At 37.6% G+C, this 58,494-nt stretch overlaps 2 protein-coding genes across 5 annotated transcripts; both read left to right on the forward strand.

Moving 5' to 3' along the window:
* Positions 1 to 566: 566 nt before the first annotated feature.
* cnnm3 (cyclin and CBS domain divalent metal cation transport mediator 3) lies at positions 567 to 22,820 on the forward strand. Of its 4 annotated transcripts, XM_085167603.1 has the most exons (12): positions 570 to 1,373; positions 1,464 to 1,798; positions 2,373 to 2,549; positions 2,971 to 3,128; positions 4,203 to 4,346; positions 4,422 to 4,580; positions 7,897 to 8,066; positions 9,048 to 9,144; positions 10,894 to 11,024; positions 12,750 to 12,876; positions 13,082 to 13,153; positions 18,307 to 22,820. In XM_085167603.1, the coding sequence occupies exons 1-11, from the start codon at positions 678 to 680 to the stop codon at positions 13,129 to 13,131; spliced, it is 2,244 nt and encodes a 747-aa protein (XP_085023729.1). In that variant the 5' UTR covers positions 570 to 677; the 3' UTR covers positions 13,132 to 13,153; positions 18,307 to 22,820. The 4 variants fall into 4 exon arrangements, with proteins under 4 accessions (XP_085023727.1, XP_085023729.1, XP_085023728.1 ...); XM_085167601.1 differs by lacking the exon at positions 13,082 to 13,153 and having other exon boundaries at positions 567 to 1,373; positions 4,425 to 4,580; XM_085167602.1 differs by having other exon boundaries at positions 13,082 to 22,820.
* A 103-nt stretch (positions 22,821 to 22,923) lies between these two features.
* On the forward strand, positions 22,924 to 40,947 carry LOC146513861 (interleukin-1 beta-like). The gene is made up of 7 exons (XM_085167667.1): positions 22,924 to 24,310; positions 24,345 to 27,147; positions 27,572 to 27,614; positions 28,863 to 29,049; positions 29,869 to 30,033; positions 30,443 to 30,582; positions 31,041 to 40,947. Exons 2-7 carry the CDS (start codon positions 27,113 to 27,115, stop codon positions 31,239 to 31,241), a joined length of 771 nt encoding a protein of 256 aa, XP_085023793.1. The 5' UTR covers positions 22,924 to 24,310; positions 24,345 to 27,112; the 3' UTR covers positions 31,242 to 40,947.
* The last annotated feature ends 17,547 nt before the right edge of the window (positions 40,948 to 58,494 follow it).

Raw genomic sequence — 58,494 nt, forward strand, 5'->3', positions numbered from 1 at the left:
TGTACGAGGATACCGCCACCTGCTGACTGAGCGAATGAACCCTATTGTAAACTGAATTAGCGTCATTACAAACGTGTGTTAAATTTGATTTAGTGATAGTCGAGTGTGTTTATGCTTGTCTGTGTGGAGAGGATTGTTGGAATAGTGATGATGATGTCCACTATCACTGTCAATTGCCAGTAAACACTTCATCTGGCTGCTGAATCTCCACTGACATATTACAAAGTCTGTATTATTAACTCTGTCATTAGGCACTATTCTTCTTATTTTACGGCGCTGTTGTTCAATCGGGAACGCTCTCTGTTGAGGAGAAAAGCAAAAATTTGTTGCGGAAACGGATTATCCATTGTTTAAATGTCCCGGTAGTCGAACAGAAGGCAGAGCTGTTGAGAAATGCTAAGAGCTAACTGGGCGCTAACCGTATCATTCAAATATATTGAATGTCGCAATGTTGGCAAAGAGAGGAAGTGACGTAAGATTTGCGCATGCGGGGTACCGATCGGGTTTCCGGTACGGATCGACACAGGCCTGTGCGCGCGTGTGTGGAACCGTAATGGCCGCCGTGCAGCTCAGTTGCGCTGTTTGTTTTGCTTCATTGACTCAACCCCCCTGGGGGCGGGGCCGCTGCGGGGCTAAAGTCACGTGATCCAGGCAAAGCCAAACTGACCAATTCCAATATGGTGGCCAGCCTAGCAGGTCTACGGTTCCTGTTGATGGTAGTGTTGTTCTGCGGAATCAGGTACGGTGCCTGCAGCCAGAAAGCTCCGCAGGTTTTGGGGCTGCGACTGGAAGAACCAGTGGATCCGCTGTGCATGAAGGGTCGTATCATTTCAGCACCAAAAGGAGCCACGTTTAAGCTCCGTCTCTTCGGGTTTAATCTGAATGGAAGCTTGCCGTGGGTCGCGTTCGCAGGGGCAGCTGGCGGGGCGGCTGGGGCTGTCGGTGATACACCGGACCCTTGCGAGGAGCAGTCCAACCGCCAGGACTCCAAGTTAAAGGTGACCAATTTAGAACTCGACGATGCGCACAGCGTGCTTCTAACTGTGGAGGTTAGCACCTCTGTGGGGGAAGCTGGCAACGAGCAGACCTACTACCACCTGTGTGTGCGGAGTGGAGAGACATGGACATCTGCGGGCCTGGACAGACTGCGAATAAACACCGACACGGATCTGCCTGCAGACTACATCCCGCCGTGGGGTCTGGCCGTACTGATAGTGCTTGTGCTTATGATCTGCGGATTGCTGAGGACGGTGAACCTGAGCCTTTTGTGGCTGGACCCAGTCGAGCTTTATGTCCTACACAGCTGTGGATCCGAGGAAGAGAAACGAGCCGCCAAACGGCTGGAGCCGATCAGGAGAAGGGGGAACTTCATGGTGAGTTTCTAAAAGCACTTGGGGAAGCCACAGGGAAAGAAAGGTGCAAATGAAGTAGTGTTTTCTAAACGCATGTCTTTTCCACCGCAGGCATGTTCTTTGTTGTTCCTGTGTGCTCTGGGGCACTCTGTCCTCGGTGTGCTCTTGTACCGGGCACTGGGCTCCATCGTCTCTGCTGTGTTCAACAGCGGCTTCCTTATCTTCTTCCTAGCTGAGCTGGCTCCTCACATCTTGTGCTCTGGTTACGGCTTCCAGCTGGCACCTGGTCTGACCTGGCTGGCCCAGGTTTGCATGGTGCTTACCTGCCCCCTGTCTTGCCCTCTGGGCCTGATTCTGGATCTAGGGCTGAGGAGAGACATCAGTACCTGTGGGATAAGGGAGAGGGCCATGGAGATGGTACGGGCAAACGTGAATGATCCTTACAGGTAAATATAGTGGACTTGGGAGAGTATCACAGAGATCTGACATAGAGGTGCGATGAGTATTGACACTTGGTAAAAAAAAACCTTTTATCAAGCAATCTGTTTGTTTGTTTTTTAAGAAAGAAAAACACACATGATGCTTCTGAACATACAGAGTAAACAGAACTAGAAAAAAAAGATACTATAGGACATAACCAACAAAAAGTGTGTTCTGTCGTACTCTACAGTGCATAATTCTTATGGTACATTATGTTAGATTCACTAACATACAGGACATACATTTGACCCCATAGTAGCCTAACACTGTAAAAAAATTTATGCTTGAGCCAGATTAAGTCTCAAGACTCAGTCTGCCATGTGTGTATTGGTCTAACCGTATTAACACCTTAGACTCAGACTCATTTTCAAAAGATTTAAGACTCGACTTGAACTTGGTTCAATAGACTTTTTAGGACTAATCTGCATTAAATTTGTAGGATTTGAGACCTGACTTGAAGTTGGTTCTTAAAGATTGGCCTAGAAGATTTGATAATTGACTTGATTGTTGACTCAGTTGTTTTCTTCATTATGTTTGTAGTGAGTTTGTAAAGGAGGAGTTCAGTCGTGGGACATTGCGCATTAAGACCGTGGAGGACATCTTGACACCTCTGAAAGACTGCTTCATGCTGCCTAGCTCGGCTGTCCTAGACTTCTCCACTATGTCTGAGATCATGCAGAGTGGTTACACCCGTGTGCCCATTTATGAGGAAGAGAGGTGGGATCAGCAACACAACACTCACTTAATAGCTTAACAAAAACACGGCATAAAAACTTGACATGGCAGCATTTACCTCATCTGAACAGAGTATCTGTAGAATTGGCAGCTTTGAATTAGGCTTCTTGGTATAACGTTGAATAAATGTAAATCCTTGGATTCACTCATTTAAAAACGTCTTTTCCTTGAAACCACCATGACAAAAAGACAACCGCACAAGTGTACATTTTCTTATAATCTAGCACATGGAAAATATTCTTAATAATAACCAGAGTATGTGTGTCCAGGCCTTTTATAACTTCAACATTTTTACCAAAGAATGAATATAATGGTAGCCATAAGAGTGCAATGGAAAGGTCTTTGGGAGACATTTCATATTCAAATTCATACCAATCATAAGCCTTTGTTTGATTTCCTTCAGGTCTAACATTGTGGAAATCCTTTATGTGAAAGACTTGGCTCTGGTTGATCCAGAAGACTGCACCCCAATGACGACTATCACCAAGTTCTACAATCACCCTCTGCACTTTGTGTTCAATGATACCAAACTAGATGCCATGTTGGAGGAATTCAAAAAAGGTTGGCTGCTGTTTGATTTGTGGGAATGGTTGGAATCATAGAAAATACAGTTGCCATGCTGCAAGCTTTTCACCTTTTTTATTTACATTTATTTTTATTTTGGAGCTTTCATTTTGCTTATATCCTGAATTATTAAAAGTCTCAAGTCTCATGACGCCTGATACATGCTTTGATCAAATCTTTAAAGTATTAGAGAGAGAAACCCAAAACAGTTAGACAGTCACTTATGAGTTGGCCCCCTTTCAACAACAAGAGACAGATAGAGGCAGAACCAGGCTGACTGCTGTTATCCTGAAGCTAATAAGCCTTGATAGATAAGTATATAATGTCATCCTTTTGAGAAGTGATATAAATAAAGTAAATAAATAAAGCCTGAGTATCCTATATATTTTATATTTTTATTGACCTTTAATAAATGTATACTAAAGTACAATTAATTAGCTGTTGGTAGCTCTTATTGCAAAAGAATATGCTTGTACAGACAATCTTAAAAATAGCAGAGAATGCCAGCTAATCCCACTTCAGATTAGCTGATGATGATGATTCAACTGATTCCGTTTTACACATTTTATTAGTAAATCTCATATAGGGCACTATTTAAGTGGCTTCAGTGTGTCTGTTATGCATCTGTAAACTGCCTTACAACCCATCTCAACCCCAGATCTTGCTTTTTGTACTGTATCTGACTTCATTAATTAAATATTTATCATCATTGACGCATGCCCTGAACTTTAATTTGATTTTTCTATAGAAGGTAAAGAGGTGCCAGAACTGCTATACTGCCAACTATAAATTAGTGCAGGCCTGTCCTGACTAATGTAGTCCAGACAGAATATCACTGGCATGTTGTGAATTTAATAGATGCTTATTTCTGTAATTTCTAAGAAGTTTGTACTGGAAATGACTTAAACAGTAACTTTATCACACTGAATCTAAAGAAAATCACTCCTGTAAGTTATGACTTTGTAGCCCTCCTTCCTGTTATGGCTCCTTTATAATTCAGAGTTACTCTTTTTACTCTAAGTACCTTTTTCCTCACTATAATTTGCCATTTAACCTTTATCCTTTAATCAGGCAACTCTCACATGGCCATCGTCCAGAAGGTGAACAATGAGGGAGAGGGAGATCCTTTCTATGAGGTGCTGGGTTTGGTCACTTTAGAGGATGTCATAGAGGAGATCATCAAGTCGGAGATCCTGGATGAATCTGATGGCTACTGTGAGTGTCTTTTGGAGTATTGGCTTCTTTGCTTCTTGTATTGTTATTTATTGTTATTATTGACTCCCCTTGCAGTAGACAGGAAAGTAAAGCGTCCCCTCACTCCACTGGAGATTCCTCTGGAGCCTCGCAGCACCCATGAGGAGTTTTCTCTTTTCAAGCCTCCTGAAGGAGAACCCAAGATCCGCACTTCACCACAACTCCTGCTAGCCACACACCGCTTCCTGTCCAGAGGTATGTGTTTATCTGTAAATCTTTACTGACCAAAGCTAGCACATGAATAAAATAGTCACAGTTTAACACAGCACATGTAATGATTATGCCACCGACCTGGTCAACCAAGCAGTAACTGGTTAAAGGTGAGTTGAGACCAGTCTCTGACTTTGACATTTTCCCTTACAGGAAATGTGTAAATGTATAATGTGTAAAAATGTGGTTGTATTTAAATGTCAGAACAACAAAGTAAAGTTTTAGGTCAAACATCTCAAAAAAAAGAAAAGGAAAACAACAACAATAATTTTCTGCACAATCTCTTCAGCATGAATCAACATATCAACAACACCAGATTTACTAACAGGGACAAATTCCGCAATTACAAAAATATGCACATGACAGTGAAAGGCTTGCTAATGATATCCTTACTTACTTGGCTACAGCAGTTCATTTTAGTAATAACCAGCATTGTACCATAAGGTTGGAGTATGGTCTAATAACCAAATGACCACTTTGTGTAGGTTGTGCAAAATCTTGTGTTAGGAATTGCTGGACTCTGTGTGTGGATAAATGTGCGTGATGTCCAGATAAACCGCATGGCGTGAGTGGAGTGTAGGATTCATTTGGATAGGCTGTCCTATTACAAAATATTCCACTGTATAAACCTGAAATATCTTTTTGTCTGTAAAAGGCACCAAGTGTATGTTCTCAACAGCAGGTTTAATGTGTCTTTGTCCAAATTTGTTGGCCCAGAGTTCGCTTTCTGCAAACTAGTTTCCTTTTTCCAGAGAGTTAACCCTGGATCATTTATCATGCTTATTGACTCAATGAAGCTAATTTGCTTGTTGCCATATTTCTCTCATACTGTACTATGGAGAATAAAATGTAATAGTTTTACATTTGACTGTTTTCTCAATTTTGTAAGACAAAAACCATGGTTCACATTGGCACTTATTCATATTTAAATTTGAAATGGGCCTCTGCTTTTTATTTACCCAAATACTTGTTAAAATAGGTATCAGTTGATGATGGGGGTTGCCCATTTTTCCCATTTTCCCAAAACATGTTCTCCCTTTAAAGGATTTTGCTTCTCAGATTGTATCAACGCAGAGGTTGGGTTACACCATAGTTACACTACACTAGCTTTTTGACATTACAAAAAACAACAACTTTAAGAAGCTTTGGGGCTCCGACTCTATTATTTAGCAATACGTGCAGTGTCACAGCTGTCTAGAAAGTGGTGCATAGTCAAGTAATGTCTAACTAATTTTAGAAAGTTTAATGCAGTGACCCCGCCAATATAAACTGTATTGACAAAAGCATTCACTCGTCTGCCTTCACACCATTATCAACTGTGTGACATCCCATTCTAAGCCAGAGGGTTTAAAATGATGTGGGCTCAGCCTTTGCAGCTATAACAGCTTCAAATCCTCAGTCTTCATGTCAGATTCAGCAAGGTTTGTAAACATTTTTGAAGAGGTTTTGATTAGTGTTGACATGTTACCATTTGATTTGTCCACTGCACATCTGTGATCCTCAAAGGATCTGGTAATTGTGGCAGCTATTTGAGTATAGTCAACTTATCATCATGGCACCCGCTGTGCTCTTTTCCTGGTGCAGCCTGTCTGCTTAAAAGTTTGATGTGTTGTGCATTCAGACATGCTCTTCTGCATACCTTTGTTGCAGTGAGTGCTTATTTGAGTTACTGTTGTTTTATTATTAACTTGAGGTAGTCTGGCCATTTTGCTCTGTCATCAACATGGTCTTATCACCCAAAAAAACCCTTCCATCTGGATATTTCTTGTTTTCGAACAATTCTCTGTAAACCTTAGAGGTGATTGTGAGAGAAAAAACACAGTATAGCTGCAGTTTCTGAAATATCCAGCCCAGCCTATTTGGCACCAACAACTATTCAAAGTCACTTAATTTAGTTTTCTTCTCGATTCGGATGCTCTGTTTTTACTGTACAAGTCATCTTGATCATGTGAACATGCTTAAATGTGTTGAGTTGGTGCAATGTAAAAAGCTGACTAGACATTTGTGTTTAAGTAGCTGAACAGGTGTACCTAATAAAATGTTCAGCCAGTGTACTTAAAGATTCTAGAGGAAACCTTCCAGACTACTTATTTCAGTTATTCAAATAGTGTCATTTCAAACCACTTTAGATTGTAAGGTCAAGACTACAGTATTATTGAGCAAACCCCAACAATCATAGACTATTCCCTGTAAGCAGCTCCTTGAGTCGATGGGAAGGAAGAACTCCCTTTAAACATGAAGCTACGCTGCATATGAGTCATGACTACATTTAAGTCATAACCCTTCCTCATATTATTATTGCCTTGGTAAGCACAGCAAAAATTATTAGAGTGACCCTAATAACTAATAGTAGATTAATTAGTTCTCACCTTTATCTTTCCTCTGTCTGAAAACAGGCTTGTATATCATGACTCAACTCTGAACCTAAGGTCCAGTATTGATGTCTTTGGCAAAAGCTACTGAAGCATTCAAAGAATTGAGCCTCGACTGGTCACAGCTAGTAACACTACTTCATTGTTGTGTAAAGCACTTTGAGTGCTCAGAGTAGAAAAGCGCTATATAAGAACCAGTCCATTTACAGCCAATATTCAACAAATTTCATTGCGTCCAGCGGTAGAGAAAAGTGTTCAGATCATATACTTAAGTAAAAGTACAAACACCATACAGAAAAAAGTACTTGGGGTAAAAGCTCTGGGGCCCCTTTAAGGAAGTGTCCACCTGACAAGTCATTTCAAATTATCCATTGACTTTCTAGGGGAGGTGCGGTTGCAGTCACTGTAGGTCCCATGATGTGAAAGAATAGAATCTATTGTTAACCCAAAATATGACATGGTTAAAACGATATTTCCATCTATTAATAAACATTACGTGGAAGGCACAAGGAAGAAATCACACACTTCCTTGTAAATGCTGCCTCATCATAGGACCGATTCATAATCAACAACAAATATGACACATTTTGAGTCAGTCCAGTATAACAGAGAGGAGCTGAGGTGGATATGGGTTGCAAAGTTTGCAGATAGCCTGCCTAAAGCTGCAGGATAACTTTAAAGGAATACCTGTCATTAGGTTTACCATCTAAATCCATAGAAGGTGAGGCATGACTTTAAAATCAAGTGATTTGTCCTAGCTTGACTTTGTGGCGTGCTTGATTTGGTAAAACAGAAAAAACTGTAAACTGCAAAATGGTAAAGGTAGAAGGAAAAAGGAAATTGTCAAGTGCCTTAAACTTGTGTAAATGCATTTCATTATTGTCCAGACAATGAGTTCACTTGTCCAATTTGACCTTTGGCCTCTTTAGAAGTGGAACACTTCAGCCCAGCACGTGTATCTGAGAAGGTCCTGTTCCACCTGCTCCGTCACCCCAGTGTCAACCAGGAAGTGCACTTTGACCCTAACAACCGTCTGAGCCCAGCACACTATCTTTACACCCGCAACCACCCAGTGGACTATTTCATCCTTCTGCTGCAGGTATTTGCTCATATACCCACACTTTTAAAAACTTTTAGCAAAACCAAATTTTGTCTGACAGGAACAAATATATACTTGAAAGTTTCTACCACAGAAGATTCAACTTCAAAGTTAAACTGGTAGCTTAAGTCAGTCTGTAAAGTGAATTCAAAGAATAGCTTAATATCTTTATTTATTTGCTTTCTTGCTTGAAGTAGAGAGAAGATTGACACCAGTTTTACATATGTACATCTATTGCCCTGTACTAAATGTGAGGATTCAGTATAACAGTTTCAAACTGGGGAACCAAGAGATCGTTTCCATATTTTACCAAAATACTTTTTATAATATCATGCATATTTTTCTTGTTTCCTTTGGATATAATTATTATTACCTTTTAGAACATTTTAGACCATGTTTGTCATTTTATATATATATATATATATAAATTCCCCACTCGCCCCTGTGGGCGGTCAATCCTTCAAGCTCGGGTCCTCTACCAGAGGCCTGGGAGCTTGAGGGTCCAGCGCAGTATCTTAGCTGTTCCTAGGACTGCGCTGTTCTGGACAGAGATCTCCGCTGTTGTTCCCGGGATCTGCTGGAGCCACTCGCCTAGCTTGGGAGTCACTGCACCTAGTGCTCCGATTACCACTGGGACCACCGTAACCTTCACCCTCCACATGTTCTCGAGCTCTTTTGTGTGTGTGTATGTATGTATGTATGTATGTATGTATGTATGTATGTATGTATGATCATACATACATCAAAAACACACTTAATAGTAAAAGTACAAATTTAAGACAGTAAAATACAGTCTAGCCTGACCTAACCTGAAAATCACTGACAGTGGAAAACATTATCCAGAAATAAGGATATAGGTAACACAAGCAAAGCAGTATAAGTTGCAAGGACATTCTTGTGAGTTTATTGTATACGTTTTCTCTTGTTTCCAAAAACAATATTCATTCATTGTGTGCATGTTTCTTGTTTGCTCCTTGTCAGGGCCGTGTAGAAGTGGAGATTGGCAAAGAGGGGCTGAAATTTGAAAATGGAGCATTTACGTACTATGGCGTGTCTGCTTTGACGCTGCCATCTTCAGGTGAGTTTACAAAACACAGAATTGCTTCACAATGCAGGGACAATTCACCCGAAGACTAATCATACAGATTTCTGGGCATTTAAATGCATCATCATGTTTGTTAAGATTGTGTATACTTCATGAATTAAAATTAAAAGCCATATTTAAAAAGTTAAGATTACAGTGTGTAGCCACTTATTGAATAGATTGTTTTAACACTCATAACAAAACCATTTACAAATTTTATTAAAATGTTTTAAGTAAGATAAACAGGGCAATTTCACAGCATTCCTGTAGAATACTAAAACAATATTACATATACAGTAATGTACTTTACATTATATTAATGCATTTCAAAGCGCGTGTGCGTGTGTGTCACTCCGAATGGCCTGGAAAATTGTGTATTAAGCACTGAGAATCCCGATAATTATTTAGAGATATTGTATTCAAGAGTTTCATTTCACCACTAGACTTCCAGCTGTAAGTAAGAATATGTGTCTTATTATTTTCATTATTTTTCTTAGTAAATAAAATCCACGAATCATCTTCACAATTTTAAAAGCCTGAAGTGACATCTTTCATGTCACATTTTTGTCTGACCCCTAAAACATTTTACATCCTACAGAAAATACTGCAAATAAAATCACACTGAGCTGCTGGAGCAGTTAAATGTTGTTTTTGCATACATAGTAGACAACAGATATTAATAAATCACGTTAGGGCTAGGTTTGTATGCTAAGTCATAAAAAATAAGAAAACAAATTGAGCAGGATAAATTAAAATCAGCCAAAATGTCCTGTTTTACATGCATGGATATTTTTTTTCGTAAAGTTTTAAAGAAATTCTTGGAGTTTATATTTAATGCCTGGATTTTAACCCCAAAGCCTTCATTTTCATATCAGCATAAAAGACTTCATGCATATAATGCTCATTTTAGGTATTCCCTTTAGGTTTGGCCACATAGTATTATAATTATAACAATTTTTCTGTTTAATCTAGACCTTATTGCTCATTTTAAATGATTAATATTTTTGTTTGATAAATGACCAAAATAATTGCCTAATTTTAAATAAAAAATATGGGAAGAGATTTTGAGCAGGAGTGACTCAAAGCATTAATGGAGCCCATGGGTAACATTTACAGTATTGGTAGCATGTTAGTTAAATCCTAGTTGAAGACATTAGAAATAGCAATTTAAAGGCACCTAACAAAAATTATGTGAACTACAGTTTAAAGCTAAACTAGTTGGCTTTAAGTGGGACCAAATTTTGTTACCTTTTTATTATTTACCTCTCATTTTATTTATACCAAGATTAAAACCTTAACTGTGATTTAAGTACATTAAAATTACATTATTTAATGGTCACTAAACCATGTAAACTTCCAATCATAAGCTACATTTTCAAGTTAGCAGTTTTCTCTTAATTCTCTCCATAGCAAGGTTTGAAGAAATTAGATTTAAACTTTATCATATATACTTACATATTAGTTAATTGATAAGATTTTTTACACATTCTTCATAATAAGTATAATTCTTGTTCCAAGGGTTTGTCAGTCGCTTCAGGCACACCTCAAAATTTTATCTTCAAACCAGTTAAGCATACAATAAGCTAAAAGTATTTCTTAAAAGTATGATTTCTACTAAATCATAATGCTGTGTTTCAGTGTGTTTTCATAACAATGAGTTGGTGACAATAAGAAGACAAAAGAGCTCAAATTTGCAATGCTCCAGATAATGTGCAGACTGTGTGTATGATTGTGCAATTTCAGTGCACCAGTCTCCGGTGTCAACTCAGCGTCACTCTCCCAGGGATCCTTTTGAGTCAGCAGAAGCCACAAGCCCGTCCAGCTATTGCCCTGACTACACCGTCCGAGCTCTCACGGACCTCCAGCTCATACGAGTTTGTATATGTGTCTTTTCTCTTGGATAGTATTCATCCATAACAAAGCATTAAAAAGTTTTAATTTAATCTGTATTGGTTAGTAAAGCGTATCATAGACAACAAATTGATAATACAGTTACAGAAATATAAAGAATATAACAGTTTAACAGAGCCTACAATAATACAGAGAAAACCCCAACAATCAGATAATCCCGATGAGCAAGCTTTTGGTGACAGTGGGAATCCAGCCCTAACTAAGTCATGCATTTATTACTTCTATGCTCAACAGTGTTGGGCAAGTTACTTTGAAAAAGTAATTAATTATAGTTACTAGTTACTTCTTCAAAAAAGTAACCGAGTTAGTAACTGAGTTACAAGATTCTAAAAGTAATTAATTACTTGAAAAGTAACTATTGCGTTACTTTAAAAAAAATGTTTAACCCACTGGGGTCCAGGGTATAATTGGCCATTTTTAACTACTTTAGATTTCCCCTCTACATTTCACCTTTAAAAACTATTTACTTGCCTTGTTTAGTATTATCCTTTTTAGCACAACCTCATTTTGATATACTGTATTAACACAATTGATCTAAAATTAGACAAAAAACATAAAATCCGAATAGAAAAAGTTATGTTTTACTGTAACAACCACAAACATGTTTATTCAATCATATTTCATAACTTTAAATGCAATTATAAATTGTCCATTTTAAAATCATATGCAAAAGTTTTGCAAACAACAAAGTTATTTGCAGCCATTTACCTTTTACCCCCTTTTTTAATAACCATTTCAAACTATTTACAGAACAATCAGGTGTTCTGCATTCAATAAGATCCACTCCAAAAAAATAATTTCTATCCGCTATAAAGGAGAACATCACTGCCTGATACCTGCAGGTCTGACAGCAGCAGGTGTATCACTCCTGTTTCTACCTGGAGACAGCAGTCACCTCATTGTTCTGACACACAACACAATACTATCCACAACACCTAACTAGACAAGACAACACATTAACTACAGACTCCAAATATGCTGAACGTCACAAATCTCTCACATCTCAAAACTCGCTCTCTCTCTTTTGCTGAGAGTGCTTGCTAGCGCTGTCCTTAGACATTAAACGTGACAAAACTATTGAGGAAAAAACGCCACAAATTTGTTTATCATGACTCTGGTTTTACGTGGTCTACCAACACAATTTAAAAACTGGTATATATCACCTTGTTGGTTTGTCATCGTGAGGTGGTCATGTGATTGGCTTACCACGACTACTTTATTCTTCTTCAGTCAAACAGCAGCACTCAAGCGATTGTTTTGCCCCCTTAGCTACAGGTGTTGTGCCAAAAAGTGATTGTTGGGCAGAAAGTGATTGCCATCCGTGCAGGTGCTTAAAGCTGTAGTGCCCAGATTACTTACAGCTACTTCCGTGCAACTGATAAAAGATGCGGTAAACTGAAGACAGCATCTGTTTGTTGAAAAATAGTAACGCGACCGCACCGCATTTTCTTGTTAGTAACGGTAACCGCGTTGTAACGATAGAAATGGTAATTAGTTAGATTACTCGCTACTGAAAAAAGTAACGCCGTTAGTAACTCGGTTACTTGTAATGCCGTTATTCCCCTAGCTGATGCTTGACTACTGTAATTCATGATTATGAGGTTGTCCTAAAAACTCCCTAAAAACCTTTCGTTTTATCCAAAACCCTGCAGCGACATTACTAACTTGTGTGTACGTGTGTTTTGCAGGTGACACGTCTACAGTATCTCAACGCTCTCATGGCGTCACGCGCTGGCCAGAGTCCAGATCCACCTGAGATCAAGATTTTGCCGAACAGTCAGACCAAGCTGCTTAATGACAGAAACACCACGCAAGGTAGCTTTGTTCAAAATGATGTCTGACTTGCCGGGTGTGCTGCCCCATCTACTACAAAGCTTTGTTTTCCAGATGCCTTTTGTAAACGTTTATAGGAATGTGCATTCCTTTTTGCCTTCAGCTGAACTAAATTAATTTTTTCTCTTTCTCTTTCTTTTCCCTCCTTGCGCGCCTCCATGTGTTCTCTCTGCTCTGGCCTGTCCAGAGTTCCCTGTAAACTTTTCATTCTTTGATACCATTGAGAACTACTGTTAACACTTTTGTTTTGTTGCATGAGGTAAATGAAATGCAGCCTGTCACTGACTGTGTCCATTTCTGGTTTCTGGAACCATCTCACTTCTCCCAGTTTTACTGTAGTTAGCTGAGTCTCTTTGAATCTGCATGGCTGTTCTACTGAATTGATGCCCTTCACAAAGCTAATGACAGGAATCTGGGTGTATATAAAAACATAGGTGACAAATGGTGATGAATTGTGTCCTCTGGCATCCAAAATGTAGGTCTACACCTTACAATAGAGAGAACTTAGGTGAAAACTGTTTGTTTTAACCTGATATATTTCCCAATAATGTGCCTTTATGGATAATGCCCACTGTGTCCTCTCAGTTCAATTAACTTCAATTCAATTTTATTTTATACTTTCAGTTCACAATGTCTGAATGTACGTGAGTACTGTCAGGTAATGACTGTGATGTTAGAGAGCTTCAGTAATTCAGCAGTACACTATGAGCAAAGCACTCAGTCATGGTGGGGAGGAACAGTATCCTTTTTAATAGGAAAAGACATGTAAGAACCAGGTTCTCCAGGTCAGTTAGGTTCTATGTAAGCGATTTGTTCATTCAACTGCTCAGTTATCAGTCCTGCCTAGGTGTTAAAGTGGAGCTTTCTAATTTGGACAAACATGAAAGGCACGAGTTCTAGCACAGTACCATGTGGAACTCCACAACTGGTTAATGTGTGGAAGGAACACACCTTGTTTACATGAACAAATTGGATGAGATAAATATAACTCAAACTGCCACAGTGAACCATCTTCATTGTACAGATTCCAGAAAAAGAAGAATCACTCAGAACGGATTATACTGACATCAAAAGCACCCTGCAGCTGCAGATTGCTGTTTCAAATCACAGCTCTAGAAATGGGGAATATATAAGAGTTAAATAAAGCAAAATTATTCTTTGAGAATAATATTAAATCCCTCCCCCCAAAAAGGCTTATAATATTTTCAAAAAAAGGTTAAAAGGTGAAATATATGTTAGACTGTAAATTTGAAACTGCATAAAATAAAATAAAAAAAGAACTAAAAAGATCAATATTATGTGATAAATTAACAGCTCTAACCTCATGTCAATCCCATATTGTGTTTCAGAGATTTCTCTCCTAATTGAGCATGTTAGCCAGCTAGCATTTGGATGTACCCTTTGTGCCTTGGTGTGGAATAAAAACTCTCTGGAGCCTCCAATATGATCTCTGTCCAACATGAGAGGAACTTGTAGATCTGTCCAGAAACAGTACTGTGCAAATATTTCAGGCAGGTGTGAAAAAATGCTGTAAACAAAGAATTTAGAAAATTCTACACAAATAGGGATGCAGCTGCTTCAGGATAGCAATTCAATGCACCTTCAAAACAGCAGGTACACTATGTACACTTGCACACAGTTTTTGAAGGAACTCGGCTAGTAGCTTGTTCCAAACATCTTGGAGAACTAACCACATATCTTCTCTGGATGTCTGTTTGTATGTATGTTTGGGGTCGTTGTCCTGCTGCAGAATAAATTTGGGGCCAATTATATGCCTACCTGATGGTATTGCATGGATAAGTATCTGACTGTGTTTTTCAGAACTAAGAACACCATTAATCCTTACCAAATGTCTAACTCCATTTGCAGAAATGCAGCCCTAAACCTTCAACCAACCTCCATGATGCTTCACTGTTGCGTGCAGACTAGAGATGGACCGATCCGATATTACGTATCGGTATCGGTCCGATACTGACCCAAATGACTGGATCGGATATTGGCGAGAAATAAAAAATGTAATCCGATCCATTAAATATCAAAAAAGCACCTCGCAAAACTTGCTACACAGCGTAACTCGGCTCATAACCGTAGCACGTCGCAGCAGTGTGCATCACGTGATAGAGCGGCTGTGTGTATTTGTAGCCTAGCTAGCAAACCAGCATTTCATCTCCGAGGAAGTTTTCCCAGAGAGAAGTAAAGCAAGTGTGTAAGTTCATCTCTGAATGTTTGTAAAGCTTATGGAGCAACTGCCTCTCTCTCTCTCTCTCTCTCTCTCTCTCCTGCTGCTACTTCAATCGTGGAACTGCTTAATGATCAGCTGATCGGCTTTTCTGTCGCGAGTCCGTCTCTCTTAGTTTTTGGCCCACTTCTCACCAGAAAGAGGAAACCAGCGGCTGAACAACAGCAGCACTATTAAGCTTGATAAGCTGTTGTTAGAATTTATTTAATATTACTTTGTACACCAGGATCCTTTTCTACGTAGCTGACGGCTGGTAACTGTGCAGGGGCGGATCTAGCAAAGTTTAGCCAGGGGGGCCGATAGGGCATGAACAGGGAAAAGGGGGCACAAAGACATACTTTTCTTTCTTATTCTCATTTAAAATGTCTAGCTTTTAAGAAATAATTATCTGACTCTTACACCCAAAGTTTTAATCTGATGTAAAATATATAGAAGTCCATTACTGTATATAGTAACTGTTAAGTCTTATATACCCTAGTAAGCTAGTACTTTTTCCTTTGGGAAGATACCATCTGTGCAATTCTGTTGAAGAAAGATGTTGAATCTATTTAATTATTCTTGAAAAATAATTTATTTTTGTGCATTTTCCCCCTGCATCAAATTAAATTTGATTACATTGATTAAGCATCATGAGGTGGAGGGTGGTTCCCTTTTTTTTTTTTTGCTGGGAGTTTGCAACCCTATTAGTTAGGTTGTTTAATATTTCTGCTAAGTACTCTTTAAAATACCAGAATAGGGAGGATGGAGCAGGTTTAAGGTAGTTTGATCAGTGTTGCTGAACTATGAAATATTTTGGGCGCAGTGTATTTTTTACATACAGGTATAACAGAATAGCTTTAGTGTTGTTATTTATTTAAACTTGAGTATGAACTTATACAAAATGCAGCAAGATATTAAAAAAAACGTTTTATTGATTAAAAAACACACTATATCGGATTCATATCGGTATCGGCAGATATCCAAATTTATGATATTGGTATCGGTATCGGACATAAAAAAGTGGTATCGTGCCATCTCTAGTGCAGACAATAATTATTGTACCACTCTCCAGCCCTTTGACGAACAAGCTGCCTTCTGCTACAGCCAAATATTTAAAATTTTGACTCATGGGTCAAAAGTCTAGAGCATGTGCTGCCATTTTTCTGCACCCCATTTCCTATGTTTCTGTGCATAATTGAGTCGCTTGGCCTTGCAGCCAAAAAGCCATACCTCCAACTTGGAAACAACTCTTCCATGAAGACCACTTCTGGCCGGACCTGGGTGGGTGTGCCTGGGTCCCACTGGTTTATGTCAGTTCTGAGCTGAAAGCACAGTTGAACATCTTCCAATTTCGAAGAGTAATAAGCTTGATGTGTCTTTCATCTGCTGCACTGTTTCCTTGGCCAACTACTGAGTCTACGATCCTCAACGTTGCCCGTTTCTTTGTGCTTCTTCAAAAGAGCTTGAACAGCACACCTTGAAACCCCAGTCTGCTTTGAAATCTTTGTCTGGGAGAAACCTTGCTGGTGCAGTATAACTACCTTGTGTCTTGTGGCTGTGCTCAATATTGCCATGACATGAAACGGTCTTTCACAACCTCACCTTGGTAGCAGAGATTGGCTGTTCCATATAATAATTGCTGATGGTTTGAAGGCAAAAGGTGGTAACACCAGATATTGATTTGATTTAGATTTTTATTTTGTTCTCTCACTTTTTATTTTGTAAATTGATAAAAATAAACAATCATTATTCATATTTCTGAAAGCATTCTTTACAGCATTTTTTCACACCTGGCTAAAACTTTTGCAGAGTACTGTATTTTTCTTTTAAACAGTCATGGTTCTGACTTCTCTGTCAGCCATGTAAAAACAAATTAAAAACAAAACAAAACACATGGGCAGTAAATGAAACTGAGGTGCCCTGATATATCTAATGACATGGCCACGTTGATTGGCATTACTGATGTCGTTGGCTGATATATTTAATGTATTATCACATCAGTTTTGTGATGGCTTAAGAAGTCTGTGTACTCCTGGCACAAGGATGGAAAAATAATCACCTGGAAAAACAAAAAAAATATCATTAGCAGCTATTGATCATTGGTATTGCTATTGTAAAATTGGTATCTAACGCACAGTTGCTGGAGACTACAGCATGACCAAAATTATTTTTGCAACCTTGTGTAATCAACTAGAAGTTTCATTGCTTTTGAAATGGTTGCTTTAACAATGGGGACCAGGTGTGTAGCCACTCGCAGTCAGTTACCATCTTCAGAGCGACTTTGGTGGCCCAAAATGGTGATAAAGCAACAACAGAGACTCGACAACTCGACCTTGTAAACTTGATAACAGATTGTTGGGCAACAATTTCAAATCTTTTACCATCATACATACACAGAATTAACTCATTACATTTATAGTCTGGTCACAATCTCATAGATCTTAAACTGAAGTTCAAAACCTTCTGCACAAATAGGGATGCAGCTGCTGCAGGACAGCCATTTAATGCAGTTACCTGGTAACCACTGATTTGCTTATTGCTTCATTTGTTTTTGGTTTCCATCCTGTTTTTGCTCCAGTGTGACTGAGTCATCCGTGAAACCATGACCACAGTCATTTAAAGTTTTTATTAGAAAGGAGGCAAAACATAACAACGGGAGAAAATGTGTTAGTCTGTTATTAGCAGAAATTAATTTCAAACTTAACGGAGACCCGTCATATGCCTATTGGAGGACTTGTTACATCACCATAAGTGTATTAAAAAAGACAAAAGATGGCACTAAAGTGATGACAAAGTCTGTGTTCCTGAGAAAAGCTGTACTTGAAAATATTTTTGAGTTGCATGTCATCATTTTGGCCCATGATATATCTCCAAAATGAATACAGCATACAGAAATATAGCAAACTATTGTTAGTTATTTTATGTAAAATATAATACAGAGGGAAAGCGTGAGTGTATTTATAGACAAAGAACAACTCTTTCCTAATCACTGGCTTTTCTTCATCAATCGTGCTATCTTTCATGTCTTGAGGCAGACTATTGTTTCATATTTTTTCCCCCTGCCATCATCTTTTAATCCCCTCTTCATATTACTGTAACACCCTACCCACCCCCACCTTAAACCCCCTGAGTGGGTTTACATAAGTGTGATGATGTGACCCCTTACTCATCCTAGCTCTCCTGTCATTGGTCAGATTCCACAGGTGGCACCAGAGCCCAGAAGAGCTCCACAGAAGATGAGGCTCACGGGTAGTGCAGTTTCTGTCAGCCTGTTGTTTGGGGGTGGGGGGGGGAAGCCCTCCTCCGACCAAGTAGAGATTTTTATATTATTGTTTGTAATTATTGATAAATCATCTATGGCTGGAACCTAGTTATTGGACAAGACTGGAGTGGAAGTGCTTTTTGTCTTTTATGTACATCTACTGTTCACACTGTTCATTTCCACCCACATTCCTTTATGTGCTTACTATTGGAATTATTATTTTATGCAATTTTTAATAACTTTGGACTATGTGTGTGCATGTTTATGTATATACAAATAAAAATGTGGTGTAGCAGGAAAAAGTACATGGATCCTTTGGAATGACCTTGTTTCTATTTGGATTCATTATAAAGTGTCATCTGATCATCTTCTTTGCCGGAAGCGCAATGTGCTTCAATCAGCAATACAAAACTATATGTGTCTGAAAGAAGAGCTTCCTGTAGCTGCAGGTCAAACTTGCACTGAATTATGGAAAACTCTTTCCCTGCATTTTTTGGTTGTTGTTGTTGTTGTTGTTATTTTAAAAACTGGGCTGATACAAAATGCAAATATCTCCAAAGGGTTCCATTGCTGTTTCTTGCCACTGAGTATACATTTTAATCTGGTGGTGCCTTACTTCCAGATTGAGCCTTCTGTACTAAACTTGTTTTGCCATTCCTTACTTTTGCCTGTCTGATGCCAAAGGTGTGTGTGTGTGTGTGTGTGTCTGTGTCTGTCTCTTTATTGATATGTCGGTCCCTTTGAGACATTAAAAACACTCGATAGTGGGTTCTAAGCAGATTTGCACCTTACATTTGTGCACTGTGGAAGATGTTAAACTATTTGGCGAGATGCGAGGTACGTCCGAATTTTTCAATTCATTTAACTCTGTGTGTGTGTTTCATCTTTGATCTTTCAGTCGCTGATGGATGGTTTTCTAGGGTGTGGTTCTACTACCATAGACCTTGGATCTGTAGCAAAGGTTTCTTGAAGCTTGACTGATTTTTCACAAATTCGAATTTGAATTTGTGAAAAATCAAATAATGTTTTGTCAGGGTAGAAAACATGGCTAACACAGCACCGGCCTTTTGAAAGAATTCTAGAAACATTTTGTTGAGTATAGAGGTTAACAGTGTAGACCTGTAGAGCTCAGGTGCTGTTGATTGTTACTATATACATAGAAGTGACTGACCTTTCTGCTAGTTTATCCTGTTGTTCTCTTTTTACCCCAAACTGGCAAGTCAAATTGAAACATGCCTTACTGTGAGACAAAATACAGTGTGGTTTCTCCAAAACAAAGAATATAAGGACAGAACATTGAACTATAATTCAATATGAAACTTAGGATGAAAAGATGCAAAAGGATTTCCAAATTGATGTCACAAGCTGATAAACTGATATTTGTCATATCTTTTATTACTTCACATCACACATTCACCATAATCACTCTGACATGATGGAATGGAGATTTGATAGTCTAAGAGGGAATTTTATTTGGCACTCCACACAATTAGACATCTTACAGTGTTACTGTTTAAAGGGACCTTAACACAAGACTAAACACCTGTTAGTATTAATAATGTTTGAGACCTTTATAGAAATCAGTGCTCTCTAATCTTGATGTCGACAGCCTTTCCGCTGTGATTGGTTATTATGCCTTCAGGCATGTGTGATTGAGTATGTGCAATAAATTCAAAGAAAAGGACTATAGAAATTCAACCAATATAGAGGTCCTTGCATGACGTCTAGCAAAAGGCCAACAGCACACCTAACAGGTTTGTTTTTTTTTTTTTTTTTTTTTCCGACAAATCCTGATTGGTCGAAGAATTAGCTTTTACAGAAAGACTGCCACTACAGACTTTACCATAAAGGGGAGGAAATCCAGAAAGTATCAAAGCTCAAAAAATACTAATGAGATGCATAGACATTTATATTAACAAATTATATATATCCAAATGTAGACAATTTTGAGGGGTTTTTTAGGTTGTTATTTTTTCCCACTCAGTCTCCAAACAAAACTCCAGACTCGTGGTTTGTACTTGTACTTTGACTTTTGATACTTTGTATTTCTGCTCTAAACTTTAGGTTGCAGCTTTTTAAGTCTCACCTACTTAGCTGCTAATACCAGGCCAAGGAGGTGAGACTATGTTGTTATCTATTGCATCTCTGCAGGCTTAATTCAGAAACATTGAGTACTGAAAGAGCTAGAGATTTTTGTTGAATTCTTTTTAAAGATTGGTGTAACTTATGTGACCATACAATGCCTTTAGATAAACAAAAACATCCATCATGTCTGAAAGGACCTATGGAAACACCAGTTGGAACAATAGACCGTATAGAAGATATGGAATTGAGACAGCTCACATTACTACCTTGTCAATCACACTAACATTTTGACTCTAATGGAGACCGTAATTTCTTTTTATAGGACTTGAAACCATAAAAGGAGACCATAAAGTCATCAGGAAAAGCAAGATTTAATATAAAGTTATGCAATCAGATCTGTGACACAGAAATGGGACATGTTTCTATTGTTGCTGTTCCTAGTGTTCCTTAACTAAGTTCTAATTTACACGCTGTGATGCTTCTACGAGTAGGTCTGCTTTTCACAAGTCATGTAAACAGAGAGCATACAGTAAGCAGCACAGCACAGAGCACTGTGGTTAAGTAGAGGGTCTGCTCCCTGCACTGTTCCCAGTGTGTCGTCTAATCCCTGCAACTGGAAATCAGATTGGCACTGAAAGGCTGAATGTGGTGAAATGTTGTTTCTAATATTGTTTAACTGCAGTTGCCCTGTAGTTAAACAAGATTAGATTGAACAAATCCCAAGCATTTGTTTGTGCTTCAGAAGCACCTTAAATAACCTTATTTCCCACCTCTTTGAATTATGCTGGCATTCCTGTGTGTGTGTGTGTGTGTGTGTGTGTGTGTGTCTCTCCATATGAATTCAACACAGTATGTCACCTGTAGACCATGAAAAACATCCAGTCTGCACTGTAGTATTCATTATCCAGTATGCTGACAGTACATTTGACATACATTTGAAATGTCTGTCAGTCATTGTTGCATGTGTGTAAACATGTGAGAAAGGTCAGAAGTGGCTTCTAAATAATCCCTGTGTTGATGATAAAATATTAGTGATAACAAGGAAGGACAGGAAGAGTCAGTCTTATAATGGAAAGCTTTCACTGCATAATTAATTAAATAGAACTCGATGAAACAAAGCAGTGGGATATAAAACAACATGTTATTCTTCATTGTAGGACCTATTATCTCATTCATAGAGGAATTTAACTCAAAGGGAGCAAATACAGTTTTGTGAGGTGATGGAAAGTGAATTGGCAATGGCCAAACTGATGAGGTGAATTGTCAGAAAATCAAAATGAATCAGTGAAAGCACAAACGGGTACAGGTTCATCTTAGGTTTATATGACAATCACAGTTGAGATCAAAGAGTTCCAAAAAGGCCCAGCAATCTTTAGTTTGGGAATGGCTACTACATTGTATAAGGTAGATTTTAAAATCTAAATCTAACCCTTAAAGGATAATTCTAGTTAATTTCAACCTAGCTTACATCCCAGTAATTTGGCTCAATGGCTCATGCTAACTTTACCTTGTCAACTCCATTGTAGAGGTGGCAATGTGAGAAGTTGCACAAGAATAATTACACAAGAAGTCATCAAAGTTGTTTCTTTACATTGTGTTGATGACTATAACTGATTTTTAGAAACTGTTTTAAATTACAGACATTTAAATTATTTTAAATGTCTCCTTTCAATTTTTCAGATGCACAGGTGCCAACTTAACCTGAGAATTCATGGCCCATTAAGCCATTTCAATAGGAAACACACCATGTTAATCATTACATAATCAACCTGGTGTATTTCCCACACTGGTGTGCAGGGTTGCTTAGGAGTCTACTCTGTATCAGCTGTGATACAGTGTGTTTCTTTGTGTTTCAGATCCATGTATGTTAGATTCAGTCTGTGCACATGTATGTGCTATTATTCAAGTGTATTGCCATATTCCAGCAGAATCCCAAATTCCCTGATAATGGGATTGTGAGTAAATATTTTTTTCAGCAGTTTGCTCATATTTTGTTCTAAAAAAGTTGATTTCTATCAAAAGATTGAATGTAAAAAGATAATCCTGATTTTGTGCAACTTGGGCAGTTTGCTGATGTTAAGAATAATGTATTACTGAATGACTACTTGGAGTATAAATCTAGGAAATATTTTATAGGTAATAAGTCTTAGTTTCCAGGTACAATACTGTTACCAGACGAGTTATTGAGAATTAAATAGTTCTCTCGCTCGCTCGCTCTCAGTTACATTTGTATAGAACTTCTAAAGTTATTTTTGATGGTTTGTTTTTTCTGGAATGCTGCCAGTATTGGGTATATTGGGACTCCATTGAATTTAACACTTTCAGTAATTTCTTAAGAAATAAAGTCAATTCTGTTCTGAACATGTTAATTTTGATTGCTTTTTCTTTTCATACACAGCATATGACATGACGTGAGATCGCTGACATGAGGTTTTTATACTGACATAGTGCAAATAAAGATCAAATAAAGCAGTTTGCTTGAAACAACAACTTGGAACCTGAACACAACATTCCCCCAACATTTTCAGTTTCTAGTGTGGTAGTTGTCAACTCCAGCCTAAACATGCCTGACGGTGTTCTCTGGATAAATCCCGTACTCCACCTGAATCTTGGCCAGAGCTCAGTGTTTTACTGTAGTTAAACAGAAGATGGCAGCATCTGTGTTGTAATGAGCGGAATTTTAGCAGGAGACAACTGTATCAATCTGTTAGAAATATATGCAGACACCAGTATATGTTAGGGCAGCTAAAGGAAACCGAATTGGATAAGCAGAAGACGAATGGAGGGAGGGAGCTGTGTAATGAGATGCATGCAGGTGATAAGAATCAAAGACAATGAGGCAAGTAAAACTGAAGGCAAGATACTGGAGACAGGTATCTACTTGTTGCACTGACCTAGTAGGTGTGGCTGTTACTCTTCTCTTCCTCCTCTTGCCCACTACCTGCTCTGTGCTGCTGCTTGCGCGTGGCCGCTGATTAGACCTTGTGCAATCTACAACTAAGCGCGGCCTGGTGCGCGCCGCTCCGCCAGGTGAGCTGAATTAAAGCAATCAAGGGCTGGCGTGCCTAGTAGACCTTAAAATGCATGCAGCAGTCATTTGACCCGGGTGCGACATACTGAGAGGACAGCAAACAAAGCACAATCCACTTTCCACCGTGAGGAAGACTTTGAGCTAGACGGGCTATCGTAAGTTCGGACTCCTATTTGCTGCTTATATGTTTAGGAACTATGGAAGCTCAATTGTGGAAAAAAAATGTTTATGCCTTTTTAATCTGTCATTTATTAAAATTCTCTCTCTCTCGATCATATTAAACATCAGGTTCCCATAAGGAGAATCATGTGCTAACGGCTGTCTAAATGACTGGGGTAAAGTTTGTAGCATGTGTGCTTGTTGTTTTTTGTCTGCTTTCACTTGTCTTAACGAGCTACCTCGGCTCGTCCTGTGCGTGGGGCTGGACAGCAAACTGTGCTAACGCACTAGTTCCCACCCATGTAATTGAGCATTGCGTGGCACATCCGACATACTGTTTTACTTTTATCCATTACGCACTTACCTTCAGGGTCATACTTCACATGAAAACAAGATAGTTCCAAAGGCCAGATCTGAATGAGGGTGGGGGAGGTTCAATTTGCCATTGACTGTAGATGACGTGACCCCGCCTCCTACCATTGTGCAAAAATGAAGCCAAAATACCCCGCTTGTGGAGGCTGCCATCTTGCAAATTTGGAGCCACAGTCTGCGCAGTAGTGACTTGAGGTGGAGCGACTGTGTAACGCTCCCGCCCACACACCCGCTGGACGTGACCGCAAACACGACCCCCCACACTTTTTACGTAGCCCGGCTGCTCGAGGTGCTGGTTTACCCCGACTGACGACTCGTTTAAGGTAAATACAACCATGTCACTGTTATAAAAAAGACACAAAGCTTATCTTATAGTTCTAAAATCACTCTGTTGTTAATTCGTTAGATTAGCCGCTAGCATACGCATTGTGTTGGAGGCTTGTTGCTAGCTAGTTAGCGATGCTACACACCTGCTACTCTTAATAGTCTTCAACACTTATGTTTTTATCCACTTTTAGATAGCGATGAGATCAGCTGCACACTCTACAGAGGCCCAGAGTTACTGTTAATATCAAAAATATAATGCTGTCCTTTGAGATTTTAACTAAGACTGTGAGTGTAATGGATCTAAAACTGTTTAAATCTCTACAGCCTGGTAACATGGATACTTTGAAAACATCAGCAGAACGTTTCTAGTGTAGTCTAATTTGTTTTTTCATTTAATAATAGAGTCCATATTATATCAACAGCTACATTTACCCTGGAGATAAACTAGTGAGGGAGACAATCAGGACTAAGCTGGGTTTCCTGGATCCAGAGGTTTGGAGAAACTTCTTCCCTTTCTTTCATCACAGCTGTCCTGTGCCATAAGTTCTGTTAACCTGCTGTAAGAGGCATCATTTAAGAAACACCAGGAAGACTGAAGCTCATGGCAGTGATCAAGCAGGACTATGATCTTCACCAGCAGCTCCCTCACAGGGAAATCTTCAGCACTCCTCCATAGGCCCGCCCCAGGAGATGGATAAACCCAGCATTTCATGAACACTGTGATGGAGACCTTTGCTTTGTGTAATGTTATAAATACTCAGATACTCCCCAGAGGCTCCAGACTTTTACATAAAGATATAATATTCAGTCCTGTAGGAAGTTATATATTTAAAAATATGTGATCCTTTCTGGTTACTCTGGTATGAATAACTCTGAATCACTTTATGGTAAATAACACTATCTGCAAAAAACTGAAAGAATTCCAGATGACAAGTTTGTAGTTCAACATACAAGTGACGACCTTTGACCTTCATCAGGTTTTATTTAATTGTGTAAGACAAAATCTCATGCTCTTCATGCAGCTGAGTACATCAAGTGTTTAAAACGGAAGCTGTGCAGGTCAGCAGCAGCTTTGTGAAACACCAAACTGAGGTCCTGTTAATGCTGATATATAGTGACACAGTTACATGAGTGATTAATCCTTTTGTTTTTGTCTTTAACTTTATCAATAAAACCGCTTTCACTACAGCACGTGTGGTACTTTAACCTTTGTACTGTTTTCATCAGTTCATTTTACAGTGAACATGTTGGATGATCTGTCTGCTGTCACTCGATGGGGCTGAGATCTGAATCTGAGGGCAGCTCCTGTAATCACAAAGACAACAGAACCATCAAACTCGGGGGGGATATATATAGATATCTATCCCCCTCAAAATTGAAATAAAGCTGATTCTTCTGTCCTCACACACTCAGGATCTGAAGTTCTTCTCTTACTTTTTTCAGTATCACAGTACACTACAGTACTTTAGTCCATAGTTCCTGGTTAATGAGGAGTTACTAAAGTACAAGCTTAAAAAAAAAAATAAAAAAAAATGTTACTGTCTTTACAGATGTGGCAAGAGACTGAAAACATGCTGTTTGCACATATTTAATATTAAGCTCAGCACAGGAGCTGAAGCAGGGTGCAGCCTGTTGCTTTTATAGTATAATACTTGTAATAAAAGTACAGTAATTGGTGACTGAGCAGCCCGGGGCGTTTCTCTTGATTTCTTCAGTAAATTCATTCACCTGTACAGCTAAACGAACCCTGACAGCCGAGTGCTCATCTTAGCTAGCTTGGTCTCAGGACCTAGCTAAGGACGGTAGTTACAGATTGGCTTACAAACACGTTTAACTTACCGAAAAAGTGCAGCGGGGCCTCGGGTCCTTCTGTCGGGTAGTCCAGTTTACTGAAGAACACCTCAGGCTGTCAGGTTAAAACACTCGGTCGTGTTTTCGTAGCGTAAACGCTGGCCCTCCTCTCAGACCCAACGCTCTATCTGCTATTCGCGAACAGAGATACGCAAGTTTCTCCGTGACTGCAGCTGTCTTTTTTTTCTTTTCAAACCTTTATTTAAACATCAGTACAATACAAAATGGAATTAAATAGTACCACAATAATGGTGTTGTACTTACAAAAGAATTGTATGCATAGAAAAACAAATACAAGAACAGTATTCAGAAACAACAATATAAATATGCTAGGGGGAAAGTAACTGATCAAGCCAAAGAATAAAGTGATTGAAAGATCTTGTTTTTTTTTTTTGTTTTTTTTTTTTCCACAAACACCAATAGTTTTTATAGCTTTTGGGTTAGTGGAGTTCTTAATTGAGTTAAGATACTGTACAAGTTCAAAGGAGAATACATAAAAAGAGGGATGTCTTCCTAAACATTTGGACTTATGAATATGAAATTTAGCCATTAAAATTAACAAGTTAATCATATATCTGTTATCAAAGTTGAATTGTTTTTGGTTTTTGTGCAGACCAAACAAAACATATTTCCAAAACAGTACAAATCCTTTAAATATATTTTCTGAAATAAAAATTAGGCAGAGAGCATATTCTTTCCATTTCCCCTGTAACAAAATTGCAGCAGTGTGGTTTCTGATGACATAAAGAAAGAAGGTCCACCTCTAGCTGCATAAAGGAAGCTGCTCACACACAGGACTGTCACTCAACCTGCAGTGCAACAAGTGACACGAATTACTTAAAACGCTCGCAAAACCTGGACAGAACTTTAAAAAAAAAAAAAACAACCCAATTCAGCAATTTACTTTGCAACGATGTGTGATTTTGATCTCTCTCAAGCTCTGGACTGGTAAGTACAAGAAGTTCTATTCAGTTAAATTTATTTAAAATTTAAGCCGAAAGCTAATGCTTTTACTAAAACTATCATGTTAAGTAAAATTCTAAATGTTTTATGCTTTTGATCTCAAACCAGTAGCTAAGGGTGGAGTTTCCCAAAAGCATTTGCAATTATAGAGTTACATCCTGGGTTATTGTTTGTGAAAAGGGAACAGCTCCAGTCTGGCAGCATTTCGCAGTTTCGTTTCCCATTCCCTCACTGTAATCATATTGTACTTACATTCTGTGTCTAAATACATTGCTTGACAAAGCATGGTGTTCACATTACAACAGACATTTGTGTATATAGGTATGTAGGCTGATATTGATAATTATATACACTTATACGTGTTTTTATTCCATTCAGTGTCTTAAAAATGTTTCATTTCATATTTCAGCTCACCTGAAGAAGGAATTGAATCTGCTTGCTTTGACATGAAGGTAAGATTTTTCCCTTCCATAACTTTTTCATCTAATATCTTTACACTGTCACACACGCATACATTTAATTTAAATGGAGTTTTTAAACAAATTTTACTATTTCATGAAAAATATCATCTTATTTTGAATTTGATGCCAGTAAAATGTTCCAAAAAAATTTGGGTCAAGGGAAACAAAAGGCTAAAAACGTGTGGCAGGGTGTGGTCTGTAGCACTGCATCTAGCTGAAACACCGAAACTGCATCAGCTCATCACACTTCCCCTGCATTCAAGTTTTGCTGGGTCCTGACTGTGTTGTTGTTGTTGGTGTGTATGTTCGGCTGCAAGCTAAAAAGCTGCAGCCATGTCTGTAAAACAGCAACCGTGAATAAAGTACGCTGAAAAGCATGAACCAGTCAGTGGTTGTTTGTTACAGTAAGTAGCAGTAAGTAATGCAAAAGCAATTCAAACATATCACCATTTTCTCTGGACCATGGCTCATTTCAAATGGACTGAGGTTTGCCAGTGTTGTAGATGGAAGGCGGACCCAAAGCAGCACGTCACAGATGTAAGGTAGCTTCATTGCCAAACTCTTAAAAAGATGCAAAAGTTCAAATCAGGGGTAAAAAAAAAAAATCAAACAACCAAGACTCTTTGAGGAAACATACTACTAGAAGGGTCAACAGCATTATATATTATATAGAGCATTTTATTAGTGCTTATTTCAAAAGCCGGCATCTCTGATGGTATGTGAGCATGTTAATGTCTATGGAATTGGCTTGACTGACTTGAACATCTGCAAAGATACCATCAGTGTTAAAAGCTATACACAGGTTTTAAAGCAACATATGCTCCTATCCATTTTCAGAGAAGGTGAGATATTGTACTGCCATCAAATTCAAAATGACCATATTTTTTCCTTAAGAAAGTACATTTTCTCAGTTAATTCTCAAAATGAAATATTGGTTTATGAGAGTTGCAAAACTTTACATTCAACACATCACATTCTTTTGGGCAGTGTCTAACCTTTTGGGCATTGTTTTGTACTTGCAAGAAAAATAGTGTACAAAAAAGTGTACATAGGCAACAATATATCTAAGTGAGATGTACAGAATAACATTTTTTTATGGAGCAATGTTGAGGTTACGTAACTTGTCCTGAGCAGCAATTTTTTTTTTTTTTTTTTTGTCCCACTATAAACTTTGTATGGCATGGATGAGAAGAAGCAGCAGAAGTCTGACTTCTTGTTTTTCTGCTTTGTATTATGCAGGAGGTTGAAAGTGAGATCTTCAGACTTAATGAGGGTTTGGAGTTGATGGTTTCCCACAACAGAAGGACCATGAAGAGTGTGGCTCTTCTAGTGCTGGGGGTAAACAGGATGAAAAAGCCACTTACTCAAAGTGACAGGAAGCTCAGTGATGATGATGTCATGAACATCATAGACAGTGTAGTGAAAGGTAAGTAATAATATTGTTATACAGTAAAAAAGAAATCATCTTATGGCTTGTATAATAAAAATAAAACCTCACAGTTACCACACTGCTGTGAAGAAATACAAAATTTCTGCTGTTTAGCCCTTTTAATTGTATTTCTCTTGTTTGGGTACACGATATTGTGGGCAACCATATAAGTAAACTGATGTCTATATTTAGGCACTGTAAAAATGAGACAGTGCTGCCATCACCAGGTCAAATTGGAGATTACTAAATCTGCCCTATATACAGTTATCATACAAACTGCTGTTATTAAAAAAATTGCATCAAAAACACGTTTTAAATAAAAAACTAGTACAAAAAATGCTTTATTTTCATATTCCCATTGAAAATTAAAAGCCACAATTTAATAAATATAATTCTATCATTTAACACGACTCTTATTATCATTGTGGTTTTTTTCCCCCTCATTTGCTTGTTCGCAAAAGAACAATAATTAAAATAAGTCAGACATTATTGTTTGCCCAATAATTTTGTAGCAGTATCTGGCTTAAGCATACTGATCACATCATACTGATGTGATTACTGATGTATTTTTTTCTTTACTGAGACCAAGCTGGAGCAGCTCATTTACTATATTAATATGTCAAACATCAATGACAGCTATCAATTTATAATTGAAACTAAAGTGCAATTATGCTTAAGCTGGGTGTGTGTGTGTGTGTGGGGTTTTTTTTTTCTTCCTTTTTTTTTTTTAGAAAAACAGAAACTGCTGTTTGTCTAGCTTTAGGTGAATAGAAATTTTTGTTGTTTTTCCTTGTTCTGTTTCCTCTGTCTCTTTAGAAACTGTTTGGACTCCCAGCCAAGGAACAAAACGAAGGGACTTCCTGCGTGCCAACAGTGAGAAAGCATTGACACTGTGTGACAACTCTCAGAAAGATCTTGTCCTGTCAGGAGAGTTACAGCTGCAGGCCATCACTCTGCAAGGGGGAAATTGCCACCGCAAAGGTACAAATCGGACACAAAATCATTTACATAAGCAGGTATATTAACGTACTGGTACTAAACTTGAGTATTTCAGGTTCATGCCGCTTTATAGTCCTACTCCGCTGAATTTCAGAGATATTATATCTGATGACCCTCAGCTTCAAGGTTGGAAATGTGACATCAGTTTTAACAATCTAATAAAGTTAACCCCCATAAAGAACAGCTGTGTTTACTTCATTAAGTAAAAGCAGGTGTTTGAATGTAAGACTTGTAGTTGGAGCAAGTATGTTTAACCTGTTGGACTTTAGGTAGAGAGTGTTATCCATCCGTCCATCACTACCAACTAAAAACAAATGGCCATTCTGCACAACTTCAGTCTTCCAGCTACACATGAGCTCCTGTTCTTACTTTTTTTGTTTCCTTACCTTAGTGAATTTTAAAATGTCCCGGTACATCCCTTTCTCCGTCCCTCTTGGTGACTCTCCTTGTCTGATTGTCGTCCTGTCTATCAACAACAACCTGTACATGTCTTGCCGCATGGAAGATAATAAAGTTGTGCTGTTTCTGGAGGTAAATATAAATTCACATGATACAATCTCATTTTATTTCTTTTTAGAAGTATTAAATAGACAAATTCTCCTTGCCTCCAGCCTCCCGTCTTACCCTGTCCTATAATTTTTATCTGAAAATTATAATGGGGATTTAATAGGTCCAATATTTTACTTTTTATGTCATACTTTAAGTTGATGTTTATAGGTTTTTACTACTAGTATTATAACTTATACAGGAGACAGTATAAAAAAATTGGTTTAAAATTATTTACTCTGAGTAGTTTTCCAATAACTTTGACTTACTATGTCTGAACATAGCTCACATACCTCTTTACTGCAAAATGTGGATATTTTTCCTAATGATTATGTCCCAGTTTTAAGTTTCCATAAACATTTTTCTTTTTCATTGGGACAAAATGTGTTTCCATGCATGCAAAAATGACTGGGAAACGTTTTCTTTTCATCTCTTTCTGCCAGCAATACCATGATGACATTTTAACCGACAGAGACATGGACCGATTTCTCTTCTACAGGAAAACCACTGGAATTTCTCTAACCACTTTTGAGTCTGTCAAGTTCCGCGGCTGGTACATCAGCACTTCACAACAGGAAAACCAGCCCGTTGAACTGTGTAAGGTGGATGCTGCCAGCCGCCTTACAAGCTTCAGAGTAAACTAAAAGATGTTGTAGGACCCACGCATCTGCATGATTTTTGACATAATCACTAGATGAAGCAATTTTATATAGTAATGCCTGAGTCTGTAGTGGCAGTGTTCTGTACTTATTGAAGTAGAAAAGCTTATGATCCAGTGTAACCTATCAAAAGCACTATTACTTTATAATACATTTACTTACAACATACAAAACATAGAAAGAAACAAACAAACTGGAAAACACATGCCTTCTTTGTTGGAGAAAATTATAACAGGATATTCCTTAAAACTACTGATATATTTTCTTTTTTTCTAAAAAGCTATTATCTTTAAGTTTATGCTATTGCTGTGGCTTTTTAGTGTGAATGCTTGAAAAGCATTCACAGTATTGTTCTTCTAATCTTTATTCTATTTTATTATTATAGATTCCGTACGTTTTTTGTACTCTATCTCCTTCAAAACCATTAAACTTAGAAAAACCATTCAAACACCGTTAGATTCCTCGTCTTTTGGACATGACTGCTTCTATTTTTCTCATTTTTAACATTTATATTTTTAATTTTATTCAACTTTTTTCAACAAAAATTTCCCATGTATTTCAATGGGGAGACCCTTTAAATCCTCATTCAACTTACTCATTTTTAAACTCTTACTACTTCCACATACGTTGACATAAGAGCCACCATTCAAACTTTAAAACGAAGACAAGACATTCAACTTGTATTTATCTTTTCAATATCTATTATACTTTTTCTTCAGTTCCAGTTTAAGTTTCATGATGTTTTTTCAGCCGTTTCAGAGTTTATAATGGGTGTGTATGGGACTGAATGTTGGGGCTAGAGTGAGACAGCTCAACTGCTAGAGTGAGAGGGGGGGGGGGAATTAATCTAAAATCTTTTTTAAAAACTGCTGCTGTGTCTGCAGCGTTTGCTCTATAGGTATGATTTCACCCTCAAAACGTAGCCATCGCTGTCCTCTTTCATCCAATGTGTTTACTATTGTACTAGGTGTTATGGTTCTTTCATAAATGTCACCAATGCACAGCCTCCTCCCTCCAACTCTTCCATAGACTCTAATGTTAAAATGGCTCAGAAAGTTTGTCTGAAAAGTTTGCCAAGATTCATCTTAAACCAGTGGTTCTTAACCTGGGTTCGATTGAACCCTAGGGGTTCGGTGAGTCGGTCTCAGGGGTTCGGCAGAGCCTCCACCGTGACATGCACGGCTCATTTTGTGCACCAATATCCCATATCTATGTCTTGAATTTGAAAAAAAAATCATATTTTATTTTTTACTATAGAAGGGTTCAGTGAATGCGCATATGAAACTGGTGGGGTTCGGTACCTCCAAGGTTAAGAACCACTGTCTTAAACACTTCTCTTTCAACTGCTGCTGTGTCCAGTGTTTGCTCGACAGCCATCATTTTACCCTCAAAACGTCGCCATTGTTGTTCTCTTTCCAACACCGTGTCTTTCAAAGCTCAGAGATGTAAACCTTTAAAACTGTGTGGATCCAAGTGGAGTTCAGCTATTTTCCAACTTCTTCTGTGTGGTTGCCAGCTTTTAGCAGTTCAGCACTTTTGTTTTCAGGTGAAAATTTCTGTATTTTTCATCTCATTCAACATTTTTAACTGAAAATTCAGCAATTAATTCATTTCAGTGCATACATTTAGATGCAAGCATTCACACTGCAGTTTCTTCAGAAAATGCACTTTCTAGTTAGCCATTAATGTTCTGATTTCAGTCTTCTGAAGTTTTTTTTGTACACAGACCTTTAGAGGTTAAGCTTTTCCTTTTCTGATATCAGCTGGTGTGGTGGGTTAAAAAAAAAACCTGTTATATATTTATTTTTTGAATTTCCTCCTTGTTAGCTTGTATTTTGTATTGTTTTAAAACCTCTTTTTGTGAAGAGCCTATATATCTTTAAGAACTTGTAATGTGTCTTCTCTAACCAGTGTAAGGATTTTCAGTATCATATTAAAACAAACCAAGAGGGCAGTTTCAACTGGTTGATCCAATTATCTGAGAACAAAAAGTAAAATTAATTAACTGTTTGGTAAAAAAATGGGTTGTCAGAGCCTACTTTGGGAATCTGAAAATAAATAATTCCCTAATCTGCTGTACTTCCTACCTACAGATCTTCCTACAAATCTTGGGATATAATTTGGGAAATTACTCTTCATCAGCAATCTTTTCACTTGAGCATTGTTGTAAAAGCCACATTGTGACCTTACATTAATGCATTTTCATGTCATAGCTGTTGTAAGCTTTAGGACCAAGTGATAACTGCTACATCTTATTACCTGTGAATTACAAATACATTCATTTCTTGGAGAAATGTTGTTTTTGCATTTATTCAGGATTTATTCAAGACACATGTCTACAGGAGCCTTTTCTTCAGCACTATGTAAATCTCAAGTGAAGGAAAGAAAAGCATTGCATATGATTGACAGTGTTTTTTTGTTTTTTTTAATATAAATTAGGTTTTGTGAAATTATATATACTGATTTTGATTTATTTGTATTTTGTTGCACTATATCTTACATTTGGTGCCTAAAATCTTGTAACTGAAATGAAACAACCTTATTAAGTGACCAACGCATTTCGGCTAACTGCCTTCATCAGAGTCATTGTAAAATGTGCGAGGCTTGTGAAATGGGACGGTCTAGCCTCGGTCGCACTGCCCAGGTTGCCTAGCAACCATGATACATGTGTCATACAGCTTTGTTTGACAGAAATCCCTCATTTCTGTCAAACAAAGCTGTATGACTCGTATTTTGTTCATTTGTTTCTACGTGAGCTCTGTGTGATTTAATGACCACAGGACTGTAAAACATGATTGTTGGGCTTCATTTCTGTGCTGAACAGTCATTTTAAGATTAGCTAGTAAATAACAATTAGCTTTGAATATAATATGGCCAATATTATAGTTATTATATTAATTATTAGTTATTACAGCAGTGAGCGTGAACTCTGTCTCAAAGATTCAAGTTGCATTTATTTATATGTCCTATCACCTTAAATCTTCACTCAAAGACAAGTATCTTTGACAGTGCATATATAGATGTATTATATATAAGAGACAAATATTGTTCTTTTAATATGTTGGCATTACTAAATTTGGCTCAATGCTTACATAATGTGTAAAAAGAAAATGTACGAGCTGTGATAACTGTTGATGGATACATTCTATCAGAGTATACCGATAGAACTGAAACATTTATTTTTAGGTCCATTTTGCTGCTGATACATACTTTAGGTTTCTGAATATTAAACTTGTTTCTGTCTTTCATAGTGTTTAACTTGAAGGCCCCGAGTACTTTCTCCCACACTGAGAACACTGGAATGATAAAATTATTTGAATATTAACTAATAAGACTGGTTCAGGACAGACAATTAGTTATTTTAAACTTTTCTAGCAGTCCTTCACAATCAGGGAACAGTCTTTCTATTCTCTCAGTCTGTCAGCTGCTGCTGGCTCTTCCTCCCCCTCTTCCTCACAAACTGCTGAGTTTGTCCTGGTGGATCATCAGGGGTGCAAAGTCTCACAGATGATGTGCAGCAGTGGGTCCCTCAGTCTGTCCTCACTCTGGACACTTGCAGTTGTCACACATGGAAATTAAATTTTGTTGCTTTAATTAATTTATTATTAACAATATAAAATTATGCACAAAACGAATTACTAATGTGAAAAAAAGTGGTTTTATTTCTATATGTTTATATATAAATATATGCGGTGGCCCCTAGAGACGAACCACATTAAATGCATTTCATGTCACCCAGAGGGCATTTGTGTAGATTTAGGGGACAGGGTCTAAAGCAGTTTGGTTATGAAAACAATGTCTGTGAGTGATGTCTGTTTATGGCTCAAGGCCTCGACTGAATTGTTTACTGTGCTTCACACAGCCTGATAAGGAGCAGTGGTACAGAGTGAAAATGATGAATTAACGGTGTGAGCCTTATTTCGGAGAGTCACATGTTTGTGATTGAGATTTAATTGAAGGAGGAACACACTGAAAAAATAAATAAATAAATAAATAAAAGAAAAAAAAGAAAAAAAAGAAAAGGGGGCCAGCCCTTGGATTTATGTAAGCATCCCACATGTATTTAACACAATTGCCTCAGGCTTTAAAGATTTGTACAAAATTCAACAGGAAATCATAGCTTCCCTGTATTTCCTACATTGTTGGCATGCTGGTGAGTGCTGTTGCTCCACAGTAAGAAGGTCTTGGGTGCAAGTCCACAGTCTGGTTAGTTTGCAGTGGTTTCTCTCTGGGTATTCTGGTTTCCTGCCACAGTGAAAAGTCATGCAGCTGTTAGAGCTAGGTTAATTGATGATTTTAAATTATCCGTGAATGTAAGTGTAAATGGTTGTTTGTTTCTAGGTGATAAACTGGTGACCTGTTCGGGGTGCACCCTGCCTCGTAACCTATCACTTTAGAGTTATTTCCTAGCCCTCCTGCAATTAGGATAAAGATAGGAGGATGGTAGTTGTTGTAGACCCATTCAATTTTTATGGTAACCAGAATTTAGACTTTGTTGAACCGTAGGCAATATGAAGACAACATGTAGTATTTAAGGGACCAAGTAGAATTTGGATAAAAGTTATTGAATAGTGTTGAAATAAAATGACAGAATTGTGAAGGATTAAAATATTCCAGGAGCTCAACTTACTCCATCTGAACATGTCTTAATCGTGTAATATGAACTCAAAATGCACAGGTTTACTGAATATGAAAAGGTTGTGTTGATTTAACTCAGTTGTTTAAGTTTCTGCCAAAGCAAAACATTTGTGTGCAACTGGTGTCCACTATTGAATCAAATAAGTCCAACACGTTTTTGTCAGTGCAAAAAGAAGTTACGGTACCTGTATGCTTACACAATATTGTCCCTGGACAGAGAAAAACTTTCTGGTGAAGTTTTGGTTGATTATGGGTTTTTCTTAACACTAGGTTGATTTTATCAGTGAGGTTTGGATTGTTTTCTTTCTCTAAGAGAGAGAAAGATGGTTTTATGTTTGGACATGTTTCCAACGGGCCCCACTATTTGTTATTATATGAGTATTTTATTGGTTACGTTTGTTTTTGCTTTTGTTACAGTGCACTGAAATAAGAACATCTGAGAGGAGTGATCCACCGGTGGTGATATTTTGGTATTTTGTGAGTTCCTGATTTAACAAATCAGCTCTTTAATCCAGGCCTGAGAGATTGAACTTTAAAGCGCTATAAAACATTCTTACTGAAAACAGTTGCAAAGTATTTTTCTCCATGATTATAATGGGCTCTGGAGAGATTCACTTATATGGGACATAGATCACATGAGAAGTCCTGAGCCTAAAAGGATTGCAGCGAGTCAATCCAGTTAAAAAAACAAAAAAAACAAGGAACTGTTTTCCCTTTAAAATGATGACGTCATCTTGCTGGTGATGGAGGCTTGATTAGGTTGCGCGTGAGACTCCATTATCAGCAATATCTGGTATGAATGTGTGTGAATGTATGCATGTGACTGGACTGTGATGGACTGACGACTAAATGTTTAAACTGACTTGACACTGAGACAAAAACGATACCGACTTTAGGATTAGTACATGTCTACAAACAATTCACCCAGCTTGTAAAAGAAGGGTGGATGTTTTGTCTCGCTTTGTTTTGTTTTTGCAGGAGTAGGAGGACAGAGACTAGGGGGGGAGGCTGTAGCTTCACATGAGTGTGAACTGCAGACTTAACCCTTTGGTTGCTAATTTTGAGCTACTGATGTTTCCATCAAGAAAATTGTGTTTTATTAGCTGTGTTTCGATTAATGCAGCACATTATATTGTTGGGAATGTTAAATGCTAAAGTGAAGAGAAGCTTTGATTTCACTCATGACTGAACATGTTATTATTAACCATAGCGGGCAACTGTAAAAAGTCAATCAATTTTGATAGAAAAAGCAAGAAAAAACTCTATTGATACCTGTCACATTCAAAATAGAGATATGTAATGACAAACCTTGGTCCACGTCATTTAGGTTCTCCATTGAAATAGTCAATAATTTAGAAAAGTAAGATAGAACCGACAGGGGCATGTGGTGCTGCACGAGAACAAGAGCAAAATAAAGAAAAATTATTGTGTTTAGCTTTGATAAATTAAAATTAAAATGTACCATTACACTCAGAGGATCAATATGAAATTCAATATATGCTAATTTTGTATGAAGTACATGACTGATAATTGTTCTGTCCTGAGCTTTTGTTTTTACAGCACCCACTTGACCACACCAACAGTTTCTCGCCACCAAAAGCGGGTACTTGCAAAGAATAGGGAGGAATATCATCAGAAGTGGGAAAGGTAAGCCCCGATGGGGGTGATAATGTAACACACCCAAAGAAAGATTTTAGGTCTGACCAACAGTCTCAGTCGTGGGCAAAACGATAACAGTCAATAAAATTCTAAAAGATAATTTAGTGACAAAAAATATCAAGAGATAAAAGATAAAACAGTCCAGTGTCCCATTCATGAATCAAATAAAAACACACAGTCCCAAGGCCAGAGCCAGCTATGCCACACGGCCAGTTGCACTCCACATGTTGCCTTTAACAGGGGTAGAAGTTGTCCTTGGAGACCCACTACCCTGCAAGCATATAGCCAGTGATCACTCCAACCTGTGCAACTATGCTGCCTTTAGGCTGTGGCATATAATAGGCCCTGGCCTGCACAGAGAGACAAAATGACACCTTCAGTATAAAATTCATAGCGCAAAACCCATCCGTCCCAAACATATCAGATTATCACATTACATACATGCACAGAGAGACAAAATGACACAGCAGTGTTTGTAGTGTGGGCTATAAGTAGACCAGTGTATCAGTGCAATCAAGTACACCTGCCTCTAATTAGTCCAACCCCATTCCAGCCATTGGCTCACCAAAAATGTGACACACACACAAAAAACCACTCCCAACCCAGTGCAACTTCACACAATAATATGGAGCTGAATTAACACAGGCACACTAGTCTACCATGTTACAATAACACCATTAATTTCACGTATGGTCAAATTCTTAAAACTTGACCCCAAACATGAAAATTCTTCAAACATTTAGAGACAGAGTGGAGTTCTAGATAAACATAATGCAACAAACCACATAAGGATGGAGCGTTGGAATTAATAAGATGGTGAAAAACACACAGGAAAAATGTTGATCATGTTGATTATGTTCATTCCAGTATGTAGGGATTGGCTAATCTGACCAGGAAATGTTATAAAATGGATTGTCGGAACAATCAGCGTTAAAGTCATCTTTGACAGTCCAGACTAAGATGGCGTTGGACATCTTCAGGGCGGAAAAGGGTTGGTGTGACCAAGGTGTGGTTTGGCTTGTTGTATGTATATTTCATAATGATACAGCTCTGGATGGACCAGTTACCAGGGCATGGAAGGAGGACAGACTTATTAAATGAGGAGAAGGAATTTTCTGGGATTGGAGATCCTGTGGGTGAGTGGTTGACTAAAAGCATGCATAAAATAAAAGCTATTTTTTGTTATTGATTGGTAATAGATTGATAATTGGCCACATTTATAGTTGTATTGACTTGTAGTGGATGTAGACTACTTCATGTTTAAGCACTCTAATTAACAGATTGAAAATAGTGACATTAAAGGAAGAATATGCAGCATCACCCTGTCAGATGCCAGTGCCGGTGGGGCTCAGTGATGAATCAGGTGAGCTTCATGGCTGAATCAAAACATAGAGGCCCCTGCTGTGGTCAGTAAGGGATAAAAAGGGTGTGTTTTACTGTTATTTTAGCATCAGCATTATTGTTACATCAGAATCATATAACAAGCATTGCATTGAACATTTATTGAAGCTATTGACATATTAACATTTGTATTACAGTGATTGTTATAACCCCATGTTAATCTTCTATCTACAGGTGTCAAAAGTAGTCAACAAGTTCATGTTGAAGTGAAGTTCATAATAATACAGGTTTTGTTTGTAGACGATTGTGAAGACGCAGGCTCTGGGCGGAGCCAGGTGTTGAACAGATCTAACATGACAATTAAATTGATTTCATTCCCTAACACAGAATAACAAGACTGGAGCAACGACACTGGACAGGAGAAAGTCTGATACTTTCTAAGATATGAGGTCACTAACCTTTTCTTTTAATTTTCTAGCTTAATTGAATGGACACATGTTAGAATTAGAAATGGCTAATTTGTTTTTTATGTCTTTTATTAGAATGAGTGGTTTTAATCATTTTTATATATATCTTGCAAATGTGCTTATAATGAGTTGGCACTCGGTCTTTTGAAGGTCATAAGCTTCGTTCGGCGATAGTCCGGACTGATAAAGTGTAACAAATGCCTTGAGTGCAGCGGGCTAAATGCAAACACGCTTACACACACATACACTAAATTAGGATAAGTCCTTGGGACATTCTGAATGTTCTAAACCAATTCTGAATCACCAAAAGATCAGTAGACAGCAACATTAGATTGTTAGAGCTAGGAAGAGAGGTGTTTTGGTTTTCTGTCTCTTACAGAGAAAGGAACAGACACCAGACGAGGTCACAGATATACGAGGATCCTTGGCAGCAGAGACAGTTACGGTGACTGCGGAAACATCAACTGGGTTCAAGTGTCATGGCATTTTGGGCTCCAGTTAGTCACCTAAAAAGGATGGATCAAATAAACACAGCGATAACCACGAAGGGGTTGACGGAAATCCAGGAACACCACACCAACGACGTTCGAGAGGCTGTTGGTCATAAGGAGAACACCTTTCTGTTCCTTTTCCTGGGGAACACAGCTGTGATCCCAGAATACACAGATCATTGTTTGAAATCGGGGCAGAATAATCCCCTGATCTGTCCAACGACTGAAGGGTTGTCTAACCCCTGAGGTTGAAGGAAGAAGAGCAGAGGATCACCCGACTGGAAGACACTGGTGCCTACAGCAATAAAATAAAGGTTAAAAGCTCCTCGGACAGAGGTTCTAGTCCGAGTACGTTTGGAGGGTATAAGGTAGCACCGAAATAAAGCTGTGGGAGAACTGGGGAGTGATGGGAGTATCATCTGTACCTACTGTTGTTGTTGTAATAAAAGTTTTTCTTGCATCTGAACTGCGTAAACACAGAGGTCATCTCACATATGGTTCACCCAACAGGGGGACAAAAGGCCTCAGGAGTAAGGAGAAATGAACCCGGCAACACTGGATTGCAGGGTGTAAGTGAGCTCTTTATGTCTAAAGAGCTCATCAGGGGGAATTGTGGGATTATGATATTATTTTATGCCATGTTAGACCCCTAATTAAAGATTGTGAATTATTATGTAGTTTCAGTTTGCATTATGCTCCTGAACTAGAAGAAGGTGATAACTATTACATTTGGTAAACTGATTTGCATTACATTAGACTGTTGATTTATTGTGAATGGATGATATTGTTTTATGATGCATTATACTGTGAGTTATAAGAAATATTGTTCACAGAAAGTCATTGTCTCATTTGTCTGATTAGAAGAGAACAGAGCATACTGCCCCATCTCACCAGGAGCAGATAAACAGGGAGCCAAGGTCGTAGCTTAGGCGCTGTGTGAGAAAGAATGTGAATGTTTAGGCTTTTATGATTAGGTGGGGGCCACTAGAGGCTATAAGAGTTTGATCAAGGCTCCACCATTTTGAGATCTGATGCTGTCTGTTGTATGGTGTCCATCTCCCACGCGTGTGTTCATTAAATCATCGTTTGACTTGACCCGGCCGGACCAGTGTGGTTATTTTGGGTTTTCCTCCTGTATCCATTCCCAATATTTGAATCCGTAACAATGTTCAAGTTATTCACAAATGAAAAGCTATACTTTGTGTCGGGCGAGAACTCCATTTAAATGCATGTAATAGCGAGAAACGCACTAACGTGGTGAAATAAAGCGTTTTTCATCAACTTCATAGAGATAGCTGTAACATTTGATAGAAGACTCAGACACACATAAATATGGCTAAGCCTCATAGAATTCTGCATCTTCGTACTGGGGAAATAGGTTTTGCAACTTTTTGAGCTAAGATGTTCAAGTTATTCACAAATGAAAACCTATACTTTGTGTCGGCCGAGAACTCCATTCAAAGGCATGTAATAGCGAGAAACGCACTAACGTGGTGAGATAAAGTGTTTTTCAACTTTATGGCTAAGCCTTATAGAATTCAGCATCTCCATGCTGGGGAAAAAGGTTTTGCAGCTTTTTGAGCTAAGATGTTCAAGTTATTCACAAATGAAAGCCTATACTTTGTGTCGGCGAGAACTCCATTCAAATGCATGAAATAGCGAGAAACACACTAACGTGGTGAAATAAAGCGTTTTACATCAACTTCATAGAGATAGCTGTAACATTTGATAGAAGACTCAGACACACATATTTATGGCTTTCCCTTGTAAAATTCTTCATCTCCATGCTGGGAAAAAAGGTTTTGCAGCTTTTTGAGGTAAGATTTTCAAGTTTTTCACAAATGAAAAGCTATACTTTGTGTCGGGCGAGAACTCCATTCAAATGCATGTACCAGTGAGAAACGCACTAACGTGGTGAAATAAAGCGTTTTTCATCAACTTCATAGAGATAGCTATAACATTTGATAGAAGACTCAGACACACATAAATATGGCTTTGCCTTAAAGAATTCTGCATCTTTGTGCTGGGGAAATCGGTTTTGCAACTTTTTGAGCTAAGATGTTCAAGTTTTTCACAAATGAAAACCTATACTTTGTGTCGGGCGAGAACTCCTTTCAAATGCATGTATCAGTGAGAAACGCACTAACGTGGTGAGATAAAGTGTTTTTCAACTTATGGCTAAGCCTTATAGAATTCAGCATCTCCATGCTGGGGAAAAAGGTTTTGCAGCTTTTTGAGCTAAGATGTTCAAGTTATTCATAAATGAAAAGCTATTCTTTGTGTCGGCGAGAACTCCATTCACAGGCATGTACCAGTGAGAAACGCACTAACGTGGTGAAATAAAGCGTTTTTCATCAACTTCATAGAGATAGCTGTAACATTTGATAGAAGACTCAGACACACATAAATATGGCTTTGCCTTATAGAATTCTGCATCTTCATGTTGGGGAAATAGGTTTTGCAACTTTTTGAGCTAAGATGTTCAAGTTTTTCACAAATGAAAACCTATACTTTGTGTCGGGCGAGAACTCCATTCAAATGCATGTATCAGTGAGAAACGCACTAACGTGGTGAGATAAAGTGTTTTTCAACTTTATGGCTAAGCCTTATAGAATTCAGCATCTCCATGCTGGGGAAATCGGTTTTGCAGCTTTTTGAGCTAAGATGTTCAAGTTATTCACAAATGAAAACCTATACTTTGTGTCTGCCGAGAACTCCATTCAAATGCATGTACCTGAATGTACTCCATTCAAATGCACTAACGTGGTGAAATAAAGCGTTTTTCATCAACTTCATAGAGATAGCTGTAACATTTGATAGAAGACTCAGACACACATAAATATGGCTTTGCCTTATAGAATTCTGCATCTTCGTGCTGGGGAAATAGGTTTTGCAACTTTTTGAGCTGTTTGAGCTAAGATGATCAAGTTTTTCAAAAATGAAAACTTATACTTTGTGTCGGGCGAGAACTCCATTCAAATGCAAGAAGCATACACACATATTCACGGCGTTATCTTTTAGAATTCAATATCCATCCCCGTGCTGGGCAAACAGGTTTTTGAAGCTGTTTGAGCTAAGATTTTCAAGTTATTCACATAATGAAAACCTATACTTTGTTTCCGCCGAATTCCCGCATTCAAATGCATGTAATCGTAGGAAACGCACTGTCTTGACGAAATAAAGGGTTTTTGTACAACTTCATATATTTATATGAAGTTGTCTTCTATCAAGTCTTCTATCAAGCTGTAAGTCTTGATAGAAGAAGCATACACACATAATTGTCGCTTTCTCTTATACAATTAGAGATCCTCGTGCTGGGCAAACAGGTTTTGAAGCTGTTTGAGCTAAGATTTTCAAGTTATTCACATAATGAAAACCTATACTTTGTTTCTGGCGAATTGCCCCGTTCAAATGCATGTAATCGTAGGAAACGGACTGTATTGACGAAATAGAAGACTCAGACACACATATTTACGGCTTTCTCTTATACAATTCAATATTCATCCCCGTGCTGGGCAAACAGGTTTTGAAGCTGTTTGAGCTACAATTTTCAGGTTATTCACATAATGAAAACCTATACTTTGTTTCGGGCGAATTCCCCCATTCAAATGCATGTAACCGTAGGAAACGCACTGTCTTGACGACATAAAGCGTTTTTGTACAACTTCATATAAATAGCTGTAAATCTTGATAGAAGAAGCATACAATTGTATGTAAACGCACTGTCTTGACGAAATAAAGCGTTTTTGTACAACTTCATATAAATAGCTGTAAGTCTTAATAGAAGAAGCATACACACATATTTACGGCGTTATCTTATACAATTCAAGATCCCCGTGCTGGGCAAACAGGTTTTGAAGCTGTTTGAGCTAAGATTTTCAAGTTATTCACATAATGAAAACCTATACTTTGTTTCGGGCGAATTCCCCCATTCAAATGCATGTAATCGTAGGAAACGCACTGTCTTGACGAAATAAAGCGTTTTTGTACAACTTCATATAAATAGCTGTAAGTCTTGATAGAAGAAGTATACAATTGTAGGAAACGCACTGTCTTGACGAAATAAAGCGTTTTTGTACAACTTCATATAAACAGCTGTAAGTCTTGATAGAAGAATCATACACACATATTTGTGGCTTTCTCTTATACAATTCAAGATCCCCGTGCTGGGTAAACAGGTTTTGAAGCTTTCTGAGCTAAGATTTTCAAGTTATTCACATAATGAAAACCTATACTTTGTTTCGGGCGAATTCCCCCATTCAAATGCATGTAATCGTAGGAAACGCACTGTCTTGACAAAATAAAGCGTTTTTGTACAACTTCATATAAATAGCTGTAAGTGTTGATAGAAGAAGCATACACACATATTTACGGCGTTATCTTATAATTCAAGATCCCCGTGCTGGGCAAACAGGTTTTGAAGCTGTTTGAGCTAAGATTTTCAAGTTATTCACATAATGAAAACCTATACTTTGTTCCGGCCGAATTCCCCCATTCAAATGCATGTAAACGAAGGAAACGCACTGTCTTGAAGAAATAAAGCGTTTTTGTACAACTTCATATAAATAGCTGTAAGTTTTGATAGACGACTCAGACAGACATATTTACGGCGTTATCTTATAGAATTCAATATCCATCCCCGTGCTGGGCAAACAGGTTTTGAAGCTGTTTGAGCTAAGATTTTCAAGTTATTCACATAATGAAAACCTATACTTTGTTTCGGCCGAATTCCCCCATTCAAATGCATGTAAACGAAGGAAACACACTGTCTTGACGAAATAAAGCGTTTTTGTACAACTTCATATAAATAGCTGTAAGTTTTGAGAGAAGACTCAGACACACATATTTACGGCGTTATCTTTTAGAATTCAATATCCATCCCCGTGGTGGGCAAACAGGTTTTGAAGCTGTTTGAGCTAAGATTTTCAAGTTATTCACATAATGAAAACCTATACTTTGTTTCGGCCGAATTCCCCCATTCAGATGCATGTAAACGCACTGTCTTGAAGAAATAAAGCGTTTTTATACAACTTCATATAAATAGCTGTAAGTCTTGATAGAAGAAGCATACAATTGTAGGAAACGAACTGTCTTGACGAAATAAAGCGTTTTTGTACAACTTCATATAAACAGCTGTAAGTCTTGATAGAAGAATCATACACACATATTTGTGGCTTTCTCTTATACAATTCAAGATCCCCGTGCTGGGCAAACAGGTTTTGAAGCTTTTTTAGCTAAGATTCTCAAGTTATTCACATAATGAAAACCTATACTTTGTTTCGGGCGAATTCCCCCATTCAAATGCATGTAATCGTAGGAAACGCACTGTCTTGACGAAATAAAGCGTTTTTGTACAACTTCATATAAATAGCTGTAAGTGTTGATAGAAGAAGCATACACACATATTTACGGCGTTATCTTATACAATTCAAGATCCCCGTGCTGGGCAAACAGGTTTTGAAGCTGTTTGAGCTAAGATTTTCAAGTTATTCACATAATGAAAACCTATACTTTGTTTCGGCCGAGTTCCCCATTCAAATGCATGTAAACGCACTGTCTTGAAGACATAAAGCGTTTTTGTACAACTTCATATAAATAGCTGTAAGTTTTGATAGACGACTCAGACACACATATTTACGGCGTTATCTTATAGAATTCAATATCCATCCCCGTGCTGGGCAAACAGGTTTTGAAGCTGTTTGAGCTAAGATTTTCAAGTTATTCACATAATGAAAACCTATACTTTATTTCGGCCGAATTCCCCCATTCAAATGCATGTAAACGAAGGAAACGCACTGTCTTGACGAAATAAAGCGTTTTTGTACAACTTCATATAAATAGCTGCAAGTCTTGATAGAAGAAGCATACACACATATTTACGGCGTTATCTTATACAATTCAAGATCCCCGTGCTGGGCAAACAGGTTTTGAAGCTGTTTGAGCCAAGATTTTCAAGTTATTCACATAATGAAAACCTATACTTTGTTTCGGGCTAATTCCCCCATTCAAATGCATGTAATCGTAGGAAACGCACTGTCTTGACGAAATAAAGCGTTTTTGTACAACTTCATATAAATAGCTGTAAGTCTTGATAGAAGAAGCATACACACATATTTACGGCGTTATCTTATACAATTCAAGATCCCCGTGCTGGGTAAACAGGTTTTGAAGCTGTTTGAGCTAAGATTTTCAAGTTATTCACATAATGAAAACCTATACTTTGTTTCGGGCGAATTCCCCCATTCAAATGCATGTAAACGCACTGTCTTGAAGAAATAAAGCGTTTTTGTACAACTTCATATAAATAGCTGTAAGTTTTGATAGACGACTCAGACACACATATTTAAGGCGTTATCTTATAGAATTCAATATCCATCCCCGTGCTGGGGAAACAGGTTTTGAAGCTGTTTGAGCTAAGATTTTCAAGTTATTCACATAATGAAAACCTATACTTTGTTTCGGGCGAATTCCCCCATTCAAATGCATGTAATCGTAGGAAACGCACTGTCTTGACGAAATAAAGCGTTTTTGTACAACTTCATATAAATAGCTGCAAGTCTTGATAGAAGAAGCATACACACAAATTTGTGGCTTTCTCTTATACAATTCAAGATCCCCGTGCTGGGCAAACAGGTTTTGAAGCTGTTTGAGCTAAGATTTTCAAGTTATTCACATAATGAAAACCTATACTTTGTTTCGGCCGAATTCCCCCATTCAAATGCATGTAAACGCACTGTCTTGAAGAAATAAAGCGTTTTTGTTCAACTTCATATAAATAGCTGTAAGTTTTGATAGACGACTCAGACACACATATTTAAGGCGTTATCTTATACAATTCAATATCCATCCCCGTGCTGGGGAAACAGGTTTTGAAGCTGTTTGAGCTAAGATTTTCAAGTTATTCACATAATGAAAACCTATACTTTGTTTCGGGCGAATTCCCCCATTCAAATGCATGTAATCGTAGGAAACGCACTGTCTTGACGAAATAAAGCGTTTTTGTACAACTTCATATAAATAGCTGTAAGTTTTGAGAGAAGACTGAGACACACATATTTAAGGCGTTATCTTTTAGAATTCAATATCCATCCCCGTGCTGGGCAAACAGGTTTTGAAGCTGTTTGAGCTAAGATTTTCAAGTTATTCACATAATGAAAACCTATACTTTGTTTCGGCCGAATTCCCCCATTCAGATGCATGTAAACGCACTGTCTTGAAGAAATAAAGCGTTTTTGTACAACTTCATATAAATAGCTGTAAGTTTTGATAGACAACTCAGACACACATATTTACGGCGTTATCTTTTAGAATTCAATATCCATCCCAGTGCTGGGCAAACAGGTTTTGAAGCTGTTTGAGCTAAGATTTTCAAGTTATTCACATAATGAAAACTATACTTTGTTTCGGCCGAATTCCCCCATTCAAATGCATGTAAACGCACTGTCTTGACGAAATAAAGCGTTTTTGTACAACTTCATATAAATAGCTGTAAGTTTTGAGAGAAGACTCAGACACACATATTTACGGCGTTATCTTTTAGAATTCAATATCCATCCCCGTGCTGGGCAAACAGGTTTTGAAGCTGTTTGAGCTAAGATTTTCAAGTTATTCACATAATGAAAACCTATACTTTGTTTCGGCCGAATTCCCCCATTCAAATGCATGTAAACGCACTGTCTTGACGAAATAAAGCGTTTTTGTACAACTTCATATAAATAGCTGTAAGTTTTGAGAGAAGACTCAGACACACATATTTACGGCGTTATCTTTTAGAATTCAATATCCATCCCAGTGCTGGGCAAACAGGTTTTGAAGCTGTTTGAGCTAAGATTTTCAAGTTATTCACATAATGAAAACTATACTTTGTTTCGGACGAATTCCCCCATTCAAATGCATGTAAACGAAGGAAACGCACTGTCTTGACGAAATAAAGCGTTTTTGTACAACTTCATATAAATAGCTTTAAGTCTTGATAGAAGAAGCATACACACATATGTACGGCGTTATCTTATACAATTCAAGATCCCCATTCTGGGCAAAAAGGTTTTGAAGCTGTTTGAGCTAAGATTTTCAAGTTATTCACATAATGAAAACTATACTTTGTTTCGGCCGAATTCCCCCATTCAAATGCATGTAAACGAAGGAAACACACTGTCTTGAAGTAATAAACCGTTTTTGTACAACTTCATATAAATAGCTGTAAGTCTTGATAGAAGAAGCATACACACATATTTGTGGCTTTCTCTTATACAATTCAAGATCCCCGTGCTGGGCAAACAGGTTTTGAAGCTGTTTCAGCTAAGATTTTCAAGTTATTCACATAATGAAAACCTATACTTTGTTTCGGTCGAATTCCCCCATTCAAATGCATGTAAACGGACTGTCTTGACGAAATAAAGCGTTTTTGTACAACTTCATATAAATAGCTGTAAGTTTTGAGAGAAGACTCAGACACACATATTTACGCCGTTATCTTTTAGAATTCAATATCCATCCCCGTGCTGGGCAAACAGGTTTTGAAGCTGTTTGAGCTAAGATTTTCAAGTTATTCACATAATGAAAACCTATACTTTGTTTCGGCCGAATTCCCCCATTCAAATGCATGTAAACGAAGGAAACACACTGTCTTGAAGTAATAAACCGTTTTTGTACAACTTCATATAAATAGCTGTAAGTCTTGATAGAAGAAGCATACACACATATTTGTGGCTTTCTCTTATACAATTCAAGATCCCCGTGCTGGGCAAACAGGTTTTGAAGCTGTTTCAGCTAAGATTTTCAAGTTATTCACATAATGAAAACCTATACTTTGTTTCGGTCGAATTCCCCCATTCAAATGCATGTAAACGGACTGTCTTGACGAAATAAAGCGTTTTTGTACAACTTCATATAAATAGCTGTAAGTTTTGAGAGAAGACTCAGACACACATATTTACGCCGTTATCTTTTAGAATTCAATATCCATCCCCGTGCTGGGCAAACAGGTTTTGAAGCTGTTTGAGCTGAGATTTTCAAGTTATTCATATAATGAAAACCTATACTTTGTTTCGGCCGAATTCCCCCATTCAAATGCATGTAAACGCACTGTCTTGACGAAATAAAGCGTTTTTGTACAACTTCATATAAATAGTTGTAAGTCTTTATAGAAGAAGCATACACACATATTTGTGGCTTTCTCTTATACAATTCAAGATCCCCGTGCTGGGCAAACAGGTTTCGAAGCTGTTTGAGCTAAGATTTTCAAGTTATTCACATAATGAAAACCTATACTTTGTTTCGGGCGAATTCCCCCATTCAAATGCATGTAATCGTAGGAAACGCACTGTCTTGACGAAATAAAGCGTTTTTGTACAACTTCATATAAATAGCTGTAAGTCTTGATAGAAGAAGCATACACACATATTTGTGGCTTTCTCTTATACAATTCAAGATCCCCGTGCTGGGCAAACAGGTTTCGAAGCTGTTTGAGCTGAGATTTTCAAGTTATTCATATAATGAAAACCTATACTTTGTTTCGGCCGAATTCCCCCATTCAAATGCATGTAAACGCACTGTCTTGAAGAAATAAAGCGTTTTTGTACAACTTCATATAAATAGCTGTAAGTTTTGATAAAAGACTCAGACACACATATTTACGGCGTTATCTTTTAGAATTCAATATCCATCCCCGTGCTGGGCAAACAGGTTTTTGAAGCTGTTTAAGCTAAGATTTTCAAGTTTTTCACATAATGAAAACCTATATTTTGTTTCGGCAGAATTCCCGGATTAAAATGCATGTAATCATAGGAAACGCACTGTCTTGACGAAATAAAGGGTTTTTGTACAACTTCGTATAAATAGCTGTAAGTCTTGATAGAAGAAGCATACAATTGTAGGAAACGCACTGTCTTGACAAAATAAAGCGTTTTTGTACAACTTCATATAAATAGCTGTAAGTCTTGATAGAAGAAGCATACACACATATTTGTGGCTTTCTCTTATACAATTCAAGATCCCCGTGCTGGGCAAACAGGTTTCGAAGCTGTTTGAGCTAAGATTTTCAAGTTATTCACATAATGAAAACCTATACTTTGTTTCGGGCGAATTCCCCCATTCAAATGCATGTAATCGTAGGACACGCACTGTCTTTTTTTTTTATTTTCATGCATTTAAATGGGGGAATTCGGCCGAAACAAAGTATAGATTTTCATTATGTGAATAACTTGGAAATATTAGCTCAAACAGCTTCAAAACTTGTTTGCCCAGCACGGAAATCTTGAATTGTATAAGATAACGCCATAAATATGTGTGTCTGACTCTTCTATCAAGACTTACAGCTATTTTTATGAAGTTGTACAAAAACGCTTTATTTCGTCAAGACAGTGCGTTTCCTACGATTACATGCATTTGAATGGGGGAATTTTGCCGAAACAAAGTATAGGTTTTCATTATGTGAATAACTTGAAAATCTTAGCTCAAAACCTGTTTGCCCAACACGGGGATCTTGAATTGTATAAGATAACGCCATAAATATGTGTGTATGCTTCTTCTATGAACACTTACAGCTATTTATATGAAGTTGTACAAAAACGCTTTATTTTGTCAAGACAGTGCGTTTCCTACAATTGTATGCTTCTTCTATCAAGACTTACAGCTATTTATATGCAGTTGTACAAAAACGCTTTATTTCGTCAAGACAGTGCGTGTCCTACGATTACATGCATTTGAATGGGGGAATTCGGCCGAAACAAAGTATAGGTTTTCATTATGTGAATTACTTGGAAATCTTGGCTCAAACAGCTTCAAAACCTGTTTGCCCAGCACGGGGATCTTGAATTGTATAAGATAACGCCGTAAATATGAGTGTATGCTTCTTTTATCAAGACTTACAGCTATATTTATATGAAGTTGTACAAAAACGCTTTATTTCGTCAAGACAGTGCGTGTCCTACGATTACATTCATTTGAATGGGGGAATGCGCCCGAAACAAAGTATAGGTTTTCATTATGTGAATAACTTTAAAATCTTGGCTCAAACAGCTTCAAAACCTGTTTGCCCAGCACGGGGATCTTGAATTGTATAAGATAACGCCGTAAATATGTGTGTATGCTTCTTCTATCAACACTTACAGCTATTTTTATGAAGTTGTACAAAAACGCTTTATTTCGTCAAGACAGTGCGTTTCCTACGATTACATGCATTTGAATGGGGGAATACGCCCAAAACAAAGTATAGGTTTTCATTATGTGAATAACTTGAAAATCTTAGCTCAAAACCTGTTTGCCCAGCACTGGGATCTTGAATTGTATAAGATAACGCCGTAAATATGTGTGTATGCTTCTTCTATCAACACTTACAGCTATTTATATGAAGTTGTACAAAAACGCTTTATTTCGTCAAGACAGTGCGTTTCCTACGATTACATGCATTTGAATGGGGGAATACGCCCAAAACAAAGTATGGGTTTTCATTATGTGAATAACTTGACAATCTTAGCTCAAACAGCTTCAAAACCTGTTTGCCCAGCACGGGGATCTTGAATTGTATAAGATAACGCCGTAAATATGTGTGTATCCTTCTTCTATCAACACTTACAGCTATTTATATGAAGTTGTACAAAAACGCTTTATTTCGTCAAGACAGTGCGTGTCCTACGATTACATGCATTTGAATGGGGTAATTTTGGCGAAACAAAGTATAGGTTTTCATTATGTGAATAACTGGAAAATCTTAGCTCAAACAGCTTCAAAACCTGTTTGCCCAGCACGGGGATCTTGAATTGTATAAGATAACGCCGTAAATATGTGTGTATGCTTCTTCTATCAACACTTACAGCTATTTATATGAAGTTGTACAAAAACGCTTTATTTCATCAAGACAGTGCGTTTCTTACGATTACATGCATTTGAATGGGGGAATACGCCCAAAACAAAGTATAGGTTTTCATTATGTGAATAACTTGAAAATCTTAGCTCAAACAGCTTCAAAACCTGTTTGTCCAGCACGGGGATCTTGAATTGTATAAGATAACGCCGTAAATATGTGTGTCTGACTCTTCTATCAAGACTTACAGCTATTTTTATGAAGTTGTACAAAAACGCTTTATTTCATCAAGACAGTGCGTTTCTTACGATTACATGCATTTGAATGGGGGAATACGCCCAAAACAAAGTATAGGTTTTCATTATGTGAATAACTTGAAAATCTTGGCTCAAACAACTTCAAAACCTGTTTGCCCAGCACGTGGATCTTGAATTGTATAAGATAACGCCGTAAATATATGTGTATGCTTCTTCTATCAACACTTACAGCTATTTTTATGAAGTTGTACAAAAACGCTTTATTTCGTCAAGACAGTGCGTTTCCTACGATTACATGCATTTGAATGGGGGAATTTTGCCAAAACAAAGTGTAGGTTTTCATTATGTGAATAACTTGAAAATCTTAGCTCAAACAGCTTCAAAAACTGTTTGCCCAGCACGGGGATCTTGAATTGTATAAGATAACGCCGTAAATATGTGTGTATGCTTCTTCTATCAACACTTACACCTATTTATATGAAGTTGTACAAAAACGCTTTATTTCGTCAAGACAGTGCGTTTCCTACGATTACATGCATTTGAATGGGGGAATACGCCCAAAACAAAGTATAGGTTTTCATTATGTGAATAACTTGAAAATCTTAGCTCAAACAGCTTCAAAAACTGTTTGCCCAGCACGGGTATCTTGAATTGTATAAGATAACGCCGTAAATATGTGTGTATGCTTCTTCTATCAACACTTACACCTATTTATATGAAGTTGTACAAAAACGCTTTATTTCGTCAAGACAGTGCGTTTCCTACGATTACATGCATTTGAATGGGGGAATACGCCCAAAACAAAGTATAGGTTTTCATTATGTGAATAACTTGAAAATCTTAGCTCAAACAGCTTCAAAACCTGTTTGCCCAGCACGGGGATCTTGAATTGTATAAGATAACGCCGTAAATATGTGTGTATGCTTCTTCTATCAACACTTACAGCTATTTATATGAAGTTGTACAAAAACGCTTTATTTCGTCAAGACAGTGCGTTTCCTACGATTACATGCATTTGAATGGGGGAATACGCCCAAAACAAAGTATAGGTTTTCATTATGTGAATAACTTGACAATCTTAGCTCAAACAGCTTCAAAACCTGTTTGCCCAGCACGGGGATCTTGAATTGTATAAGATAACGCCGTAAATATGTGTGTATCCTTCTTCTATCAACACTTACAGCTATTTATATGAAGTTGTACAAAAACGCTTTATTTCGTCAAGACAGTGCGTGTCCTACGATTACATGCATTTGAATGGGGTAATTTTGGCGAAACAAAGTATAGGTTTTCATTATGTGAATAACTGGAAAATCTTAGCTCAAACAGCTTCAAAACCTGTTTGCCCAGCACGGGGATCTTGAATTGTATAAGATAACGCCGTAAATATGTGTGTATGCTTCTTCTATCAACACTTACAGCTATTTATATGAAGTTGTACAAAAACGCTTTATTTCATCAAGACAGTGCGTTTCTTACGATTACATGCATTTGAATGGGGGAATACGCCCAAAACAAAGTATGGGTTTTCATTATGTGAATAACTTGACAATCTTAGCTCAAACAGCTTCAAAACCTGTTTGCCCAGCACGGGGATCTTGAATTGTATAAGATAACGCCGTAAATATGTGTGTATCCTTCTTCTATCAACACTTACAGCTATTTATATGAAGTTGTACAAAAACGCTTTATTTCGTCAAGACAGTGCGTGTCCTACGATTACATGCATTTGAATGGGGTAATTTTGGCGAAACAAAGTATAGGTTTTCATTATGTGAATAACTGGAAAATCTTAGCTCAAACAGCTTCAAAACCTGTTTGCCCAGCACGGGGATCTTGAATTGTATAAGATAACGCCGTAAATATGTGTGTATGCTTCTTCTATCAACACTTACAGCTATTTATATGAAGTTGTACAAAAACGCTTTATTTCATCAAGACAGTGCGTTTCTTACGATTACATGCATTTGAATGGGGGAATACGCCCAAAACAAAGTATAGGTTTTCATTATGTGAATAACTTGAAAATCTTAGCTCAAACAGCTTCAAAACCTGTTTGTCCAGCACGGGGATCTTGAATTGTATAAGATAACGCCGTAAATATGTGTGTCTGACTCTTCTATCAAGACTTACAGCTATTTTTATGAAGTTGTACAAAAACGCTTTATTTCGTCAAGACAGTGCGTTTCCTACGATTACATGCATTTGAATGGGGGAATACGCCCAAAACAAAGTATAGGTTTTCATTATGTGAATAACTTGAAAATCTTGGCTCAAACAACTTCAAAACCTGTTTGCCCAGCACGTGGATCTTGAATTGTATAAGATAACGCCGTAAATATGTGTGTATGCTTCTTCTATCAACACTTACAGCTATTTATATGAAGTTGTACAAAAACGCTTTATTTCGTCAAGACAGTGCGTTTCCTACGATTACATGCATTTGAATGGGGGAATTTTGCCAAAACAAAGTATAGGTTTTCATTATGTGAATAACTTGAAAATCTTAGCTCAAACAGCTTCAAAACCTGTTTGCCCAGCACGGGGATCTTGAATTGTATAAGATAACGCCGTAAATATGTGTGTATGCTTCTTCTATCAACACTTACACCTATTTATATGAAGTTGTACAAAAACGCTTTATTTCGTCAAGACAGTGCGTTTCCTACGATTACATGCATTTGAATGGGGGAATACGCCCAAAACAAAGTATAGGTTTTCATTATGTGAATAACTTGAAAATCTTAGCTCAAACAGCTTCAAAACCTGTTTGCCCAGCACGGATATCTTGAATTGTATACGATAACGCCGTAAATATGTGTGTATGCTTCTTCTATCAAGACTTACACCTATTTATATGAAGTTGTACAAAAACGCTTTATTTCGTCAAGACAGTGCGTTTCCTACGATTACATGCATTTGAATGGGGGAATACGCCCAAAACAAAGTATAGGTTTTCATTATGTGAATAACTTGAAAATCTTAGCTCAAACAGCTTCAAAACCTGTTTGCCCAGCACGGGGATCTTGAATTGTATAAGATAACGCCGTAAATATGTGTGTATGCTTCTTCTATCAACACTTACAGCTATTTATATGAAGTTGTACAAAAACGCTTTATTTCGTCAAGACAGTGCGTTTCCTACGATTACATGCATTTGAATGGGGAATTCGGCCGAAACAAAGTATAGGTTTTCATTATGTGAATAACTTGGAAATCTTGGCACAAACAGCTTCAAAACCTGTTTGCCCAGCACGGGGATCTTGAATTGTATAAGATAACTCCGTAAATATGAGTGTATGCTTCTTTTATTAAGACTTACAGCTATTTATATGAAGTTGTACAAAAACGCTTTATTTCGTCAAGACAGTGCGTGTCCTACGATTACATGCATTTGAATGGGGAATTCGGCCGAAACAAAGTATATGTTTTCATTATGTGAATAACTTGAAAATCTTAGCTCAAACAGCTTCAAAACCTGTTTTCCCAACACGGGGATCTTGAATTGTATAAGATAACGCAATAAATATGTGTGTCTGACTCTTCTACCAAGACTTACAGCTATTTTTATGAAGTTGTACAAAAACGCTTTATTTTGTCAAGACAGTGCGTGTCCTACGATTACATGCATTTGAATGGGGGAATACGCCCAAAACAAAGTATAGGTTTTCATTATGTGAATAACTTGAAAATCTTAGCTCAAACAGCTTCAAAACCTGTTTGCCCAGCACGGAGAGATCTTGAATTGTATAAGATAACGCCGTAAATATGTGTGTATGCTTCTTCTATCAAGACTTACAGCTATTTATATGAAGTTGTACAAAAACGATTTATTTCGTCAAGACAGTGCGTGTCCTACGATTACATGCATTTGAAAGGGGGAATTTTGCCGAAACAAAGTATAGGTTTTCATTATGTGAATAACTTGAAAAACTTAGCTCAAACAGCTTCAAAACCTGTTTGCCCAGCACGGGGATCTTGAATTGTATAAGATAACGCCGTAAATATGTGTGTATGCTTCTTCTATCAACACTTACAGCTATTTATATGAAGTTGTACAAAAACGCTTTATTTCGTCAAGACAGTGCGTGTCCTACGATTACATGCATTTGAATGGGGGAATTCGGCCAAAACAAAGTATAGGTTTTCATTATGTGAATAACTTGACAATCTTAGCTCAAACAGCTTCAAAACCTGTTTGCCCAGCACGGGGATCTTGAATTGTATAAGATAACGCAATAAATATGTGTGTCTGACTCTTCTACCAAGACTTACAGCTATTTTTATGAAGTTGTACAAAAACGCTTTATTTTGTCAAGACAGTGCGTTTCCTACGATTACATCCATTTGAATGGGGGAATTTTGCCGAAACAAAGTCTAGGTTTTCATTATGTGAATAACTTGAAAATCTTGGCTCAAACAGCTTCAAAACCTGTTTTCCCAGCACGGGGATCTTGAATTGTATAAGATAACGCCATAAATATGTGTGTATGCTTCTTCTATCAACACTTACAGCTATTTATATGAAGTTGTACAAAAACGCTTTATTTCGTCAAGACAGTGCGTGTCCTAGGATTACATTCATTTGAATGGGGGAATGCGCCCAAAACAAAGTATAGGTTTTCATTATGTGAATAACTTGACAATCTTAGCTCAAAACCTGTTTGCCCAGCACTGGGATCTTGAATTGTATAAGATAACGCCCTAAATATGTGTGTATGCTTCTTCTATCAACACTTACAGCTATTTATATGAAGTTGTACAAAAACGCTTTATTTCGTCAAGACAGTGCGTGTCCTACGATTACATTCATTTGAATGGGGGAATGCGCCCGAAACAAAGTATAGGTTTTCATTATGTGAATAACTTGACAATCTTAGCTCAAACAGCTTCAAAACCTGTTTGTCCAGCACGGGGATCTTGAATTGTATAAGATAACGCCGTAAATATGAGTATATGCTTCTTTTATCAAGACTTACAGCTATTTATATGAAGTTGTACAAAAACGCTTTATTTCGTCAAGACAGTGCGTGTCCTACGATTACATGCATTTGAATGGGGGAATTCGGCCGAAACAAAGTATAGGTTTTCATTATGTGAATAACTTGACAATCTTAGCTCAAACAGCTTCAAAACCTGTTTGCCCAGCACGGGGATCTTGAATTGTATAAGATAACGCAATAAATATGTGTGTCTGACTCTTCTACCAAGACTTACAGCTATTTTTATGAAGTTGTACAAAAACGCTTTATTTCGTCAAGACAGTGCGTTTCCTACGATTACATCCATTTGAATGGGGGAATTTTGCCGAAACAAAGTCTAGGTTTTCATTATGTGAATAACTTGAAAATCTTGGCTCAAACAGCTTCAAAACCTGTTTTCCCAGCACGGGGATCTTGAATTGTATAAGATAACGCCGTAAATATGTGTGTATGCTTCTTCTATCAACACTTACAGCTATTTATATGAAGTTGTACAAAAACGCTTTATTTCGTCAAGACAGTGCGTGTCCTAGGATTACATTCATTTGAATGGGGGAATGCGCCCAAAACAAAGTATACGTTTTCATTATGTGAATAACTTGACAATCTTAGCTCAAAACCTGTTTGCCCAGCACTGGGATCTTGAATTGTATAAGATAACGCCCTAAATATGTGTGTATGCTTCTTCTATCAACACTTACAGCTATTTATATGAAGTTGTACAAAAACGCTTTATTTCGTCAAGACAGTGCGTGTCCTACGATTACATTCATTTGAATGGGGGAATGCGCCCAAAACAAAGTATAGGTTTTCATTATGTGAATAACTTGACAATCTTAGCTCAAACAGCTTCAAAACCTGTTTGTCCAGCACGGGGATCTTGAATTGTATAAGATAACGCCGTAAATATGTGTGTTTGCTTCTCCTATCAACACTTACAGCTATTTATATGAAGTTGTACAAAAACGCTTTATTTCGTCAAGACAGTGCGTTTCCTACGATTACATGCATTTGAATGGGGGATTCGGCCGAAACAAAGTATAGGTTTTCATTATGTGAATAACTTGAAAATCTTAGCTCAAACAGCTTCAAAACCTGTTTGCCCAGCACGGGGATCTTGAATTGTATAAGATAACGCAATAAATATGTGTGTCTGACTCTTCTACCAAGACTTACAGCTATTTTTATGAAGTTGTACAAAAACGCTTTATTTCGTCAAGACAGTGCGTTTCCTACGATTACATGCATTTGAATGGGGGAATACGCCCAAAACAAAGTATAGGTTTTCATTATGTGAATAACTTGAAAATCTTAGCTCAAACAGCTTCAAAACCTGTTTGCCCAGCACGGGGATCTTGAATTGTATAAGATAACGCCGTAAATATGTGTGTATGCTTCTTCTATCAACACTTACAGCTATTCATATGAAGTTGTACAAAAACGCTTTATTTCGTCAAGACAGTGCGTTTCCTACGATTACATGCATTTGAATGGGGGAATGCGCCCGAAACAAAGTATAGGTTTTCATTATGTGAATAACTTGGAAATCTTAGCTCAAACAGCTTCAAAACCTGTTTGCCCAGCACGGAGATCTTGAATT

This window comes from Neolamprologus multifasciatus, chromosome 7, assembly GCF_963576455.1.
Source record: "Neolamprologus multifasciatus chromosome 7, fNeoMul1.2, whole genome shotgun sequence".
Classification (NCBI taxonomy): Eukaryota; Metazoa; Chordata; class Actinopteri; order Cichliformes; family Cichlidae; genus Neolamprologus; species Neolamprologus multifasciatus.

Bases quoted from the DNA above. Each gene is read 5' to 3' on its own strand.
- cnnm3 (XM_085167600.1), top strand. From the start codon at position 678: ATGGTGGCCAGCCTAGCAGGTCTACGGTTCCTGTTGATGGTAGTGTTG. The intron at 3,129-4,202 runs GTTGGCTGCTGT...TCCTTTAATCAG, and splicing joins GTTGGAGGAATTCAAAAAAG to GCAACTCTCACATGGCCATC. The intron at 12,877-18,306 runs GTAGCTTTGTTC...GTCATTGGTCAG, and splicing joins TGACAGAAACACCACGCAAG to ATTCCACAGGTGGCACCAGA.
- LOC146513861 (XM_085167667.1), top strand. From the start codon at position 27,113: ATGTGTGATTTTGATCTCTCTCAAGCTCTGGACTG. The intron at 27,148-27,571 runs GTAAGTACAAGA...TTCATATTTCAG, and splicing joins CTCTCTCAAGCTCTGGACTG to CTCACCTGAAGAAGGAATTG. The intron at 29,050-29,868 runs GTAAGTAATAAT...CTGTCTCTTTAG, and splicing joins CATAGACAGTGTAGTGAAAG to AAACTGTTTGGACTCCCAGC.